This window comes from Rutidosis leptorrhynchoides, chromosome 10, assembly GCF_046630445.1.
Source record: "Rutidosis leptorrhynchoides isolate AG116_Rl617_1_P2 chromosome 10, CSIRO_AGI_Rlap_v1, whole genome shotgun sequence".
Taxonomy (NCBI): domain Eukaryota; kingdom Viridiplantae; phylum Streptophyta; class Magnoliopsida; order Asterales; family Asteraceae; genus Rutidosis; species Rutidosis leptorrhynchoides.
The window spans coordinates 59,155,220-59,227,308 of NC_092342.1; the positions used below are offsets into that span (position 1 = coordinate 59,155,220).

The 72,089-nt window shown below is 35.3% G+C and overlaps 1 non-coding gene across 1 annotated transcript; it reads left to right on the plus strand.

The window, feature by feature from the left end:
- The first annotated feature begins 43,740 nt into the window (after positions 1-43,740).
- LOC139873702 (small nucleolar RNA R71) lies at positions 43,741-43,847 on the plus strand. The gene has a single exon (XR_011767428.1). It is a non-coding gene; the product is annotated as a small nucleolar RNA R71 (small nucleolar RNA).
- Positions 43,848-72,089: the final 28,242 nt, after the last annotated feature.

A 72,089-nucleotide genomic window follows, 5' to 3' on the forward strand; every position in this document is an offset into this window, starting at 1 on the left:
GGTCAAGGGCGAGGTCAGTTACTTTCGGGGGATCTTCTACTTCTACTGCCGGGCAGAAGAGAAAGAATCCTCCAACAGCAGAGGCAAGGGCATTTCAGATGACGGTAGATGCTGCAATCGCTACCGATGACGTCATTACCGGTATGTTCTTGGTTAATTCCTTGCCAGCTCGTGTGTTGTTTGATTCAGGAGAGAATCGTTCTTTTATGTCCTTAGACTTCTGTGATAAGTTGAAGTTGCCTGTTAGGATGTTAGATGAGCCTTTGGGAGTAGAAGTAGCTGATGGTAAAATGGTTCCATGCACATCATCTGTGTCTGGAGTTACCATCGAAATCGACGGACATTCCTTCCCTTTAACCTGTTTGCTGATGCCTATACCTAGCTTTGATGTAGTCATAGGCATGAATTGGTTAAGAACTTATAGGGCTAATATTAAGTGTGATAAGAAGATGATTTCTTTCTGTTTGGCCGACGGATCCCGAGTGATAGCTAGGGGAGAGCGCAGTGGATTTAACTTTCCTATGGTTTCCCTAATGAAAGCTCAGAAAGCAATAACGAAAGGGTGTGATTCATTCTTAGCCTACGTGATTGGTGTTAAGAAAGAGAAGAAGCAGGTGACTGATATTCCCGTTGTGTCTGAATTTCCCGAAGTATTTCCAGATGATTTACCAGGGTTACCTCCAGTACGTGAAGTAGAGTATAAAATTGATTTGGTTCCAGGTGCTACGCCAGTTGCAAAAGCTCTTTACAGATTAGCTCCGTCAGAAATCCGAGAAATGATGTCTCAGATTCAGGAACTGTTAGATAAGGGGTTTATCCGACCAAGTTCTTCACCGTGAGGTGCTCCTGTTTTGTTTGTGAAAAAGAAAGATGGGTCGCTTCGTATGTGTATATATTATCGTGATTTAAACAGAGAACCATCAAGAATAAGTATCCGTTATCAAGAATAGATGACTTATTTGATCAGTTACAGGGTGCTTCCTACTTTTCAAAGATTGATTTACGTTCAGGGTATCATCAGGTACGTGTTGCAGAGAACGATATACCGAAAACAGCGTTTAGAACTAGATATGGTCATTATGAATTTTTAGTTTTGCCATTTGGGTTAACAAACGCGCCAGCAGTGTTTATGGATCTCATGAATAGGGTGTGTCGTCAGTATCTTGATAAGTTTGTGATTGTCTTCATAGATGATATCTTGATATATTCGAAAACCGAGGAAGATCATGCTACGCATATGAGGTTGGTGTTAGAGCTTCTGAAACAGGAACAGTTGTACGCTAAGTTCTCCAAGTGTGAATTTTGGCTGCGGGAAGTACAGTTTCTGGGTCATGTGATTTATGAACAGGGTATTAAAGTAGATCAGTCTAAGATAGAGGCCGTAATGAATTGGAACTCACCGAAAACGCCGACAGAAATTAAGAGTTTTCTGGGTTTAGCAGGTTATTACCGCCGATTTATCAAAGACTTCTCTAAAATAGCAGGTCCGTTGAATAAGTTAACTAGAAAAGATGTAGCCTTTCGATGGACTAATGAACAAGAAAAGGCTTTTCAGACTCTCAAACAGTTGTTATGTAAAGCGCCGGTTTTAGCTTTACCAGAGGGAACAGAAGATTTTGTGGTTTATTGTGATGCGTCACGTGCAGGTCTGGGTTGTGTTTTGATGCAGAGAAATAAAGTCATAGCGTATGCTGCACGACAGTTAAAGAATCATGAACGAAATTACCCTAATCATGATTTAGAGTTAACTGCAGTTGTGTTTGCCTTGAAGCTTTGGAGACACTATTTGTATGGTACGCATTGTGAAATCTATACAGATCATAAGAGTCTTCAATATATCTTTTCGCAGAAAGAATTAAATATGCGTCAACGTCGATGTTTAGAATTGATTAAAGACTACGATTGTGAGATTAAGTACTATCCGAGTAAAGCAAATGTGGTCGCAGATGCTCTGAGTCATAAGAAAACAGTCGAAAATGCCAAATTTATGAGAATTGAGATAGTTTCAGACTTGATTGATCGATTGAAAACCGTACAGTTAGTAGCTTTGAATGACGAAAACCTAAAGACTAAACAAATGACCAAAAGAAAATTTGACCTATGCAATGATTCTAGAGGATTAAAGACCTATAATGACCGAATTTGGGTGCCTATGCTTGGAGATTTGAGGGATTTAATCCTTACTGAAGCGCATAAATCGAGATTATCAGTGCATCCAGGTATTACTAAGATGTATAGAGACTTGAAAACATTGTATTGGTGGCCGACAATGAAGACAGATGTTGCAGGTTTCGTTGAGAAATGTCATATTTGTGTGCAAGTTAAGGCAGAACATCAGAAACCGTATGGATCTCTATGACAGTTAGAAATTCCTCAGTGGAAATGGGATCATATAACGATGGATTTTGTAACCAAGTTACCCCGAACCCAGAAAGGACACGACATGATTTGGGTGATAGTAGATCGTTTAACAAAGAGTGCTCACTTTTTAGCTACTCGTGAAACAGCTTCGTTAAGTGATTTAGCAGAATTGTACTTGAAAGAGATCGTTAGTTGACATGGTATACCGTTGTCAATAGTTTCTGATAGAGATACTAGGTTTGTATCGAACTTCTGGAACAGTTTACAACAGAATTTGGGTACACGTGTGAATCTAAGTACAGCATATCATCCACAGACAGACGGTCAGAGTGAACGGACGATTCAGACATTAGAAGACATGTTGAGAGCGTGTGTCTTAGAATATGGTGGTTCTTTGGATTCACATCTTCCGTTGATAGATTTTGCTTACAACAATTCATATCATTCGAGTATCGGAATGCCACTGTATGAAATGTTGTATGGTCGAAAATGCAGAACTCCGACATGTTGGTTAGAAGCAGGTGAGAAACAATTTGCAGGTCCTGAAATTGTTCAGATAACTGCAGAAAAGGTTGAAATTGCACGAGAGAAGTTAAAAGCAGCCAGAGACCGGCAAAAGATGTATGCTGATCCGCGTAGACTTCCGGTAACATTTAATGTAGGTGATCGTGTATACCTAAAAGTTTCACCATGGAAAGGGGTGATCAGATTCGGTAAACGTGGTAAATTAGCGCCGAGATTTATTGGGCCATTTCCAATCATAGAAATTCTGAATGATCAAACTGTTGTTTTAGATCTTCCATCAGAGTTAGCAGGAATTCACAACACATTCAACGTGTGCTATCTGAGAAAGTGCAAAGTAGACGATGAAAGTCAGATTCTTCCATTGAAAGATTTGAAAGTTGACTTGACTAAGAAACTAGTAGAAGAGCCGGTTATAATAGTGGACAAGAAAGTCACAAAGTTAAGAAAGAAACAGATTCCAGTGGTGTTAGTAGAATGGCGGCACAGTTTAGGTTCTAACTTGACGTGGGAAACCGAGGAGTTAATGAGGGCGCGCTATCCCCAGTTGTTTGACCTTGACCAGATTCTAAGGACGGAATCTTCTTAAGGGGGGTAGATTTGTAACATCCTCAATCGGGCCTAGCTGTAAGATTACTATATTGCCCTTAAGTTAGTATTGTGTTACTATATGCTTTTATTTTTATTTAATGTTTGTTATTATTTAATGATGTGGTTAGGACCAGTTTGTGACAAGGGTCACAGAACAGGTTTGTTTATTTAATTTGGACTTCGTTTGGGTTGCCAAATGATGTACGAAACATATCAGATAACTGATAAATACCCGTGTGTTGCACAGTATAGGATTTAACCCACTTTAAGTGGCTAGTGCTCCCATTTTCTTCTTTTGGTTTCCAGAAATTTCTCACACACAAACACACCCGTACTTCATCTTCTTCAACCACTAAAATCCTAATCTAGAATCCTTGTTCTTGAGCTCGAATCTTTCTTACAATCTTGTTCCTTGTGTTTTACTGATTCTATCAAGGTAAGATTTGTAGCATTTCATGCTCTAATCTTTGAGAAATTTGAGTTTTTGTGTTAGTTTTCATAAAGTGTGTATTTTGGGTCAAAGTGGTTAGATTTGATGATGTTTGAGTCCAAATCTTGTGGGTTTATGTTTCTTAATGTATAGTGTCTTCGATTTGGTCAGTTTTGAGGTCCTAGTCGAGCTCTAGAGCAAGAATTGGTCGATTTTGGGTGAAACCCGTCACTTTGCTGCTGTTGCTTAGGCCGATGGTGGTTGACGATCGACCGATGGTGAGGGACGATCGGCTGGTGGACAAGACCATCGACCGATGGTGTATGACTTCTGACCAGCGGATGTAATTTTGACAATCGACCGATTGGGGGAGACCATCGACCGATGGTGTGTTGACAATCGGCCGATGGATGGGACCATCGACCGATGGTCTTAGACAGTGAAAATTTTACTAAGTGTTGATTTTTAGCCGTTATGCTGCCCGTTTGTATTTTGGTGTTTATGATGTAAATTTTGAAAGTGCACAACTGTTAAACAGAAAATTTTTAGCGGACACTTTTTCTGACAAAAATTTCTGTATTGTATTATTTGGGGTTAACGGACAGAAACTAACTTGTGTATATATTTTTCTCAGGAGAAAAGGAGAAAGAGAAGGTTCAGTGATTAGATAGCTGAATACCTTCTCGTTTGCTGGTAATCGGTGAGTGGGACTAACTGGAGAATATAGTATATAGAAGCATGTTATATTATGATTACCATGCTTGTTAGATATACTTATTGTTGTGGTTAGTAGTTCCTTGTGATGACTGCATGTTAGTTGATGCTTGTCTGCTGGAGCCCAGTGCGTCCCTATTGTGTGGTAGCCTCGGTAGGAGAGATCAACCTGCGGGTTGGGTTCCTCTGTGGTAGCCTGGACAGCCGTGGTGTATATATATGTGAATGATGCGTCCGTCGCGTGTGGATTATGTATATACATACGGTGGTGGAGGAACTTCTGGTAAGCCCCAGTCCGATCAGTTGGTGGTTAATGGTTTGGCCGAGCCGCCAGAGTCTCTGTAGACGGCACTTGGGTGATGTTTGTGTGTTAAACTATGTGACATTATTAGTATAACACTGATGTATGCTATGGCCTGTAGTTAGTCGTACTCACTTAGCTTCGTGCTAATTCCCCTCCATCTCCTCCCTTCAGGTTATTAGGTTTTGTAAATGTCGCATTTTGGGGAGAAGACGGGCACTGCGATGTTATGTTTGACAGGGTTAACTCTGATGTGGTCTTTTAGAATATGAACCATGTACTTTTGAAAACAGAATGTATTTACGTCTCTTCCTGTTAATATGTAAATTGTTTTAATGACACGTGACATCGGTTTGTACAAATATCGATATCGTATTTAATTAAAATTATGCTTCCGCCACGTATTTATTAAAAAAAAAATTAGCGGTGTCACAAGTTGGTATCAGAGCTTACTTTGACAGCATGTGCATTGTGATCTAAATGCCATGTTCCTAAACTTAGTAGAGTCATGTCAAACATAACATGCTGGGGAAGGGTTAAGTGAGTATTAGGACAGGATAAGTGTTAGTTGTTAGTACTAACATAATTTATACTAAGCTTTGGTGTGAGTGTTGTGGTAGTGCAGCAATGACAGATAACGAAGCTAACGCTACTGGCCCTACTGTCCCTGGAACTGGTACTTTTAGAGCCCCTGACGAAGATGGACATGTGTCTTCAGAAGAAGAAACCTCTCAAGAAGTAATAGAACTTCAAAGTCGGTTACTAGAAGCTCAGGAGAAAATTAAGGAATTGGAACAAGAACGGGCGCAATGGAACCCTAATACCACTGCGTTAAATACAACCTTTCATCCTAACTTTTATAATCAAGCCGGTGGCAGTTCTCAGTCACAATTTCCACAAAATACCTATCAAAACTATCAAATGCCATTTCCGTTTAACCAGACTTTTCCTAATCAAATGATGTACCCATTTCAAGTCCCCGAGACAAGAAAGAAGTGTACGTATAAACAGTTTCTGGACTGTAAACCTCCTGAGTACAGCGGACACACAAACCCTACGATGACCCTCAATTGGCTAAGAGAAGTGGAGAGGGCGTTAGAAGCATGTTTTTGTGAGCCAGAATCCATGGTGTTATTTGCTAGTAGGCTTCTCAAAGGTGAAGCAATGGAATGGTGGGACTCTATCATTGCATATTTACCTAAAGAACAGATCAGTCAAATTACCTGGGAACAATTTGCTGCTAAAGTTCGTGAGCAGTATTGTTCTGAGTATGAGATGGAAAGATTGAAAACCGAGTTTCTGAGTATGAAGATGACAGAAAGTATGACGATTGATGAGGTTTTCAGAGATTTCACATCTAAGCTAAGGTTCGTTCAACAGTGGGTACCAACTGAGAAAGATAAGATTCAACATTTTATGCGGGTGATTAAGCCAGAGTACAGAATTGTTGCGAGATTTGCAACAACCTTGGCACAGGCTCATGAGATGGCTAAAGTTACTGAAGGTGATATAATGGCAGCGAAAAGAGAAAGTTCGAGAAGTGGATCTTTTGGGGGTAAATCAGAAGGTCAATCGGGTGGACAGTCAAATCAGCAGTCGAGTAAGCAATCCGGTTTTCGTGGTAAAAAGTAAGGCAGGTTTAACCAGAAAAGTAATTCTGGTATTAGTGGATTAGGTTCAAGTCAGTCTGGGTGGTGTAATGTTTGTAAGTTAACCCGTACCGGTCTGTGTTCTCCAATGACCAGAAGGTGTTTGAAATGTGGAGTGTTAGGTCATGAATCAACAGCTTGTTCTTTTAAGTCTAATGTTTGTTGGAGTTGCCATCAAGAGGGCTATAGATCTGCAAATTGTCCATCAGCGTTAAGAGCCAGTTCTAGGGCAGGGTCAGGGGCGAGGTCAGTTACTTCCGGGGGATCTTCTACTTCCACTGCCGGGCAGAAGAGAAAGAATCCTCCAACAGCAGAGGCAAGGGCATTTCAGATGACGGTAGACGCTGCAACTGCTACCGATGATGTCATTACCGGTATGTTCTTGGTTAATTCCTTGCCAGCTCGTGTGTTGTTTGATTCAGGAGCGAATCGTTCTTTTATGTCCTTAGACTTCTGTGATAAGTTGAAGTTGCCTGTTAGGATGTTAGATGAGCCTTTGGGAGTAGAAGTAGCTGATGGTAAAATGGTTCCATGCACATCATCTGTGTCTGGAGTTACCATCGAAATCGACGGCCATTCCTTCCCTTTAACCTGTTTGCTGATGCCTATACCTAGCTTTGATGTAGTCATAGGCATGAATTGGTTAAGAACTTATAGGGCTAATATTAAGTGTGATAAGAAGATGATTTCTTTCCATTTGTCCGACGGATCCCGAGTGATAGCTAGGGGAGAGCGCAGTGGATTTAACTTTCCTATGGTTTCCCTAATGAAAGCTCAGAAAGCAATAACGAAAGGGTGTGATTCATTCTTAGCCTACGTGATTGATGTTAAGAAAGAGAAGAAGCAGGTGACTGATATTCCCGTTGTGTCTGAATTTCCCGAAGTATTTCCAGATGATTTACCAGGGTTACCTCCAGTACGTGAAGTAGAGTATAAAATTGATTTGGTTCCAGGTGCTACGCCAGTTGCAAAAGCTCCTTACAGATTAGCTCCGTCAGAAATCCGAGAAATGATGTCTCAGATTCAGGAATTGTTAGATAAGGGGTTTATCCGACCAAGTTCTTCACCGTGGGGTGCTCCTGTTTTGTTTGTGAAAAAGAAAGATGGGTCGCTTCGTACGTGTATAGATTATCGTGATTTAAACAAGAGAACCATCAAGAATAAGTATCCGTTACCAAGAATAGATGACTTATTTGATCAGTTACAGGGTGCTTCCTACTTTTCAAAGATTGATTTACGTTCAGGGTATCATCAGGTACGTGTTGCAGAGAACGATATACCGAAAACAGCGTTTAGAACTAGATATGGTCATTATGAATTTTTAGTTTTGCCATTTGGGTTAAAAAACGCGCCAGCAGTGTTTATGGATCTCATGAATAGGGTGTGTCGTCAGTATCTTGATAAGTTTGTGATTGTCTTCATAGATGATATCTTGATATATTCGAAAACCGAGGAAGATCATGCTACGTATATGAGGTTGGTGTTAGAGCTTCTGAAACAGGAACAGTTGTACGTTAAGTTCTCCAAGTGTGAATTTTGGCTGCGGGAAGTACAGTTTCTGGGTCATGTGATTTGTGAACAGGGTATTAAAGTAGATCAGTCTAAGATAGAGGCCGTAATGAATTGGAACTCACCGAAAACGCCGACAGAAATTAAGAGTTTTCTGGGTTTAGCAGGTTATTACCGCCGATTTATCAAAGACTTCTCTAAAATAGCAGGTCCGTTGAATAAGTTAACTAGAAAAGATGTAGCCTTTCGATGGACTAATGAACAAGAAAAGGCTTTTCAGACTCTCAAACAGTTATTATGCCAAGCGCCAGTTTTAGCTTTTCAGGCTTTTCAGACTCTCAAACAGACTTCTCTAAATACTTAAAAATATAGAAATATATTTTTTCTTTTTTTTTCTTTTTTGTTTTTATATTTTTATGTTTAAAACTTATATAAATATATTTTTACAAAACTAACTTAAAAACTAAATTTTTTTATAGCGTTTCGCTTCGATCCCCGGCAGCGGCGCCAAAAATACTTGATGTTATGCGAGGTGTATATGAAATAGTTATATTTTTACTACGAAATACTATTAAATACGATACAATTTTACACAAGTTATTTATTTATTTATAGAGTGGATATACCTAAACCTTGCTACAACACTATAGGCAGTGTACCTAATCGTAGAGTAGTGTAGTTTTTAGTAAGTCCGGTTCGTTCCGCAGGGAGCTAGCCAAGTTTAACGCTATATTTTTAAACTATATTTGTATATATATATATATATATATATATATATATATATATATATATATATATATATATATATATATATATATATATATATATATGTATATATATATATATATATATATATATATATAAGTAGTATTATTATTATAAAAATGAGGTTTTTACCGTTTAATGACCGGTTTGTCGATTTTATGTCTTAAGTTACAATTAAAACCTAATGTAAAATATTAAAAATAAATATAACTTAATTTAAAGCGCAAAGTAAATGACGATAAATAAAATTGCGATAATTAAAAGTGCGATAAATAAAATGACAGTAAATAAAAGTGCGATAATTAAAAAGTACGATAATTAAAAGTGCGATAAGATATAAAATAAAGGAATTATGCTTATTTAAACTTCCGTAATCATGATGTTTGACGTGTTGATTTTAATTTATTACCATGGGTTAATTGTCCTTTGTCCTGGATTATTCGATATGTCCATACTGTTTTGTCCATAATAGTTCATCAGTCATAAATATAAAGTGCGAGGATCTTCGTTAAATTATCCTTATACCCGAAGTCAAATATTCCAACTAATTGGGGACTTAAACTGTAATAAGGTTTAATACATTGTTAATGATTACACCAGGTTATCGACTGTGTGCAATCAAGGTTTTAATACTTTATTAACAATTACACCAAGTGTCCTTGTATGTAATCCACCCCTGTTTTAATAAGTCCATTGACTATTAATTCATTCCCGTGTCCGGTTAAATGAACGATTATTAGTACTTATAAATATCCCGCCCATCGTGTCCGATCGAGTGTATATGGTTATTTATAGATACGTCAAATTGTAAATCTCTATATTAAATTAACGAACTATCATTCAATTGAACAAATATAAAGCCCATTAATAGCCCATAGTCTAATTTCTACAAGTGTCGGTCTTTTGTCCAAACGCCAATTATGGTACAAAGCCCAATAACCCCGTCTTTATTATTTAGCCCAACATCACGATTACTTCGGCTTAAATAAGCATAATAATAACTTAGCTACGAGACATTAATTTAAAAAGCTTGAACATAACTTACAGTGAGTATTAATCGCGTAGTGTTACACGGACAGAATTTCGACTTACAAACTTAAAACATTCGCTAACATAACCTTATTATTATTAAACTTAAATTAAAATTATAATTAAAATATAAATATAAATATATATTTGAGAGATAGAGAGTAGATGGATATGGTGTAAGTAATTCGTCCGAAAAATGATTCAATTTATAGATGTGGCCAGCTACAGTGAACCATTCGATCGCATGGAATTAACTCTTCCAGGCCATGCGATCGCATGGCCTTCTTTTCCTACTCCAAATGATTCCAAAACGTGGGCTGCGCATATTTATTTAATATATAATATAATATATATAATTTTATATTTTTAATTATATATTATATTATATTCTTGTGTATTGTTGACTTGTAATTTTAGCTCCGTTGCGTCGCGCGTTGATAGTTGGTTCATGTCCCGGTTTCGGATTTTCGAACGTCCTTGCGTACAATTTAATATCTTGTACTTTGCATTTTGCGGCTTGTACTCTTGTAACTTTTAGACGTTTCTCGTCAATAAATTGAGCCTCTTAGATTGTACTTTGTACTGTTTAGCGTTCTGGTCGTTTGCGTCTTCAAATCGTCGAATCTGTCTTTTGTCTTCACCTTTTATTATTTAAGCGAATATCACTTGTAAATAGAACAATTGCAACTAAAAGCTTGTCTTTCTTGAAGGATAATGCTATGAAATATATGTTCGTTTTTAGCATTATCAGTGCACGTTACCAATCTGATCCTACGGAGTCTCATTATAAAGCTATGAAAAGAATTTTTAGGTACTTAAAAGGTACCCCTAACCTGGGTCTTTGGTATTCTAAAGACTCTGGGTTTGATCTAATTGGTTACACAGATGCAGACTATGCAGGTTGCAAATTAGACAGAAAAGCACTTCTGGTGGATGTCAATTGCTAGGTGGAAAGTTAGTTAGCTAGTCCAGTAAAAAGCAAAATCTGTGGCCACTTCCACAGCAGAAGCTGAATATGTTGCTGCAGGAAGTTGATGTGCTCAGTTACTTTGGATGCAACATCAACTTCTGAATTTTGGGTTAACATTGACCAACACTCCAATAATGTGTGACAATAAAAGTGCAATTGCTATTACTGAGAATCCAGTGTTTCACTCAAGAACCAAGCATATTGTAATCAGACATCATTTTATAAGGGATTGTGTTGAAAAGGGCAAAGTGTTTTTAAAGCATATTGGCACTAAGGATCAATTGACAGATATTTTTACTAAAGCACTTCCTGAGAAAAGGCATTTCTATCTTCTTGGACAACTTGGAATGTTAAATCCATCAATTGAAATGTTGTCCAGTGATGATATTCCTTAAAATGTTATTGAAAAAAAAAAATTTAGAGTCTGGATGACGTCATATTCAGAGTCTGGATGACATCATATTGTTCAGAATCTGGGAAAGTTTATTCTGGTGTATTTTTGCTGTAAAATCGTTTCCTTATTTAGTCAAATAAAGTTTTTCTTTGTTCTATTTTCTAAAGTAAAAAGGTTAAATTTTGAAGGGGGTTAATGGTAACTTTTTTTTGAATTCTTTGTGTCAGGAGTATTTATTCTGTGTTTATCTCTCCTATTTTTACTCTTCAAAATCTTCTTCAAGCTAATCTCCTGCGATAAACCCTAATCCCTCTCATTCGATCATCATCTTCTTCAAAATTCACTCGGTTTTTAAACTTCATTTGTGTTCTTGAAAATTTTTGGAGCAAATGGCAAACACGAAGTTCATCCCTTTTGTTCTTGTACCCACTGATAACATGATTAGGGCTAAAGATTTCAGAGGAGGAAAAGATGTTCAAGTCTCGGCTAATAATAGGGTTGCTTGTGGTACTATTCCTGAGAATTTTGCTAATGAAGGGTATGAGGATCTGGTTCTGTTCATGCGAAATCACCCTTTGAAGGATGCTTTCTTCAAAACTACAATCATATTTCCAGAGATGTTAGGAGAATTTTGGTACACTTGCGTTGAGAACAGAGAAGCTAGGACTATTACTGGTACTTACAGGGATGGTAACAATTCTTTAACTCATACTGAAAATCATTTAAGAATTGCTTTAAATCTTCCTGTTCAAGATAACTTTGTCAGAACTGTGTCAAGGTCTGCTGTGAGATCCTATTTTCCTATGGTTGGTCAACCTTTAACTGATTCATCTGTTAAAATCAGTATGTTTTCTCCAAGGTGGATGTTTTTGTTGTCGAATATCACTAGAAGTCTGAGTTTCAAGTGTGGTAGTTTGACTGAAGTCAATGATTTTGAGGCACATCTGTTTCATGCTATAGTCATATGGAGGAGTATTGATTTTGCACGTTTATACTTCAATGAACTCTTGGTTCTCACTGAAAAAACTCCAAGAGATCATAATGTGCCTTTTATCAGAATCTTAAGTCTTATGTTTGAGCAAGCTATGACTCCTGTTTTGCATGATGGGCTTAGAGTATTTGGTGTGTATGAGTATAGATATATGCCAGAATGTAGTGTCAGAATGTTTCACAGCCACATTGTGAATGATCAAGAGGTTGCTCTTACTCCTGCTATGATGCATTGGGTCAATCTTGGCCGTGCAGACCACCCTGTAGATTCTGAGCAATCAGAGTCTGCAGGGGCATCTTCTTCAGAGTCTGTGCAATCAGGGTCTGAAGCAGATCACAACAATGGTCAACAACAATCTTTAGAATCTGAGCAATCAGATTCTACCCCACACAATCTCCACCCCATGTTGTTTCACAAACAGAGCAGGCTGAGGACATGCATGAGGAAATCCCACCTCATTCTAACCCATCTTCACCCACTGCTACTGAGCAAATTTCTCACTCAACCCACCTTATGAACTCACCAGTTCATACAGAGAATACCACCATAATTGAAACCTTAGATGATAGAGCACTTGTGGATTCACCTCTAAAATTCACTAGGCAAAGTGCTTCTAGTACTACTCCATCACCTCTGCTAGAGGTTGGTGAGAGGAGTGCTTATGCTAAAAACGGCCTCCGTTTGTTTGAACCATCTAGTGAGAGTAACGGGTCCCCGGTCCCATCAAAAGTATGAGGTTTGCACCCCATGAAGGCTTTATAGGAGCATCCCTCGCTTAAGTTACCGGCCCCTTGATTGTTGTTGTTGTGGTTGTTGTTATTGTTGTTGTTGTTGGAGGAGTGACCGGCCATGGCCGCATTCACGGCGGTGGCTATCATCCGTTGAAGGGCTTGTTCGGGAGTCTCATGGTGTAGCACACGGCGAGGAGGCATTGTTCCTTCAAAACACATGAATACCGTTGATTAGTATTTTCAATAATACTAATCATGATATGGAATAAGGATAGAGAGAAAATTTTCCTTGACTCGCCTTAAATTCTTTATGTCATAATGTCGGAACGTTCATATAAGTCACCGTAATATAATCCCGGAAATTATATTACCCTAATTCATATGTGCATTCGACATTATTTCACTAAGTCAAGGTGGCACGTCAATCAAATTAAACAGCGTGAGATTAAGATGAAATAAGAGTAAATATGAGTAGAAACATTCGAGTATAAATGCACAAGTAATCAAGTAATTCCTACTTCAAGTCTATATGCTGGTTGTAGTCTAGACTCACAAATGTACCCTAATGACTCGGGGTTGACACCAATGAACTCTAAATCCCTACAACCAACGCTCTGATACCATCTGTAGCGACCCGACAAAATCGTCATTAACGGCGCCGTCTACTTAGGTCCCTTTACGTGGTCATAAGTCTTTAAAAAACGTTTGACCAAAAGTATGTCGCATTCATTTCAAAAGTAAAGATGTTTCAAGGTTTACAAAGTAGTTCGACAACTAGTTACATTACAAAGTTTAAAGTGCAATTGAAACATATGCGACACAATTTAAAAGTAGCTAAAAGACGCTCCACGTATGCATGTATACTCGACATCCAAGCAAGTATCAAAAGTAATGAGCGGAAGCATGTATCATAAAACGTTCAAGGACCTGAGAAAAACATAGAAATCTGTCAACGAAAACGTTGGTGAAATCATAGGTTTAAGTAAGTAAGTACAAGTGAACCACAAGATTTGTAACATTGATATAATAGTAATACATTCTAAAAGTTAATATTCACGAGCACCCAATTATCAATGCTTAACATTCCTTCCATAGAACCCCATCACAATAATGTTAGAACATACACTGTTTCTCGAAAATATATTTCTTTCGTAGACGGTAGCGAACAGTCTAAATGAGGGTTTGTCAAACCCATATGGATCCACATAACATAAGTTCACGCTTACACCCGGCAAGTGTAACTAATGATAATCGAATTGAGGATTTTGTTCTAAACTCGTATGTAGAATGTTTGTTTTCCTGTACTTATGTTCACTTAGTAAAAAGAAACGTTTATGTTTTCTCATCCCAAATGTAAGTTCAAAAGAGTAAAAGTAGGACTATGATCTCACATTGAGTGCACGTATGTAAAAGTACTTCAACAAGTAAACATGTGCAAGAACGAATGCTAGTCTTGACCTAAACAAATAGGTTTGTATCAATATCGGTAAACACGGTCAGTCAAAGTGTTCAATTAGTCCTATAGCTTGTTACGACTCGATTACTATAGCATGTGAGTCAAATTGTCACGTTTCATGCAAGATACAAGTATAAAAGCATGTTAGAACGATTGCATAAACATTTGGTTAAGTTTGATTAAAAGTCAACTTTAGTCGGGTCAAAGTCAACGAAAAAGTAAACACGTTCGGGTCGGGTCCCGAACTATTTTTCTGAGGTTTTTAATCATATATGAGCATGTTAGAGCAAGTTACATGTGAATCGAAGGTCCATATCATGGCAAACATTTTTTGTAAAATGACCAAACCAAACAGATTCTGGTAGTGCATCTAGACGGCATCCAGATTTGTTGGACGGCATCCAGCATTGAAGGCCTGGACGGCGTCCAATAATCTGGACGGCGTCCAGATTGGTATACAGGTCTGCTATGCTGAAAGCACACAAGTGCACGAACCAAAACGCAACCAAACACAATTTATGATCCGCAAACACTTAAAACATGTATCTTATATCATCGGAAAGGTATTTTGACAAAGAAAACAACTAAGCACATTTCATCAATCAATCTACCACTTATAACAACCAAAATCACATTGAATGCTCAACATTTATTACATTCAAGTTCATAAATGCGGTTTGGTGATTCGGAAACTTACTACCTACATACAATACGCCATTTCGTAGGTAATCAAGCAAACAATCCAACTAAACACTTACCAACAACAATTCATGGCATTCAATGCATCAAATGTTCACATTTAGTTCTATCAAACCCTAACCAATCATCACCAAAATCAATAATCAAGTTTATGAAGTTTTCTAAAGCAACCTACACATCAAATTGACGCTAGTGATACTAGTAACACAATTAAAACATGCACTTATAACATTTAACAACATTCAAGAAACCAAATCACCAAATCAAACACACCAAAATTCAAGTTCATGCTAGTTGCTTAAAATAACGATATCGAGCATACAAATCATATATTCATGTTAGACTTGAGCCATAGACACTAATTGACACTTCTATAAGTTAAAAACATCAAGAAAACAAAATCTAGTGATTTTAGAAAGTTACCCAAATGTAATGAAATCGGTATGGAATCGAAGAGGAAGATGCAAGGATTCCAAATATGTAATTTGTTTTGCAAAACACTTGCTAGATCGGATTTGCATGATGATTCTTTGGTTTTGATTTTGAGAGAAAAAAAGTTGAAGTAGTAAAGAGAAAGGGATGAAATGAATGGATGAGAGGAGGTTTGACTCCTTGACCTAGTAACATCTTTGGTCATTTGGCAAGTCTAGTCCCTCAAGTTTCATTCTGGTGCGTGAATTACCTAAACAAGATAATTTAAAACGCGTATCAATGGGAGATGTTATAAATATATAACGGACTTTAAAATAGTTAAACGGAAAGTAAACGGAAAAAGGCGGGATGTTACAAAGTTGACTAAGGAGTTTGATGACAAGCTTTCTGTTGTGCAGTCTAAGATTAATAATCTTAACTTTGCATTTGGTCTTGTCTTTCCCAAGTAAACTCGGGTCCCCTTTTGGCGTTCCAACGGACCTTGACAATTGGAATTCGTCTTTGTTTCAACGTTTTGACGGAGGTGTCCACAATTTCAACCGGTTCCTCCACGAAATGAAGTTTGTCATCAGTGGTAAGCTCCTCGAGAGGGATGACAATATCGGGTTCAGCAAGGCACTTTTTCAAGTTGGATACATGGAAAGTAGGATGAACGGAGCTCAATTGAGGCGGAAGATCTAAACGATAAGCAACGGTTCCAACACGCTCCAAGATTTCGAAAGGACCAATATACCGCGGATTTAGCTTCCCGCGTTTCCCGAAATAGATTACACCCTTCCAAGGTGCGACTTTTAACATTACGCGATCACCGACTTGAAATTCAAGGTCGTTGCGTCGTTTGTCGGTATAGCCTCTTGACGACTTCGGGCCGTCCTAAGCCTATCTCGGATTTGAACGATCTTTTCGGTTGTTTCATGAATGAGTTCGGGTCCGGTGATTTGTATGTCGCCTACTTCGGCCCAACAAAGAGGTGAATGACATTTTCGGCCATATAAAGCTTCGAATGGTACGGCGTTAATACTCGCGTGATAACTATTGTTGTAGGAGAATTCGGCGAGAGGCAAGTGCTTATCCCAAGCTTTTCCAAAGTCGATAATGCAAGCTCGTAGCATGTTTTCCAAGGTTTGAATTGTGCGTTCGTTTTGTCCGTCGGTTTGCGGATAGTATGCGGTGCTCATGTCTAAACGTGTTCCCAACGCTTCTTGTAAAGTACGCCAAAATCTAGAAACAAAACGGCCATCTTGGTCGAAAATAATCAATAAGGGTACACCGTGACGGGCTACGATTTCTTTAATGTAAAGTTGTGCAAGTTTTTCCATGTTGTCGGCTTCCTTCATAGCTAGGAAGTGTGCGGATTTGGTGAGTCGGTCAACTATGACCCAAATAGTATCGTAACCGCCCGACGTCTTTAGTAGTTTGGTGATAAAATCCATCATTATCCTTTCCCACTTCCATTGCGGGATTTCGGGTTGTTGAAGTAGTCCGGACTGTCTTTGATGTTCGGCTTTGACTTTGGAGCAAGTTAGGCATTTTCCAACATAAGTAGCAACGTCCCTTTTAATGTTCGGCCACCAATATTGTTCTTTGAGGTCGTGGTACATCTTATTGGCACCGGGGTGAATTGAATATCTTGACTTATGGGCTTCGTCTAAAATAAGGCTTCGCAAGTCCCCATATGAAATGTCCCGTTCTTATTAATTAAAAACGTTCCATATTAATTGATTTCGTTGCGAGGTTTTGACCTCTATATGAGACGTTTTTCAAAGACTGCATTCATTTTAAAACAAACCATAACCTTTATTTCATCAATAAAGGTTTAAAAAGCTTTACGTAGATTATCAAATAATGATAATCTAAAATATCCTGTTTACACGCGACCATTACATAATAGTTTACAATACAAATATGTTACAACGAAATAAGTTTCTTGAATGCAGTTTTTACACAATATCATACAAGCATGGACTCCAAATCTCGTCCTTATTTAAGTATGCAACAGCGGAAGCTCTTAATAATCACCTGAGAATAAACATGCTTAAAACGTTAACAAAAATGTTGGTGAGTTATAGGTTTAACCTATATATTATCAAATCATAATAATAGACCACAAGATTTCATATTTCAATACACATCCCATACATAGAGATAAAAATCATTCATATGGTGAACACCTGGTAACCGACATTAACAAGATGCATATTTAAGAATATCTCCATCATTCCGGGACACCCTTCGGATATGATATAAATTTCGAAGTACTAAAGCATCCGGTACTTTGGATGGGGTTTGTTAGGCCCAATAGATCTATCTTTAGGATTCGCGTCAATTAGGGTGTCTGTTCCCTAATTCTTAGATTACCAGACTTCATAAAAAGGGGCATATTCGATTTCGATAATTCAACCATAGAATGTAGTTTCACGTACTTGTGTCTATTTTGTAAATCATTTATAAAACCTGGATGTATTCTCATCCCAAAAATATTAGATTTTTAAAAGTGGGACTATAACTCACTTTCACAGATTTTTTTACTTCGTCGGGAAGTAAGACTTGGCCACTGGTCGATTCACGAACCTATAACAAATATGTACATATATATCAAAGTATGTTCAAAATATATTTACAACACTTTTAATACATTTTGATGTTTTAAGTTTATTAAGTCAGCTGTCCTCGTTAGTAACCTACAACTAGTTGTCCACAGTTAGATGTACAGAAATAAATCGATATATATTATCTTGAATCAATCCACGACCCAGTGTATACATATCTCAGTATTGATCACAACTCAAACTATATATATTTTGGAATCAACCTCAACCCTGTATAGCTAACTCCAACATTCACATATAGAGTATCTATGGTTGTTCCGAAATATATATAGATGTGTCAACATGATAGGTCAAAACATTGTATACGTGTCTATGGTATCTCAAGATTACATAATATACAATACAAGTTGATTAAGTTATGGTTGGAATAGATTTGTTACCAATTTTCACGTAGCTAAAATGAGTAGTTTTTACCAATTTTGTTTTCCTCGCCATTTCTTCGTTTCTAATCCGTTTTGAGTGATTTAAGAGGCCACGGTTTCGTATTGAACTTGACTTTATGAAACTAAACAGAAAAGGTATAGGTTTATAGTCAGAAATACAAGTTACAAGTCGTTTTTGAAAGAGGTAGTCATTTCCGTCGAAAGAACGACATCTTGATGACTGTTTTGAAAAACATACTTTCACTTTGAGTTTAACCATGATTTTTGGATATGGTTTCATGTTCATAATAAAAATCATTTTCCCATAAGTATAGCTTTTAAATCAAAGTTTTTCATAGTTTTTAATTATCCAAACCAAAACAGCCCCCGGTTGTAACTACGACGGCGTAAATCCGGTTTTATGGTGTTTATCGTGTTTCTGGGTTTTAAATCATTAAGTTAGCATATCATATAGATATAGATCATGTGTATAGTTGATTTTAAAAGTGTAGTTAGAAGGATTAACTTTATTTGCGAACAAGTTTAGAATTAACTAAACTATGTTCTAGTGATTACTAGTTTACCACTTCGAATATGATAGTTTTTTATGTATGAATCGAATGATGTTATGAATATCATTACTACCTTAAGTTCCTTGGATAAACCTACTGAAAAATAGGAAAATGTATCTAGCTTCAACGGATCCTTGGATGGCTCGAAGTTCTTGAAGCAGAATCATGACACGAAAACAAGTTCAAGTAAGATCATCACTTGAAATAAGATTGTTATAGTTATAGAAATTGAACCAAAGTTTGAATATAATTATTACCTTGTATTATAATGATAACCTACTGTAAAAAACAAAGATTTCTTGAGGTTGGATGATCACCTTACAAGATTGGAAGTGAGCTAGCAAACTTGAAAGTATTCTTGATTTTATGTAACTAGAACTTGTAGAATTTATGAAGAACACTTAGAACTTGAAGTTAGAACTTGAGATAGATCAATTAGATGAAGAAAATTGAAGAATGAAAGTGTTTTTAGGTGTTTTTGGTCGTTGGTGTATGGATTAGATATAAAGGATATGTAATTTTGTTTTCATGTAAATAAGTCATGAATGATTACTCATATTTTTGTAATTTTATGAGATATTTCATGCTAGTTGCCAAATGATGGTTCCCACATGTGTTAGGTGACTCACATAGGCTGCTAAGAGCTGATCATTGGAGTGTATATACCAATAGTACATACATCTAAAAGCTGTGTATTGTACGAGTACGAATACGGGTGCATATGAGTAGAATTGTTGATGAAACTGAACGAGGATGTAATTGTAAGCATTTTTGTTAAGTAGAAGTATTTTTATAAGTGTCTTGAAGTCTTTCAAAAGTGTATGAATACATATTAAAACACTACATGTATATACATTTTAACTGAGTCGTTAAGTCATCGTTAGTCGTTACATGTAAGTGTTGTTTTGAGACCTTTAGGTTAACGATCTTGTTAAATGTTGTTAACCCAAAGTTTATAATATCAAATGAGATTTTAAATTATTATATTATCATGATATTATGATATATTAATATATCTTAATATGATATATACATTTAAATGTCGTTACAACGATAATCGTTACATATATGTCTCGTTTCAAAATCCTTAAGTTAGTAGTCTTGTTTTTACTTATGTAGTTCATTGTTAATACACTTAATGATATATTTAATTATCATATTATCATGTTATATATAATATAACAATGTATTAATATGCTTCATATATATTTAGTAAGACGTGGTTATAACGATAATCGTTATATGTATCGTTTCGAGTTTCATACGTCAATAGTCTCCTTTTTAAGTATATAACTTATTGTTACTATTTTTAATGAGATACTTTATGATCATTATATCATGTTAAACATATATATTTATTCATTTATGTATCATCATGTCATATACAACTTATAGCATTCGTGAATCATTGGTCAAACTGGGTAATCAGACGTTTACAAAATTTCCGTTTCAATTAACCAAGTCTTAACAAGTTTGATTGCTTAACATGTTGGAAACATTTAATCATGTAAATATAGTTTTCATTAAACATATAATCATAGAAAGGTTCGGAAAAGTTCGGGTCGCTACAGTACCTACCCGTTAAATAAATTTCGTCCCGAAATTTTAAGCGATTGGAGGTGTTGGCTCATCTTCTGGAAATAAGTGCGGGTACTTCTTCTTCATCTTATTTTCTCGTTCCCAGGTGAACTCGGGTCTTCTACGAGCATTCCATCGAATCTTAACAATCGGTATCTTGTTTTGTTTAAGTCTCTTAACCTCACGATCCATTATTTCAACGGGTTCTTCAATGAATTGAAGTTTTTCATTGATTTGGATTTCGTCCAACGGAATAGTGAGATCTTCTTTAGCAAAACATTTCTTCAAATTCGAGACGTGGAAAGTGTTATGTACAGCTGCGAGTTGTTGAGGTAACTCAAGTCGGTAAGCTACTGGTCCGACACGATCAATAATCTTGAATGGTCCAATATACCTTGGATTTAATTTCCCTCGTTTACCAAATCGAACAACACCTTTCCAAGGTGCAACCTTAAGCATGACCATCTCTCCAATTTCAAATTCTATATCTTTTCTTTTAATGTCGGTGTAGCTCTTTTGTCGACTTTGGGCGGTTTTCAACCGTTGTTGAATTTGGATGATCTTCTCAGTAGTTTCTTGTATTATCTCCGGACCCGTAATCTGTCTATCCCCCACTTCACTCCAACAAATCGGAGACCTGCACTTTCTACCATAAAGTGCTTCAAACGGAGCCATCTCAATGCTTGAATGGTAGCTGTTGTTGTAGGAAAATTCTGCTAACGGTAGATGTCGATCCCAACTGTTTCCGAAATCAATAACACATACTCGTAGCATGTCTTCAAGCGTTTGTATCGTCCTTTCACTCTGCCCATCAGTTTGTGGATGATAGGCAGTACTCATGTCTAGACGAGTTCCTAATGCTTGCTGTAATGTCTGCCAGAATCTTGAAATAAATCTGCCATCCCTATCAAAGATAATAGAGATTGGTATTCCATGTCTGGAGACAACTTCCTTCAAATACAGTTGTGCTAACTTCTCCATCTTGTCATCTTCTCTTATTGGCAGGAAGTGTGCTGATTTGGTGAGACGATCAACTATTACCCAAATAGTATCAAAACCACTTGCAGTCCTTGGCAATTTAATGATGAAATCCATGGTAATGTTTTCCCATTTCCATTCCGGGATTTCGGGTTGTTGAAGTAGACCTGATGGTTTCTGATGCTCCGCTTTGACCTTAGAACACGTCAAACATTCCCCTACGTATTTAGCAACATCGGCTTTCATACCTGGCCACCAAAAATGTTTCTTGAGATCCTTGTACATCTTCCCCGTTCCAGGATGTATTGAGTATCTGGTTTTATGAGCTTCTCTAAGTACCATTTCTCTCATATCTCCAAATTTTGGTACCCAAATCCTTTCAGCCCTATACCGGGTTCCATCTTTCCGAATATTAAGATGCTTCTCCGATCCTTTGGGTATTTCATTCTTTAAATTTCCCTCTTTTAAAACTCCTTGTTGCGCCTCCTTTATTTGAGTAGTAAGGTTATTGTGAATCATTATATTCATAGATTTTACTCGAATGGGTTCTCTGTCCTTTCTACTCAAGGCGTCGGCTACCACATTTGCCTTCCCCGGGTGGTAACGAATCTCAAAGTCGTAATCATTCAACAATTCAATCCACCTACGCTGCCTCATGTTCAGTTGTTTCTGATTAAATATGTGTTGAAGAATTTTGTGGTCGGTATATATAATACTTTTGACCCCATATAAGTAGTGCCTCCAAGTCTTTAATGCAAAAATAACCGCGCCTAATTCCAAATCATGCGTCGTATAATTTTGCTCGTGAATCTTCAATTGTCGAGACGCATAAGCAATTACCTTCGTTCGTTGCATTAATACACAACCGAGACCTTGCTTTGAGGCATCACAATATATCACAAAATCATCATTCCCTTCAGGCAATGACAATATAGGTGCCGTAGTTAGCTTTTTCTTCAATAACTGAAACGCCTTCTCTTGTTCATCCTTCCATTCAAATTTCTTCCCTTTATGCATTAATGCAGTCAAGGGTTTTGCTATTTTGGAGAAATCTTGGATGAATCTTCTATAGTAACCAGCCAATCCTAAAAATTGACGTATATGCTTCGGAGTTTTTGGGGTTTTCCACTTTTCAACGGTTTCGATCTTTGCCGGTCCACCTGGATACCTTCTTTGTTCACTATGTGACCGAGGAATTGAACTTCTTCCAACCAAAATGCACACTTTGAAAACTTAGCGTACAGTTTTTCTTTCCTCAATACTTCTAGCACTTTTCTCAAATGTTTTTCATGCTCTTGATCATTTTTTGAGTAAATAAGTATGTCATCGATGAAAACAATGACAAACTTGTCAAGATATGGCCCACACACTCGGATCATAAGGTCCATGAACACAGCTGGTGCGTTAGTCAATCCAAACGGCATAACCATAAACTCGTAATGACCATAACGCGTCCTAAAAGCAGTTTTTGGAATATCATCCTCCTTTACTCGCATTTGATGATATCCAGAACGTAAATCGATCTTCGAATAAACCGACGAGCCTTGTAGTTGATCAAATAAGTCGTCAATTCTCGGCAGTGGATAACGATTTTTGATGGTAAGTTTGTTCAACTCTCTGTAGTCAATACATAATCTAAATGTACCATCTTTCTTCTTGACAAACAAAACAAGAGCTCCCCATGGTGATGTGCTTGGTCGAATGAAACCACGTTCTAATAGTTCTTGCAGTTAGCTTTGCAGTTCTTTCATCTCGCTGGGTGCGAGTCTGTAAGTAGCACGAGCTATTGGTGCAGCTCCTGGTACAAGATCTATTTGAAATTCAACAGATCGATGTGGAGGTAGTCCCGGTAATTCTTTCGGAAATACATCGGGAAATTCTTTTGCGACAAAAACATCATTGATGCTCTTTTCTTCAGTTTGTACTTTCTCGACATGTGCTAGAACAACATAGCAACCTTTTCTTATTAGTTTTTGTGCCTTCAAATTACTAATAAGATGTAGCTTCGTGTTGCCCTTTTCTCCGTACACCATTAAGGGTTCTCCTTCTTCTCGTACAATGCGAATTGCATTTTTATAACATACGATCTCTGCTTTCACCTTCTTCAGCCAGTCCAAGCCAACTATTACATCAAAACTCCCTAACTCTACTGGTATCAAATCAATCTTAAATATTTCGCTACCCAGTTTAATTTCTCGATTCCGGCATATATAATCTGCTGAAATTAATTTACCGTTTGCTAATTCGAGTAAATATTTACTATCCAACGGCGTCAATGGACAACTTAATTTAGCACAAAAATCTCTACTCATTTAGCTTCTATCCGCACCCAAATCAAATAAAACGTAAGCAGATTTATTGTCAATAAGAAACGTACCCGTAACAAGCTCCGGGTCTTCCTGTGCCTCTGCCGCATTAATATTGAAAACTCTTCCGCGGCCTTGTCCATTCGTGTTCTCCTGGTTCGGGCAATTTCTAATAATGTGGCCCGGTTTTCCACATTTATAACAAACTACATTGGCATAACTTGCTCCGACACTACTTGCTCCACCATTACTCGTTCCGACACCATTTGTTCCTTTCGTTCTGTTAACCCCTGGTCCGTAGACCTCACACTTCACCGCGCTATGACCATTTCTTTTACACTTGTTGCAAAATTTGGTGCAGAACCCTGAGTGATACTTTTCACACCTTTGGCATAGCTGCTTCTGATTATTGTTGTTGTTGCGGTTGTTATTATTGTTGGGATGATTGTTGTAGTTGATGTTGTTGTTGTTGTTGTTGTTATTGTTGTTGTTGTTGGGCCGTTTGTTGTAGTTGCGATTGATATTGCGATTGTTGGGATAGTTGTTGTGATTATTGTTGTAATTGCTGTTGTTGTTGTATTGGTGATTCTTATCACCGTTTTCCTCCTACTTTCTTTTGACTTGCTTCACATTGGCCTCTTCAGCCGCCTGTTCTTTAATTCTTTCCTCAATCTGGTTCACTAGTTTGTGAGCCATTCTACATGCCTGTTGTATGGAGGTGGGCTCGTGTGAACTTATATCTTCTTGGATTCTTTCCGGTAATCCTTTCACAAACGCGTCGATCTTCTCTTCCTCATCTTCGAATGCTCCCGGACACAATAGGCACAATTCTGTGAATCGTCTTTCATACGTGGTAATATCAAATCCTTGGGTTCGTAACCCTCTAAGTTCTGTCTTGAGCTTATTGACCTCGGTTCTGGAACGGTACTTCTCGTTCATCAAGTGCTTGAATGCTAGTGAGTAAGCATCATCTTGTCCCACTTACTCTAGATAGGTATTCCACCATGTTAACGCAGTACCTGTGAAGGTATGCGTAGCGTACTTCACTTTGTCCTCTTCAGTACACTTACTTATGGCAAACACCGATTCGACCTTCTCGGTCCACCGTTTCAATCCGATTGGTCCTTCGGTTCCATCAAATTCCAAAGGTTTGCAGGCAGTGAATTCTTTGTAGGTGCATCCTACACGATTTCCTGTACTGCTAGATCCAAGGTTATTGTTGGTATGTAGCACAACCTGTACTGCGGCTATGTTTGAAGCAAGAAAGGCACGAAATTCCTCTTCGCTCATATTCAAGGTGTGTCGAGTAGTTGGTGTCATTTCCTTCAAAATAGTCAAATGAAACAAGTTAATCATACAAAATATTAAGAGTAGTCAATAGTATCTCGTAGCATAATATGAACTCATTTATAAAAGCTTTTTCTTCATATTAGCGTTTTATAAGTTTAAATTCGGTAGTACCTACCCGTTAAGTTCATACTTAGTAGCTAATATACAATTCAACTACTACAATTCTATATGAAAAACTGATTATAATAATATTTCACGTTCAAACTTTTACACAATATTTTACAAACTTACAATACCGCTTATTTTACATATAGCATGAAATATAGCACACAATAAATTTGATACAAGATGGTTGTGAAGATAATTCTAGCTAGTACACAAGTCGTTCAGCAAAGGCAATAAAGACACGTAATTCATACGTCCAGAAACAAGTCATGCATTCTGGTTTTACTAGGACTACTTCCCATCCTTGGTCTTGTGGAACATAACCGTTATGGCCGTTGATAAGACAGCGTGTTGTAACGTCGTCAAAGGGACGAGGGTTACGTAATGTCCAACAGTCCTGTAACAATCTAAAAACTTATTTCTTACCCCAATTACCGACTCCGTCACTTCTGGGAATGTTTTGTTTAATAGTTGTAGCCCGATGTTCTTGTTCTCACTTTGGTGAGAAGCGAATATTACTAACCCGTAAGCATAACATGCTTCTTTATGTTGCATGTTAGCCGCTTTTTCTAAATCACGAAGTTCTATATTCGGATATATTGAGTCAAAATAATTTCTTAACCCGTTGAGTAAAATAGCATTTGGGTTCCCCGCAATATATGCGTCAAAGTAAACACATCGTAACTTATGGATTTCCCAATGTGATATCCCCCATCTTTCGAACGACAGCCTTTTATAAACCAAGGCCTTCTTGGAACGTTCTTCGAATGTCTTACAAACTGATCTCGCCTTAAATAGTTGTGCCGAGGAATTCTGACCGACTCTAGACAAGATTTCATCAATCATGTCTCCGGGTAGGTCTCTTAAAATATTGGGTTGTCTATCCATTTTGTGTTTTTATACTGTAAAATAGACAAAAGTTAGATTCATAAAAAAAAAATACTTATTAATACAAGCAATTTTTACATATATCATAAAGCATAAGCACACTATATTACATATATTACACCACACGAATACAACTATCTTATTCCGACTCGCTCGTTTCTTCTTCTCCGGTTTTGGTTCGTTTTGCCAAGTTTCTAGGGATATATGATGTTCCCCTAATACGAGCCGTCGTTTTCCACATTGGTTTAGAAAAACCTGGTGGTTTAGAGGTTCCCGGGTTATTGTCACAACTTAAGAAATACGGGTGTTGACGATACATATAAAGTTCATCGGGTTTGGAATCAAATTTCTCTATTTTTATGCCCTTTCTCTTATTGTTCTCTTTTTCCTTATTAAATTGTGTTGGGGTAATTTCTATAACATCATCGGAATCCTTGTCGGGATCCGATTCATCGGAGAATTGGTAATCCTCCCAATACTTTGCTTCCTTGGCGGAAACACCATTGACCATAATTAACTTTGGTTGGTTGGTTGAGGATTTTCTTCTACTTAACCGTTTTATTATTTTCTCCACTTGTTCTATTTCTTCTTTCGGTTCTGATTCTTCTTCCGGTTCCGACTCTTCTTCCGGTTCCTCTTCGGGAACTTGTGAATCAGTCCACGAATCATTCCAATTTATATTTGACTCTTCATTATTATTAGGTGAGTCAATGGGACTTGTTCTAGAGGTAGACATCTATCACATAATATCAAACACGTTAAGAGATTAATATATCACATAATATTCACATGTTAAAAATATATAGTTTCCAACAAAATTTGTTAAGCAATCATTTTTCAAGTAAACACGGTCGAAGTCCAGACTCACTAATGAATCCTAACAAACTCGATAAGACACACTAATGCAAAATTCTGGTTCTCTAAGACCAACGCTCGGATACCAACTGAAATGTCCCATTCTTATTGATTAAAAACGTTCCATATTAATTAATTTCGTTGCGAGGTTTTGACCTCTATATGAGGCGTTTTTCAAAGACTGCATTCATTTTAAAACAAACCATAACCTTTATTTCATCAATAAAGGTTTAAAAAGCTTTACGTAGATTATCAAATAATGATAATCTAAAATATCATGTTTACACGCGACCATTACATAATGGTTTACAATACAAATATGTTACAACGAAATAAGTTTCTTGAATGCAGTTTTTACACAATATCATACAAGAATGGACTCCAAATCTCGTCCTTATTTAAGTATGCGACAGCGGAAGCTCTTAATAATCACCTGAGAATAAACATGCTTAAAACGTCAACAAAAATGTTGGTGAGTTATAGGTTTAACCTATATATTATCAAATCATAATAATAGACTACAAGATTTCATATTTCAATACACATCCCATACATAGAGATAAAAATCATTCATATGGTGAACACCTGGTAACCGACATTAACAAGATGCATATTTAAGAATATCCCCATCATTCCGGGACACCCTTCGGATATGATATAAATTTCGAAGTACTAAAGCATCCGGTACTTTGGATGGGGTTTGTTAGGCCCAATAGATCTATCTTTAGGATTCGCGTCAATTAGGGTGTCTGTTCCCTAATTCTTAGATTACCAGACTTAATAAAAAGGGGCATATTCGATTTCGATAATTCAACCATAGAATGTAATTTCACGTACTTGTGTCTATTTTGTAAATCATTTATAAAACCTGCATGTATTCTCATCCCAAAAATATTAGATTTTTAAAAGTGGGACTATAACTCACTTTCACAGATTTTTTTACTTCATCGGGAAGTAAGACTTGGCCACTGGTCGATTCACGAACCTATAACAAATATGTACATATATATCAAAGTATGTTCAAAATATATTTACAACACTTTTAATACATTTTGATGTTTTAAGTTTATTAAGTCAGCTGTCCTCGTTAGTAACCTACAACTAGTTGTCCACAGTTAGATGTACAGAAATAAATCGATATATATTATCTTGAATCAATCCACGACCCAGTGTATACATATCTCAGTATTGATCACAACTCAAACTATATATATTTTGGAATCAACCTCAACCCTGTATAGCTAACTCCAACATTCACATATAGAGTGTCTATGGTTGTTCCGAAATATATATAGATGTGTCAACATGATAGGTCGAAACATTGTATACGTGTCTATGGTATCTCAAGATTACATAATATACAATACAAGTTGATTAAGTTATGGTTGGAATAGATTTGTTACCAATTTTCACGTAGCTAAAATGAGTAGTTTTTACCAATTTTGTTTTGCTCGCCATTTCTTCGTTTCTAATCCGTTTTGAGTGATTTAAGGGGCCACGGTTTTGTATTGAACTTGATGTTATGACACTAAACAGAAAAGGTATAGGTTTATAGTCCGGAGTACAAGTTACAAGTCGTTTTTGAAAGAGGTAGTAATTTCCGTCGAAAGAACGACATCTTGATGACTGTTTTGAAAAACATACTTTCACTTTGAGTTTAACCATGATTTTTGGATATGGTTTCATGTTCATAAGAAAAATCATTTTCCCAGAAGTATAGCTTTTAAATCAAAGTTTTTCATAGTTTTTAATTATCCAAACCAAAACAGCCCCCGGTTGTAACTACGACGACGTAAATCCGATTTTATGGTGTTTATCGTGTTTCCGGGTTTTAAATCATTAAGTTAGCATATCATATAGATATAGATCATGTGTATAGTTGATTTTAAAAGTGTAGTTAGAAGGATTAACTTTATTTGCGAACAAGTTTAGAATTAACTAAACTATGTTCTAGTGATTACTAGTTTACCACTTCGAATATGATAGTTTTTTATGTATGAATCGAATGATGTTATGAACATCATTACTACCTTAAGTTCCTTGTATAAACCTATTGAAAAATAGGAAAATGGATCTAGCTTCAACGGATCCTTGGATGGCTCGAAGTTCTTGAAGCAGAATCATGACACGAAAACAAGTTCAAGTAAGATCATCACTTGAAATAAGATTGTTATAGTTATAGAAATTGAACCAAAGTTTGAATATGATTATTACCTTGTATTAGAATGATAACCTACTGTAAGAAACAAAGATTTCTTGAGGTTGGATGATCACCTTACAAGATTGGATGTGAGCTAGCAAACTTGAAAGTATTCTTGATTTTATGTAACTAGAACTTGTAGAATTTATGAAGAACACTTAGAACTTGAAGTTAGAACTTGAGAGAGATCAATTAGATGAAGAAAATTGAAGAATGAAAGTGTTTGTAGGTGTTTTTGGTCGTTGGTGTATGGATTAGATATAAAGAATATGTAATTTCGTTTTCATGTAAATAAGTCATGAATGATTACTCATATTTTTGTAATTTTATGAGATATTTCATGCTAGTTGACAAATGATGGTTCCCACATGTGTTAGGTGACTCACATGGGCTGCTAAGAGCTGATCATTGGAGTGTATATACCAATAGTACATACATCTAAAAGCTGTGTATTGTACGAGTACGAATACGGGTGCATACGAGTAGAATTGTTGATGAAACTGAACGAGGATGTAATTGTAAGCATTTTTGTTAAGTTGAAGTATTTTGATAAGTGTCTTGAAGTCTTTCAAAAGTGTATGAATACATATTAAAAAACTACATGTATATACATTTTAACTGAGTCGTTAAGTCATCGTTAGTCGTTACATGTAAGTGTTGTTTTGAGACCTTTAGGTTAACGATCTTGTTAAATGTTGTTAACCCAAAGTTTATAATATCAAATGAGATTTTAAATTATTATATTATCATGATATTATGATATATTAATATATCTTAATATGATATATACATTTAAATGTCGTTACAACGATAATCGTTACATATATGTCTCGTTTCGAAATCCTTAAGTTAGTAGTCTTGTTTTTACTTATGTAGTTCATTGTTAATACACTTAATGATATATTTAATTATCATATTATCATGTTATATATAATATAACAATGTATTAATATGCTTCATATATATTTAGTAAGACGTGGTTATAACGATAATCGTTATATGTATCGTTTCGAGTTTCATACGTCAATAGTCTCCTTTTTAAGTATATAACTTATTGTTACTATTTTTAATGAGATACTTGATGATCATTATATCATGTTAAACATATATATTTATTCATTTATGTATCATCATGTCATATACAACTTATAGCGTTCGTGAATCATTGGTCAAACTGGGTAATCAGACGTTTACAAAATTTCCGTTTCAATTAACCAAGTCTTAACAAGTTTGATTGTTTAACATGTTGGAAACATTTAATCATGTAAATATAGTTTTCATTAAACATATAATCATAGAAAGGTTCGGAAAAGTTCGGGTCACTACACTATAACTAGGTACCCAAATTGTTCCGGCGAAATATAGGAGTCCGGTTTCTTTAACTTCAAATCGAGATGTAAGGACGTTCAAGTGTTCGAGATAGATGTTTTCATCCTTGAGAGCCTCGTCTTGGGCTACACGAATTTGACTATTGAGGTTGGTGTGAATGGTGATGTTTAAAGCTCGGACACGAAGAGGCACCGCTCTTTCTTTTCGGCATAAGGCATCGGCTACTATGTTTGCCTTCCCGGGATGGTAACGAAGCTCACAATCATAATCATTTAAAGTTTCAATCCACCGTCATTGTCTCATGTTTAGTTGTTTTTTATCGAAGATGTGTTGAAGGCTTTTGTGATCGGTGAAGATGGTACTTTTGGTTCCATAAAGATAGTGTCTCCACATTTTAAGTGCAAAGACAACGGCTCCGAGTTTGAGATCATGTGTCGTATAGTTCCGTTCATGAATTTTTAATTGTCGGGAGGCATAAGCAATGACTTTCTTTCGTTGCATCAATACACACCCAAAACCATGTTTCGAGGCATCGTAATATACAAAAAAATCATCATTGCCTTCGGGAAGTGACAAGATAGGAGCGGTGATTAGCTTTGTCTTCAATATTTGAAATGCGGATTCTTGTTCGATTGCCCAAATGAATTTCTTTCCCTTGTGAGTTAACGCGGTTAGAGGACGAGCAACCAAAGAGAAATCCTTGATGAATCTACGATAGTATCCGGCGAGACCCAAAAATTGACGAATGTGAGTAGGAGTAGTAGGAGTCTCCCATTTACTAATGGCTTCGATTTTCGTAGGATCGACTTTAATACCTTGATCATTTACAACATGACCAAGAAATTGAACTTCCTTCAACCAAAATTCACACTTGGAGAATTTGGCATAGAGTCGTTCTTGTCTCAAGAGTTCAAGCACAAGTCGGAGATGTTGTTCGTGCTCTTCTTCGCTTTTAGAATAGACCAAGATGTCATCGATGAACACAATAACGAATTTATCGAGATACGGTTTGTACACGCGGTTTATAAGGTCCATGAACACCGTCGGTGCATTAGTGAGACCAAATGGCATAACAAGAAATTCATAACTACCATAACGAGTCCGGAAAGCGGTTTTGGAGATATCTTCCCCCTTAACCCCTAATTGATAATAAACCGAGCGAAGATCGATTTTCGAATATACACAAGACCCTTGTAGTTTATCAAAGAGGTCATCGATGCAAGGAAGAGGATATCGGTTCTTAACCGTCAATTTATTTAGTCCACGATAATCAATGCACATTCGTAGGGATCCGTCTTTCTTCTTAACGAACAAAATCGGAGCGCCCCATGGTGAATGGCTAGGTTGGATAAAACCACGGTCAAGTAGTTCTTGGATTTGACTTTGAAATTCTTGAATTTCGGACGGAGCAAGTCTATACGGTGCACGTGCTACGGGTGCGGCTCCCAGAATAAGATCTATTTAGAATTCTACCGGTCGATGAGGTGGGAGACCCGGCAATTCGTTGGGAAATACATCGGAAAAGTCACTAATAATTGGCACATCATCGATATGCTTCTCATCGGACTCGACTTTCTTAACGTGGGCAAGGATCGCAAAACAACTCTTACGGAGTAGTTTTCTAACTTTAAGGCACGAAATGAGGTTGAGTCTGGAGCAACTCTTATCGCCATAAACAATCAAGGGTTCACCATTCTCGATAGGAATTCGGATTGAGTTAAGATCACAAAGGATGTGATATTTCGTTTTGGCTAACCAATTCATACCGATTATTACATCGAAGCTTCCTAGTTCCATGGGTATCAAGTCAATTTCAAAATCGTTACCCAAAATGTTTAACGTACACCCCCGGTAATATGTGTCGGCACTCAATAGTTTCCCGTTGGCCACTTCAATGGTATAAGTGGTATCTAGTGGAAGTGGTGGAGTGCTAAAAGAATGAGTCAAAGTCTTGGATACAAAACTCTTATCGGCACCCGAATCGATTAAACAAGTAACATAAGTGTTGTTGAGAAGAAACGTACCCGTGACTAATTCATTATCATCTCGGGCTTCCTCGGTGTTAATGTTGAAAGCTCGGCCACGCGTATTGGGGTTATCTTTCTTCTTCGGGCATGCATTTCTATAATGGCCCGTTTGGCCACATTCGTAACAAGTGACCGTCTTTGGTGCATTGGGCCCCTTTCGAGTGACGGGGGCGCCACTTTTACATTCGTTGGCCTTATGACCAACTCCTTGGCACTGATGGCAAATTAGCTTGCCACATTCACCAAAGTGAAGCTTGTTGCATTTTTTGCAAAGAGGTAGGTTTCCGGCATAACCCTTCTTGCCGTCGGAGGTGAAAGGCTTCTTGGAAAAGTTGTTGTTGCTTGATTGGGGGGCTTCCCATTTTCTTTTGTTGTTACCCGACTTATCCTCAGCTTTAGGTGCCGGCACTACAATTTCGTCCACCGTTTCTATCAATTTGCGGGCCATGTTCAAAGCTTCTTAATGATTAGTGGGTTTGGATGACATTACTCCGTGTTTGATGCTCTTTGGAAGACCATCCATGTAAAGTTCAACCCTTAAAGATTCGGGGTTCACAAGGTTTGGGCACATCAAGGCTAGTTCAGAAAATCATTGATTATAAGCCTTGAGATCGTTTTTGACCGCTTTCAAAGTTCTTAGCTCTTGTTCGAGCCTTCAGGTTTCTTCACAAGGGAAATATTCGACGATCATCTTTTCCCTTAAGTCGGCCCAAGAGAGGGCGTGAGCTTCAACGGTACCCACCGATTGTACATAGGTGTTCCACCATGTGAGGGCGACACCGGCAAAAGTGTGAGTGGAGTATTTGACCTTATCTTGGTCCTGACAATCGCTTATGCTAAAAACGGCCTCCGTTTTTTCGAACCATCGAGTGGTAGTAACCGGTCCCTGGTCCCATCAAAAAGTATGAGGTTTGCACCCCATGAAGGCTTTATAGGAGCATCCCTCGCATGAGTTACCGGCCCCTTGATTGTTGTTGTTGTGGTTGTTGTTATTGTTGTTGTTGGAGGAGTGACCGGCCATGGCCGCGTTCACGGCGGTGGCTATCATCCGTTGAAGGTTTTGTTCGGGAGTCTCATGGTGTGGCACACGGCGAGGAGGCATTGTTCCTTCAAAACACATGAATACCGTTGATTAGTATTTTCAATAATACTAATCATGATATGGAATAAGGATAGAGAGAAAAAATTTCTTGACTCGCCTTAAATTCTTTATGTCATAATGTCGGAACGTTCATATGAGTCACGGTAATATAATCCCGAAAATTATATTACCCTAATTCATATGTGCATTCGACATTATTTCACTAAGTCAAGGTGGCGCGTCAATTAAATTAAACAGCGTGAGATTAAGATGAAATAAGAGTAGATATGAGTAGAAACATTCGAGTATAAATGCACAAGTAATCAAGTAATTCCTACTTCAAGTCTATATGCCGGTTGTAGTCTAGACTCACTAATGTACCCTAATGACTCGGGGTTGACACCAATGAACTCTAAATCCCTACAACCAACGCTCTGATACCATCTGTAGCGACCCGAAAAAATTGTCATTGACGGCGCCGTCTACTTAGGTCCCTTTGCGTGGTCATAAGTCTTTAAAACAACGTTTGACCAAAAGTATGTCGCATTCATTTCAAAAGTAAAGATGTTTCAAGGTTTACAAAGTAGTTCGACAACTAGTTACATTAGAAAGTTTAAAGTGCAATTGAAACATATGCGACACAATTTAAAAGTAGCCAAAATACGCTGATGTTATGCGAGGTGTATATAAAATAGCTATTAAATTTAGCAGAAAATACTATTAAATACGATACAATTTTACACAAGATATTTATTTATTTAGAGAATGGATATACTTAAACCTTGCTACAACACTTATAGGCAGTGTACCTAATCGTACAGTAGTGTAGTTTTTAGTAAGTCCGGTTCGTTCCACAGGGAATCTTTTTAAACAAAGCTTAACGCTATATTAGTTTACTTTTATAAAAATACAAATATATATATATATATATATATATATATATATATATATATATATATATATATATATATATATATATATATATATATATATATATATATATATATATATATATATATATAAGTAATATTATTATTATAAAGGGGGGGTTTTTTACCATTTAATGACCGGTTTGTCGATTTTAAAACTTTAGTCGCAGTTAAAACCAAATGTAAAATATTAAAAATAAATACAAGACTTAAATTAAAGCGTAAAGTAAATAACGATAATGAAATTGCGATTAATAAAAGTGCGATAAAATAAACTTGCGATAATTAAAAAGTACGATAATTAAAAGTGCAATTAAATACAATAACAATAAATAAAATGCGATAATTAGAAGTGCAATTAAATATAAAATAAAGGAAATTAAATATGAAATAAAAGAATTATGCTTATTTAAACTTCCGTAATCATGATGTTTGACGTGTTGATTTTAGTTTTATGCCCATGGGTTAATTGTCCTTTGTCCTGGATTATTTAATATGTCCGTCTGGTTTTTGTCCATAACAGTCCATCAGTCATAAATATAAAGTGCGAGTGTCCTCGTCAAATTATTCTTATACCCGAAGTTAAATATTCCAACTAATTGGGGACTTAAATTGTAACAAGATTTTAATACTTTGTTTAATAATTACACCAGGATGTCGACTGAGTGTAACCCAAGGTTTTAATATTTTGTTATCAATTATACCAAGTGTCCTTGTACATAATTTCACCCCTGTTTTAATTATTCTAGTGGCTATTAATCCATTCCCGTGTCCGGTTAAATGAACGATTATTCGTACATATAAATACCCCGCCCATCGTGTCCGATCGAGTGTATATGGTAATTTATAGGGACGCCCAATTGTAAATCTTTATATTAACATTAACAAACTATCATTTAGTTAAACAAATATAAAGCCCATTAATAGCCCATAGTCTAATTTCCACAAGTGTCGTTCTTTTGTCCAAACCCCAATTATGGTACAAAGCCCAATTACCCAATTTTAGTAATTAGCCCAACATCATGATTACTTCGTTTTAAATAAGCATAATAATAACTTAGCTACGAGACATTAAATTAAAAAGGTTGAACATAACTTACAATGATTAAAAATAGCGTAGCGTTACACGGACAGAATTTCGACTTACACCCTTACAACATTCGCTAACATACCCTTATTATTAGGATTAAAATTAAAATTAAAATTAAAATTAAAATATAAATATAAATATATACGATATAGATAGAGAGATGGATATATAAGTTATGAAAATTGATCAGAATTCGGTTGGCTTTATAGGGAGTTTCAAACTTTGGGTCTCCGCGACTCGCGACCCATTTTGCCTTCAAACTCCGCGAGTCGCAGAGTTTGTAAATACAGCTCAGTCATTTTGGAGTCTTTCTTGCCGACGGTTTTAAATATTAATATAATATATATATAATTTTTAAGAATTATTTATATATTATATTATATTTATGTGCATAGTTGACTTGTAATTTTTAGTCCGTTGCGTCGAGCGTTGAGAGTTGACTCTGGTCCCGGTTCCGGATTTTCGAACGTCCTTGCGTACAATTTAATATCTTGTACTTTGCGTTTTGAATCTTGTACTCTTGAAATTTCGAGACGTTTCTTATCAATAATTGGAACCTCTTTGATTGTATTTTGTACTTTTGAACTTTTTGGTCGTTTGCGTCTTCAATTCATCGAATCTGTCTTTTGTCTTCACCTTTTATTATTTAAACGAATATCACTTGTAAATAGAACAATTGCAACTAAAAGCTTGTCTTTTTTGAGGAATAATGCTATGAAATATATGTTCGTTTTTAGCATTATCAAATATTCCCACACTTGAGCGTTGCTTGTCCTCAAGCAATATCGTCTTGAAATACTAGAATCACTTCTTTATTCTTCACACTTTATACATCAGTGATTTCTATACGGCGGTATAAACAATGGTAGTAACGATATGGTTTACAGTCCCACATGACTATAAAAATTTAGATCCATTAAGGAAATTAGATCTTTATGAAAACATTTGATCTTTTGAAAATTCAATCTAGCTTTTACCCTAGATAAGTTTTCCGGAATAACCCTTCACCGGTGTTTGCAAAATATTTTTGTGGGTTGTGTGGGTTTCAGATTTGAAAATTTTAGCTCAACACTTGTGGTTTTGTGTTACCCACTTGCTAACCTTGTATTAGGAAAGCAACATGTCCAGTTCACTTGTTCCGTATATTACCTTTCGGTAAACTACCGTCCGGTTGTAAAGGAAAGCGTTGAACAAGCAACTGTTAAGGCAATGTCCCCTGACATGCTTTTAATTATGGTCTATAACGTGTCGGACGCAATTACTATCCTTTGTAGGAGCAATAGTAAAGCTCACCCTTATAATTTTTCGGTCTGGCACAAGGTCATGTCTTCGACCATGCTATGCAACCACCGTTCTTACGGTTAACACCCGATTTGGTTCAGGTGACCTAATAAATTCCAGGTGAATTCCTAGGATTTTACGTTCAATGGTAATGAACGCATTGAAAATGGGTTTTCAGAAAACAAATCGGTTTATAATTTGATCAAAATATTTTCTCGTTCAAGCTCGAGTTTAGATATCATTGAATTCCATGAGTTTGAATTCTCAATCTTTAAGGTCAATCTCAAGGATTGAGTAATATCAGGCTTAAAAGCTGATTTTTGATCTTTTAAGGAGATTATCCTTTCTGGGGATCTGATTCATTAGTCTTATCAAGCTAATTTGCACGGCTCCCTCCCCATTTTACGAGACAGATCCTCTCATGGTTAGGATAAGTCTGACCACATGGCGACCCTGTTTTATGCTGAGGTCCGTGGATTTCCTGCTGATTTTAGTGTTGACTTTTCTAGATTTTTCGTCAACCTACAGCTGGTCTGGACGACAACTTCCTGACCTAAATCAAGAAGCGCGTGTCTTTTTCGGAAGACTTTACTTCCTTTTAATGATGGAATTGATTCATCGTGTAGATCCATCTTTCTTACAGTAAATCGGGTAAAACTTTTTAGTTTAGTCCAAAGCAAAAGTATTTTCAGTTATTTGTTACAGAAATATGTGACATATGTTTAAAATAACTTGGTAAATTTTCCCACACTTGGCTTTTATTTTCCTTTTTATTCTCTTTTATTCCATTTTAAATGAATTCATGCATTTTAGGTTGTTTCTCAATTTATGTCCTTTCCGAGGTAACGATAATTTCGGTATTAACACCTAGTTTTCATCGTTCATAAATATGTATAAACATGATTTTGACTTCATTTAGTTAAAAAATTTTCAAATTTTCGCAAAATTTGGCAAATAAACCAAGTGTAAACCCGAGAGAATTTATAACCCTTCCCCACACTTGAGATCATGCAATGCCCTCATTTGCATGAAATCAGACTCTAAATATAAATTTATGAGGGTGATTAGTGTAGAAAAGTGATTGAAAATACCCAGTTTGTAATTACAAAGCTCGTCGAATGATAGATGGTGCGTCTCATCGTTTATTCTTTCTTGTTTTATCACACATGTTTTTCTTCAAAAATGGCTGCTTTTATGAACTGTTTGCTAATCTTTGAAAATGCGTCTTTTACCCTAACTTATCATGCATTTTTGTTAACGAGTTATACACTAACCCGAACCCCTAATTTAACGTTAAGTGGGGTTAGACTTCTCCACACTTAGCTGACGACATGTGAAGTCGGTAGAATAAGTTCCACGAATTAAAATAGTGAGCCAGTTATTTATATCTCGGGTGGTGTATGATATATCAATGGGTTTAAAGTTTAGACTCACCCGATCGTCACTACTTAATTCTTTTTTAAGTATAGCTTTTAGTAAATGGATATGTCTCTTTTCTGGTTCTTGGTCAAATGGATCGATATACACCGACATACATATTATAGGGTGGACAATTCCTAACATTTCCTTCCTTTTATTCTCGGGATTAAAGGTTTCACCTCTATTACCCAATTGGGTGAAATCTGAGGTGTCATTATTACGTTTAGTGATCAAAGCGTGTAGCATTAGACCATGGTTTAGTTCACAGGCAGTCTTCATTTCCTAAAAAAATAAAAATTCAGAATGGGGGGAGAAGACTAGTTCTTTAGGGTCTGCTAGGGAAAGACCATTCGGGTTCCATTTTCGAGAACTACACGACAACAGACAATCTAACTCTAACAGAAATACATATTATCCTTTAAAGACTTGATTCTCCCCACACTTAGTTAGCTATGGTGTCGAAATTGTGATTAACTTTGTTGTCGACTTCCATCGGACTACCTATGTAGTGTTTAACTCTGTGACCATTAACTTTAAATTCAATCTCATTTGAATTTATTAATTCTACTGTTCCGTATGGGAAAACTCTTTTGACTATGAATGGTCCAGACCATCTTGATTTCAATTTTCCAGGAAATAGCTTGAATCGTGAATTGAAAAGAAGAACTCTGTCTCCTTCTTTAAATTCTTTTGAACTTCTGATTCTTTTATCATGCCATTTCTTCGTTCTTTCCTTATAGATTAACGAATTTTCGTATGCTTCATGTCTTAATTCTTCTAATTCGTTTAGTTGACTTAATCGTAGACGTCCGGCTTCATGTAAATCAAGATTACATGTCTTCAAAGCCCAAAATGCTTTGTGTTCAATTTCTACTGGAAGATGACATGCTTTTCCATAAACAAGTCTAAAAGGTGTGGTTCCAATTGGAGTTTTGTAGGCTGTTCTAAAAGCCCAGAGTGCATCCTCCAATTTAATGGACCATTCCTTCGGATTTGATCCTACAGTTTTCTCTAGAATACGTTTTAAAGCTCGGTTTGTATTTTCAACTTGTCCACTTGTTTGTGGATGATATGCGGTGGAGATTTTATGAGTTACTCCATATCTTTTAAGAACTTTCTCAAGTTGATTATTACAGAAATGAGTACCCCGATCACTTATTAAAGCTTTCGGTGTTCCAAACCTTGCAAAAAGACGTTTTAAAAAGTTGACTACAACTCGTGCATCGTTAGTTGGGAGAGCTTGTGCTTCCGCCTATTTAGATACATAATCAATGGCTACGAGTATATATAGATTATTATGAGATTTTGGAAATGGACCCATAAAGTCAATACCCCAAATGTCAAATACTTCACATACTTGGATGACATTTTGTGGCATTTCATCACGTTGACTTATTTTTCCGGCCCTTTGACAAGCATCACAGGATTTGCAAAGAAGGTGTGCGTCTTTGTAAATTGTAGGCTAATAGAATCCAGCATCATAAACTTTTCTTGCTGTTAGTTGAGGCCCATAATGCACTCCTGTTGGTCCTGTGTGACAATGGTTTAATATTTTACAAGCTTCATCTCCAAATACACATCGGCGTATTATTCCATCGGGACAACTTTTAAACAGATGTGGATCTTCCCAAAAATAGTGTTTTATATCACTGAAGAATTTCTTTCGTTTTTGGCACGATAATCCTTTTTCAAGGAATCCACATACTAAATAGTTTGCATAGTCTGCAAACCATGGAATTTCTTTATAATCTATCTTCAATAGATATTCATCAGGAAAGTTGTCTTGTATGGCCGATTCATTTAGAACTTCTAATTCGGGATTTTCAAGACGAGAAAGATGATCAGCGGCGAGATTTTCTGCTCCTCTTTTATCTCGGATTTCAATATCAAACTCTTGTAAGAGTAAGATCCAACGGATTAATCTTGGTTTAGCATCTTGTTTTGAAAATAGGTATCTAAGAGCAGAATGGTCGGTATAGACCACCGTTTTTGCTAGAACGAGATATGATCGAAATTTATCAAAAGCAAAGACAATAGCAAGGAGTTCTTTTTCAGTAGTTATATAGTTCGTTTGTGCTCCTTGTAACGTCTTACTAGCATAATATATAGGTTGAAATCGTTTTTCAATCCTTTGTCCTAAAACGGCTCCCATTGCAAAATCACTTGCATCGCACATTAGTTCAAATGGTAGATTCCAATTTGGTGTTATCATGATCGGCGCATTAGTGAGTTTCTCTTTAAGAATATTAAAAGATTTGATACACTCATCTGAAAAGATGAATGGAGCATCCTTTTCTAGGAGTTTATTCATAGGAGTGGCAATTTTAGAAAAATCTTTTATGAAACGTCGGTAAAAACCGGCATGCCCTAGAAAACTCCTAACTCCTCTAACATTGGTGGGATGTGGAAGTTTAGCAATTACATCTACTTTAGCTCTATCCACTTCAATTCCTTCTTTTGAAATTTTATGTCCAAGAACGATGCCTTCTTTAACCATGAAATGGCATTTCTCCCAATTAAGTACTAGATTTGATTGTTCGCATCTAATAAGCATTCGTTCAAGATTAGCTAGACATGTTTCAAATGTATCACCGAAGACTGAAAAGTCATCCATGAAAACTTCCATGCATTATTCTATCATGTCGTGAAAAATCGCCATCATACACCTTTGAAAGGTTGCAGGGGCGTTGCAAAGTCCAAATGGCATGTGTTTGTAAGCAAAAGTACCATAAGGGCACGTGAATGTGGTTTTCTCTTGGTCTTCGGGTGCTATTGGAATTTGAAAATATCCGGAAAATCCATCTAAAAAACAATAGTAACTATTTCCGGCTAATCTTTCCAACATTTGATCAATGAAAGGTAAGGGAAAATGATCTTTTCTGGTGGCGTCATTTAATTTTCTATAATCAATACATACACGCCATCCTGTTACAGTCCTAGTAGGAATAAGCTCATTTTTCTCATTTGTAATGACAGTCATGCCACCCTTCTTAGGCACGCATTGAACTGGGCTTACCCATGGACTATCAGAAATTGGATAAATTAAACCTACATCTAGCAGTTTAATAATCTCTTTCTTAACTACATCTTGCATATTAGGATTTAGTCTTCATTGGGGTTGCACATACGTTTTATGACCTTCTTCCATAAGGATTTTATGTGTGCAATACGAAGGACTTATTCCTTTAATATCATGAATCTTCCATGCAATGGCTGGTTTGTGAGCTTTCAACACAGAAATGAGTTGTGATTTCTCATTTTCAGTAAGAGAAGACGATATTATTACAGGTAATTCAGATTCACCATGTAAATAAGCGTATTTCAAATGGTTTGGAAGTGGCTTTAACTCTAATTTCGGAGGTTCTTCTATCGATGATTTGTATCGATATCTGTCTTCTTCTTTTAGCATTTGAATTTCTTCTGTTGTTGGTTCATATCTATTAGCTATAAGTGTAGCTAACATTTCAGCTTCATCAATTGGTTCATTACCTTCTCCTAAAGAACATTCTCCTGTTCCTTGTAATTCTGGAAATTCTTCTAATAATTCTGCATGTGCATCGATAGTTTGAATATAATAACATGTATCATCTGCAGATTGTGGTTGTTGCATTGCTCTATCAACTGAAAAGGTAACACTCTCATCCTCTATACTTAGGGTCAATTTCTTACCGAACACGTCTATCATTGCTTTAGCCGTGTTTAAGAATGGTCTTCCTAATATGAGAGGAACTTGAGAATCTTCTTCCATGTCCAAAACAACAAAATCTACTGGAAATACTAAAGTACCAACTTTAACTAGCATGTTCTCCATTATCCCTCTAGGATATTTTATTGATCTATCGGCTAGTTATAGGCTTATTCTGGTTGGTTTTAATTCTCCAAGGTCTAGTTTAGCGTATAGTGAATATAGCATTAGATTTATACTAGCACCTAAGTCTGCCAATGCTTCTATTGAACTAAGACTACCCAGAAAACATGGAATTGTGAAACTTCCTGAATCAGATAGTTTTTCTGGTATCTTATTCAACAGCACTGCTGAACAATTAGCATTCATAGTAACAGCCGAGAGTTCTTCCATTTTTTTTCTATTTGAGATTAGATCTTTCAAGAATTTAGCATATCTAGGCATTCCTGAAATCACATCAATGAAAGGAAGATTTACATTTATCTGTTTAAACATATCCAAGAATTTGGATTGCTCGGCTTCAAGTTTCTCTTTCTTCATTTTACTCGGGTAAGGAAGTGGTGGTTGGTATGGTTTAACATAAGGTTTATCCTTAGCTGTGTTATCTTCATTAACCTTTTCAACTACCGGTTCTTTTTCCTTATCTTGATCAGGTTGTGGTTCTTGTGGAGTAGGAATAGCTTCATCAGAAGTTACAGGTATTTCAGGTGGTTTAAGTGTTGTACCACTTCTTGTGGTAATAGCTTTAGCTGTTTCATTCCGGGGGTTAGCATTTGTATCACTACGTAGACTTCCCGGTTTTCTTTCACCTATTAACCTTGCTAGGTTACTTACTTCTTGTTCCAGATTTTGAATAGAAGCTTGTTGATTTCTAAATGCTTGAGCATTTTGTTCATTAGTTTGTTTCTGAGATGTGAAAAACTGCGTTTGAGTTTCAACTAGCTTCATCATCATATCTTCTAAATTCGGCTTTTTATCATCGGTTTGTTGTGGTGGTTTGTTTTGAAAATTAGGTCTTTGCTGATTGTAAGTATTATTGGATACTTGTTGATTGCTAGGACCTTGTTGGTTGTTGTATGGAATATTTCGGTTATAATTCTGGTTTTGATTGTAAATTGGTCTTGGCGGTTGATAATTATTCTGATAATTATTTCCAGGCCTTTGGTTTATGTATGAAATATTCTCTCTTTGTTCCATTGTTAATTCAATACTAAGACAATCTTTTGTCAAATGTGGTCCTCCACACTGCTCACAACTAATTCGTATTGAGTGAATATCTTTAGTCATCTTTTCCATTCGTCTCTCGACAGCATCTATCTTTGCGGAAATGGAATCTAAGTCATGGCTAGAATTGGCTCTAGCTGCTTTAGATGATCTAACGATATCTTTTTCTTGGTGCCACTCATGTGAGTGGGAAGCAGTGTTATCAATAATTTTGTAAGCATCAGTTTCGGTTTTCTTCATAATAGAACCACCAGCTGCTATATCTATGTCTTTCCTTGTAGTGATGTCGCATCCTTGGTAGAATATTTGTACTATTTGACAGGTGTCTAAACCATGTTGCGGACATCCTCTTAATAACTTTCTAAATCTAGTCCACGCCTCATATAGAGTTTCATTTGGCTTCTGTGTAAACGTAACAATTTCTCCTTGAAGTCTTACGGCTTTAGATGCAGGAAAGAATTGTTTAAGAAATTTTTCAACTAAAACATCCCATGTATCAATCGCCCCTTCAGGTAACGATTCCAACCAATCTTTGGCTTCTCCCTTTAAAGTCCAGGGAAATAACATGAGATATATCTGTTCATCCTCCACTTCTCGGATTTTAAATAGTGTGCAGATCCTATTAAAGGTACGTAGATGTTCATTTGGATCTTCCTTCAGCGCACCACTAAATTGGCATTGATTAGTCACCATGTTTAGAATTTGTCCTTTGATTTCATAATCTGGTGCATTAATGTCTGGATGAGTAATTGCGTGACCTTGGCCAGTGCGTTTAGCTCTCATTCGGTCTTCCATACTTAAAGGTTCCAGATTCTCCATAATTGAATTTGTTGAATCGGAATCACTAGAGGATTCTGATTTAATGGTTCGTTCCTCAACAATCTCTGTTTGAATGATTGGTGGTTCCGGAGGAAAGTTTAGTGGTTCAGGATCTACGAACCGTTCCTGAATATTCTCCGGATTCTCAATTGTGAGGTCGGGTTCAAAAAATGGATTATCGGAAATTTGAACTGGAGTACTTGGTCGACTGGATGACGATTCTAAAGAAAAATCAACGGCAGTAATATTTGCTAAATGTCTTGACCTAGTTACAGGTGGTGATCGTACAAAAGGTGATGAACGTCTTGCTCGGTGCATTCACTGAATATCCTATTAGTTTTTAAAAAGAAAGAAAAATTATAATAAGTTATCCAATCAATAGACTTTTCTGATTTTGCCCACGTTTCGAATAGCCAAAAGATGCAGCAGAGGGGCAGGATTCATTTGGTCTCAATATAATTGAGGACTGTTTGGCTCCAATAACCCAGTCCACGTACAAATCCAACTATTACTACGAACCAGAAAATTTTGATGTCTATTAATTTAACCACTTAAAATAAATTTTCGTAATTTTAAAAAAATTAGATAAGAAGTAGAATAAAAATCTATGTCCTAAAACTAGAATAGCGAGAAATAAGAAAGAAAAAGAGTTCGTCGAAAAAAGATCGAAAAAGAAAAATGGTTGAAAAATAAAAGGTGACGGAAAAATAAAAGAAACTTATAAAACTTAAAAATACTTGACTAACCTAACCTTATTACTACAACTAACTTAAAATTATAATCGCAAATTGAGATTACTAATTGGAATGATAATTGATACATAGGAAAAAGTCGTCTAAAAATATTAAAGCTTATAGGAAAAACTAAATCCCAAATGGAAATAACTTAAAAAGAAACTAAAACTTAAAAAGGCGTCGCAAAATTCTAAAGTACCTAAATCTTAGTCTAAAGAAAAAGCACTTAAGGAATTCTACGGCAAAGTCTAAAAATCTAGAAGTAAAAATAACTATGGTAAAAACTAAGTTTAAAACTAAATATGGGCTAAAAATACAAATATTACGCTAAAACAATTAAAAAAGGACAAAATATAAAAATATACTTAAAGTTGTAAAAAGTACAATTTTTATAAAAATATTATTTTTATATTATTTAGTTATTAAAACTATTAATTTTACAATTTAATTAAACTAATTTAACTAAAATATAAATTAAATAAAAAGTAAAACTTTTAAAATAAAACTAATTATAATAATAATAATTATTTAGGGTTAATAATAATAATAATTAATAATTACCCGTAATTAATGCTGAATTAGGGTTCTGTCAGCGTGTCAGGTTAGCTCCGCGAGTTGCGGTATTCCAAGAAGAAAACTCCGCGAGTCGCGGGGATCCAGAATTCAACTCAGGTACAGTTTTTTATTTGACGCGTTTTTTTTTTCTTATTTTCTTTTTTATATTTTTCTGTTTTAAAATCTAATTAAAATATTTATATAATTTAAATAAAACTTATCTTTAATAACTAAGATAAAAATAAAATACTTTATAACAATCTAAAAAAAATAGATTTATATATATTTATATTTTTTTTTCGGTCTTTTTTTCGGTTTTTTATATTTATAAAATATATTTATAAAATAAATTAAATAAAACTTATATTTTTACAAACTAAAGAAACTTTATAAAACTTTAAATATTTATCAAACTTCTAAAAATATTTATATTTTTGTTTTTCTTTTTATATTTTCGAATATTTAAAACGTATTTTTATAAAAACGAATTTTAATAAAAGTAAACTAAAAATCTTCTTTTTTTTTTATATTAGCGTTGCGCTTCCGGCTTTTAAGCGAATCCCCGGCAGCGGCGCCAAAAATATACTTGATGTTATGCGAGGTGTATATAAAATAGCTATTAAATTTAGCAGGAAATACTATTAAATACGATACAATTTTACACAAGATATTTATTTATTTAGAGAATGGATATACTTAAACCTTGCTACAACACTTATAGGCAGTGTACCTAATCGTACAGTAGTGTAGTTTTTAGTAAGTCCGGTTCGTTCCACATGGAATCTTTTTAAACAAAGCTTAACGCTATATTAGTTTACTTTTATAAAAATATAAATATATATATATAAGTAATATTATTATTATTAAGGGGGGGTTTTTACCGTTTAATGACCGGTTTGTCGATTTTAAAACTTTAGTCGCAGTTAAAACCAAATGTAAAATATTAAAAATAAATACAAGACTTAAATTAAAGCGTAAAGTAAATAACGATAATGAAATTACGATTAATAAAAGTGCGATAAAATAAACTTGCGATAATTAAAAAGTACGATAATTAAAAGTGCAATTAAATACAATAACAATAAATAAAATGCGATAATTAGAAGTGCAATTAAATATAAAATAAAGGAAATTAAATATGAAATAAAAGAATTATGCTTATTTAAACTTCCGTAATCATGATGTTTGACGTGTTGATTTTAGTTTTATGCCCATGGGTTAATTGTCCTTTGTCCTGGATTATTTAATATGTCCGTCTGGTTTTTGTCCATAACAGTCCATCAGTCATAAATATAAAGTGCGAGTGTCCTCGTCAAATTATCCTTATACCCGAAGTTAAATATTCCAACTAATTGGGGACTTAAACTGTAACAAGATTTTAATACTTTGTTTAATAATTACACCAGGATGTCGACTGAGTGTAACCCAAGGTTTTAATATTTTGTTATCAATTATACCAAGTGTCCTTGTACATAATTTTACCCCTGTTTTAATTATTCTAGTGGCTATTAATCCATTCCCGTGTCCGGTTAAATGAACGATTATTCGTACATATAAATACCCCGCCCATCGTGTCCGATCGAGTGTATATGGTAATTTATAGGGACGCCCAATTGTAAATCTTTATATTAACATTAACAAACTATCATTTAGTTAAACAAATATAAAGCCCATTAATAGCCCATAGTCTAATTTCCACAAGTGTCGTTCTTTTGTCCAAACCCCAATTATGGTACAAAGCCCAATTACCCAATTTTAGTAATTAGCCCAACATCATGATTACTTCGTTTTAAATAAGCATAATAATAACTTAGCTACGAGACATTAAATTAAAAAGGTTGAACATAACTTACAATGATTAAAAATAGCGTAGCGTTACACGGACAGAATTTCGACTTACACCCTTACAACATTCGCTAACATACCCTTATTATTAGGATTAAAATTAAAATTAAAATTAAAATTAAAATTAAAATTAAAATTAAAATTAAAATATAAATATAAATATATACGATATAGATAGAGAGATGGATATATAAGTTATGAAAAATGATCAGAATTCGGTTGGCTTTATAGGGAGTTTCAAACTTTGGGTCTCCGCGACTCGCGGCCCATTTTGCCTTCAAACTCCGCGAGTCGCGGAGTTTGTAAATACAGCTCAGTCATTTTGGAGTCTTTCTTGCCGACGGTTTTAAATATTAATATAATATATATATAATTTTTAAGAATTATTTATATATTATATTATATTTATGTGCATAGTTGACTTGTAATTTTTAGTCCGTTGCGTCGAGCGTTGAGAGTTGACTCTGGTCCCGGTTCCGGATTTTCGAACGTCCTTGCGTACAATTTAATATCTTGTACTTTGCGTTTTGAATCTTGTACTCTTGAAATTTCGAGACGTTTCTTATCAATAATTGGAACCTCTTTGATTGTATTTTGTACTTTTGAGCTTTTTGGTCGTTTGCGTCTTCAATTCGTCGAATCTGTCTTTTGTCTTCACCTTTTATTATTTAAACGAATATCACTTGTAAATAGAACAATTGCAACTAAAAGCTTGTCTTTCTTGAGGAATAATGCTATGAAATACATGTTCGTTTTTAGCATTATCAGACGCTCCACGTATGCATGTATAGTCGACATCCAAGCAAGTATCAAAAGTAATGAGAGGAAGCATGTATCACAAAACGTTCAAGGACCTGAGAAAAATATAGAAATCTGTCAACGAAAACGTTGGTGAAATCATAGGTTTAAGTAAGTAAGTACAAGTGAACCACAAGATTTGTAACATTGATATAATAGTAATACATTCTAAAAGTTAATATTCACGAGCACCCAATTATCAATGCTTAACATTCCTTCCATAGAACTCCATCACAATAGTGTTAGAACATACACTGTTTCTCGAAAATATATTTCATTCGTAGACGGTAGCAAACCGTCTAAATGAGGGTTTATCAAACCCATATAGATCCGCATAACATAAGTTCACGCTTACACCCGGCAAGTGTAACTAATGATAATCGAATTGAGGATTTTGTTCTAGACTCGTATGTAGAATGTTTGTTTTCCTGTACTTGTGTTCACTTAGTAAAAAGAAACGTTTATGTTTTCTCATCCCAAATGTAAGTTCAAAAGAGTAAAAGTGGGACTATGATCTCACCTTGAGTGCACGTATGTAAAAGTACTTCAACAAGTAAACGTGTGCAAGAACGAATGCTAGTTGTAGCGACCTGACCAAATCGTCATTGACGGCGCCGTCTACTTAGGTCCCATTACCTGATTATAAGTCTTTAAGATAACGTTTGACCAAAATATGTCGCCTTCATTTCAAAATACAGATTGTTTCAAAGTTTACAAGAATTGTTCAACCAAAAGTTAAGTTACAACGTTATAAGTTCGCTTGAAATCTAGGCGACACGGTTTAAAGTAAAGACAAAGGACGCTCCATGAAATGCATGTATACTCGACATCGGATGCATGTATCAAATAGTAAGCGGAAGCATGTTTCACATATCGTGCAAGACCTGAGAAAAACATAGAAATCTGTCAACGAAAAACGTTGGTGAAATCATAGGTTTAAGTAAGTAAGTACAAGTGAACCACAAGATTTGCATCAATGAAATAATAGTAATACATTCCAAAAGTTTGTTTCACGAGCACCCAATTATCAAAGCTTAACATTCCTTCCATTGTATACCCCATCACTTAGTGCTAGAACAAACACTGATTCTCGAAAATATATTTCATCCGTAGACGGTAGCGAACCGTCAAAGATGAGGGTTGTCAACCCATATGGCCATATAACATAAGTTCTCGCTTACACCCGGCAAGTGTAACTAATGATAATCGAATTGAGGATTTTTGTTCTAAACTCGTATGTAGAATGTTTGTTTTCCCGTTCTTGTGTTCACTTAGTTCAAAAGAATCGTTTATGTTTTCTCATCCCAATATAAGTTCAAAAAGAGTAAAAGTGGGACTATGATCTCACCTTGAGTGCACGAGTAGTAAAGTACTTCGACAAGTAAACGTGTGCAAAGAACAATGCTAGTCTTGACCTAAACAAATAGGTCGTATCAATAACGGTAAACACGATAGGTCAAAGATGTTCAATTAGTCCTATGGCTCGTTACGACTCGATTATTTAGCATGTGAAATCAAATTGTCAATTTTCATGCAAGATACAAGTATATAAACAAGTTAGGAAGGTTGCAAAATCATTTGGTTAAGTTTGACAAAAAGTCAAACTTTGGTCGGTCAAAGTCAACGAAAAAGTCAACACGTTCGGGTCGTGTCCCGAACTATTTTTCTGAGGTTTTTAATCATGTATGAACATGCTAGGACAGGTTACATGTGAATCGGAGGTGCGTAGCATAGCAAACATTATTCGAAAATTGACCAAGTTGGACAGACCCAAACGGCGCGCCGCGCGGGTATATGGCGCGCCGCGCGGGTACCTGTGCAGAGAATTCTGGCAGTTTTTAAGTTTTATGCACGAACCTAACTTCAAACAATCACCATTTATGATCCGCAAACAATCAAGACAAGTATCTTATACCGTTGGGAAGGTAATTTGACGAGGAAAACAACTAAACACATTTCATCAATCAATCTACCTATTACAACAACCAAAACCGCATCTAATGCTTAACATTAACCGCATACAAGTTCATAAATGCAATTCAATGATTCGGGCAACCAATTTACATGAATGATATGCCGTTTCGAAGGTAATCAAGCATACAATCCAACTAAACACTTACCAATAATAATCCATGGCATTCAATGCATCAAAAGTCCATTTCAAGTTCATCAAACCCTAACCCAAATTCACCAAAATCACTAATCAAGTTCATGAAGTTTTCTAAGGCAACCTACACATCAAATTGAAGCTAGTGATGCTAGTAACACAATTAAAACATCAACTTTTAACATCTAACAACATATGATCATCCAAAATTCAAGAACAACACACCAAAATTCAAGTTCATGCTAGTTACACTAAAACAACGAGATCGAGCATATAAATCATATATTCGTGTTAGACTTGAGCCATAGACACTAATTAACACTTTTATAAGTTAAAAACATCAAGAACACAAAATCTAGTGATTTTAGAAAGTTACCCAAATGAGATGAAGTTGGTACCAAAATGAAGAGGATGAAGAGAGGATCACAAATATGTAGTTTATTTTGTTGTAAGCCTCCTAGATCGAATTTAGATGATGGTTGAATGAATTTGGTTTTGAGTGTGTGTTCTTGCTAGAGAGAAAGAGAGAGAGATGGAGGTGGAAATGAATGGGTGAAAGGGGTTTGACCCTTTGACCTAGTCAAGGGTTTGATCCCTTGTCAAGTTTAGTCCCTCAACTTTCGTTCGGGTGCGGGAATTACCTAAACGAGATAATTTAAAACGCGTATCAACGGGAGATGTTATAAACATATAACAGACTTTATATTAGTATAACGGAAAAGTAAATGGAAAAAGGCGGGATGTTACATTATCCACACCTCAAAAGAAATTTCGTCCCGAAATTTAGTTGGAAGTAGTAGTCGATATCTCTTACTCGAGACTTTACGTTGTCCATGCAATGAATAAGTGAAAGTACATCCTTGAGTGTTCTCATGAGTTGGATAGTCAGGGTTTTACGTTGTATTTGGGTTTGGTTTTACGATCCCCGGTTTCAACTGGTTTTCCCTATGAAGAGAAGTTGTCACCGATAGTTGATGTATCTAGCAGGATTGCACGTTCCTGTTCCGCAGGACACGTTTCTAAGTTTGTTACACGAAATGTAGGGTAAACGGAAACTTAATTGAGTCGGAAGTTCTAAACGATAGGAAGCGGTTCCAATACGCCCCAAGGTTTCAAAAGGTTCGATATTGCGGATATAGCCTTTCTCGATTTCCCAAAATGGATTACACCTTTCCAAGGTGCGGTTTCTCAATATTACGCGGTTACACACTGGGATTTGTGAGGTTTTCATCTAAGTTTGGTATGACTCTTTTGGGCGACTACGGGTCGTCTCGAGCCCTTCTCGGACTTGGATTATCTCAATTGTTGTTTCTTGGATGAGTTAAGATTCGGTGTTTTGTTTGCCACATGCTTTGGTCCAACGAATAGGGGTATGACATTAGCGGTCATATAGGGTTTCGGAAAGTGCGTGTGAACACACGAGTGGTAACTACTGTTGTAAGAGGGATCTACTAAAAACGACCATGCAAGTTTGAAACATGTTTTTCGAAGACGTAAATCGTTCGTTTGTTCGGTTCATCTGTTTATGGGTGGTACGCGATACTCATGTCTAAGCGGGTCTCCAAGGTTTCTTGTAAAACTAGAAGTGAAACGAGTATTTCGATACGGAATAATTGACAAAGATACACCGTGTTGGAATAGAATCTCTTAAGATACGTTTGAACAAGTTAGTTAGGGTTCGAAAAATGTTCGTTAGGACTATTCACCCTCGTGGCGAATACTTATGTAATATGAGGAGTTTCTCTATCCATGGAGAAATGTTACAAGGAGTTTCCTTAAACGGAAATGCGAGCGATAAAGATAGGAGTGAAATGAGGACCTAGAATAGGATGAGCTTACATCTCGAGGTTGCCATAATGTGCCTCTAGTTGTCAAAAGTTGAAGTCTGAAACAGAAACGAGGTAGTACACGTAGTTGTATAGTTCGGGGTTGAACAATAGTTGACCGATTATCAGGAACACAAGGGCGTTAAGTCAAGGAAGAGTGAAGTATCGTTGGATTGTGTGTTATCTTAAATTCCAGTAATATCAGACGGTAACGGTGAAATAACAGAGGTATGTAGTGTGGTACGTGATGACGAGAAAATTGATCGGATTTACAATTTAGTATTAGAATTCTTCGTGCAAAATAACGAATTTTAGTTACGTAAATTTTGAGTCGAGAGAGTATGCCTTTCGGAGTTCATGTAGAAATATTTCCATGTTTGAGTTCCATCTGTTGCTATACGATTTTAACTAGAATTGTTGGTGTGAAGAATCACGCTCAAGGTTCGAACACGGAGAGGTTTAAAGTTTTCCCTTAGTGAGTTAACGAGTTTAAAAGTCGGGTAACACGAGAAAAGTCAGAAATGAATCTTTGGTAATAACAGACGAGATCTAAGATTTTTTTTTTTTTTTTTTTTTTTTTTTTTTTTTACGAATACCAGTCCGAGTTGGTAGAGTTTCCTGATTACATGTGGCTTGATTTCGAGATTGGTTGAAATGCCTTGACCATTAACATCATGGTCTAGAAAATTGGACTTCGTTCAACAGAAATTCTCGCTCGGAGAATTTGGTATAGAGTTGCTCTTTTCTCAAAAGTTCGAGCGTAAGATGGTGATGTTGTTCGTTTTCCTTCTTTACTTAAATAAATTAAGATGTCATCCATAAATACGATAACAGATTTGTCTAGATAAGTTGCATACGTGGTTTAGGAGGTTCATGAATACGGACGGAGTCCTAGATAAATCAAACGGTACTAAGAGAGATTTACAACTAACGTTGCGAGTTCGGAAGATGGCTTAGGAGACATCGTCTCCCTTAACCCCCAATTGATGATAACCGGAACGAAGGTCGATTTGGAACATACGAGATTCGTGCAAATAATCATGAGGTCATGGATGCGAGGGAGAGGGTATCGGTTTCCAACCGAAAATTTCTTAGTTCACAATAATCTATACATAAATGTAGGGCAACAATTTCTCCTTAATGAATAGGTTTTGAGTTCCTTAGTCCTATTGGTGTCGAGTTCAATTTCTTAAAGTATATCCTCCGATAATATTTATAGGCATACAATATTTTTCCGTTGGTCGCTTAAATCGCCTAAATAGTATCTAGGGAGAAAAAAAAAATGGAAGGTAATGAATACAAGTCAAAGTCTTGGTTGTAAAACGTCTAGCGGTAATCGAATCGAACAAGTATGAAATATACGGTTTGTTGTGAAGAAACGTACCCGTTACTAGTCCATCGTCGTTCCGGGCATCCTTGGTGTCGATGTCGAAGGTTCAACGGCGCGCGTTGGGGTTGATTTTATTATTTGGGCATTCATTCCTAAAATGACCCGTTTGGCCACATTTGTAGCAAATACTCGGCTTTGGTGCGTCGGGCCCCTTTTGAGTGATGGGGGCAGTACTTCCACAATACTTGGCAATATGACCACTACCTTGGCACCGATGGCAAATTAGCTTGCCACATTCACCAAAATGATGCTTGTGGCATTTGTTGCAAAAAGGTAGTTTTCCGGCATAGCCTTTCTTGTCGTTGGAGGTAAAAGGCTTCTTGGCGGGGTTGTTGTTATTGTCGTGGTTGCTTGATTGAGAGGCTTCCCATGTTCTTTTGTTGTTACTCGGGTGGTTCTCGACCATTGGTGCCGGTGCTTCCATTTCATTCACCGTTTCTAAGGCTTGGCGGGCCATTGTTAAAGCCTCTTGTAGGTTAGTGGGTTGAGATGTCATTACCTTGTGTTGAATGCTCTTAGGGAGGCCATCCATGTAAAGTTCGACTCTTAGGGATTCGGGAGTCATGAGATTTGGACACATCGAGACTAGTTCGGTAAACCGTTGATTATAAGCTTCGAGGTCATTTCCGGCCGTTTTTAAATTCCTTAGACCCTGTTCGAGCCTTCGAGTCTCGTCGCGCGGGAAGTATTCGGTGATCATCCTTTCTCTTAATTCGGTCCAAGAGAGTGTAAGGGCTTCATCGATACCCACTGATTGTACATACGTGTTCCACCATGAGAGAGCGATACCGGTAAGAGTGAGGGTGGAAAACTTGACCTTATCTTGGTTTCGACAACCGCTCGTATCAAAAACGGTCTCCATTTGTTCAAACCATCGGGTGAGAATAATCGGTCCCCCGTTTCCATCGAAAGTGGGAGGATTGTACTTCATGAAGTTCTTGTAGGAGCAACCTTCGTTTGAATTACCGGTTCCATGATTGGTGTTGTTGGAAAAGTGATCGGCCACGGCCGTACCCACGGCGGTGGTTATCATTCGTTGAAGAGCTTGTCCTAGAGTTTCGAGAGGAGTATTGTGTTGACCTTGGTGAGCCATTGTTCCTTCATGACACAAGAATATCGTTGGTTAGTATTTTCAACAATACTAACCGGAGTATGGAATAAGGATAGAGAGGAAATTTTTCCTTGACTCGCCTTAAATTCTTTACGTCATAATGTCGGAACGTCCATGTGAATCACCGTAATATAATCCCGGAAATTATATTACCCTGATTTACATGTGCATTTAACATTACTTTATAAAGTCAAGGTGGCGCGTCAACAAAATTTATCAACGTAAGATCGAGATCGAATACGAGTCAGATATGATAGAAGAGTTCGAGTATAAATGCACAAATAGTCAAGTAATTCCTACTTCAGTCTATATGCCGGTTGTAGTCTAGATTCACCTATGTACCCTATGACTCGGGGTGGACACAAATGAACTCTAAATCCCTACAACCAAGGCTCTGATACCATCTGTAGCGACCCGACCAAATCGTCATTGACGGCGCCGTCTACTTAGGTCCCATTACCTGATTATAAGTCTTTAAGATAACGTTTGACCAAAATATGTCGCCTTCATTTCAAAATACAGATTGTTTCAAAGTTTACAAGAATTGTTCAACCAAAAGTTAAGTTACAACGTTATAAGTTCGCTTGAAATCTAGGCGACACGGTTTAAAGTAAAGACAAAGGACGCTCCATGAAATGCATGTATACTCGACATCGGATGCATGTATCAAATAGTAAGCGGAAGCATGTTTCACATATCGTGCAAGACCTGAGAAAAACATAGAAATCTGTCAACGAAAAACGTTGGTGAAATCATAGGTTTAAGTAAGTAAGTACAAGTGAACCACAAGATTTGCATCAATGAAATAATAGTAATACATTCCAAAAGTTTGTTTCACGAGCACCCAATTATCAAAGCTTAACATTCCTTCCATTGTATACCCCATCACTTAGTGCTAGAACAAACACTGATTCTCGAAAATATATTTCATCCGTAGACGGTAGCGAACCGTCAAAGATGAGGGTTGTCAACCCATATGGCCATATAACATAAGTTCTCGCTTACACCCGGCAAGTGTAACTAATGATAATCGAATTGAGGATTTTTGTTCTAAACTCGTATGTAGAATGTTTGTTTTCCCGTTCTTGTGTTCACTTAGTTCAAAAGAATCGTTTATGTTTTCTCATCCCAATATAAGTTCAAAAAGAGTAAAAGTGGGACTATGATCTCACCTTGAGTGCACGAGTAGTAAAGTACCTCGACAAGTAAACGTGTGCAAAGAACAATGCTAGTCTTGACCTAAACAAATAGGTCGTATCAATAACGGTAAACACGATAGGTCAAAGATGTTCAATTAGTCCTATGGCTCGTTACGACTCGATTATTTAGCATGTGAAATCAAATTGTCAATTTTCATGCAAGATACAAGTATATAAACAAGTTAGGAAGGTTGCAAAATCATTTGGTTAAGTTTGACAAAAAGTCAAACTTTGGTCGGTCAAAGTCAACGAAAAAGTCAACACGTTCGGGTCGTGTCCCGAACTATTTTTCTGAGGTTTTTAATCATGTATGAACATGCTAGGACAGGTTACATGTGAATCGGAGGTGCGTAGCATAGCAAACATTATTCGAAAATTGACCAAGTTGGACAGACCCAAACGGCGCGCCGCGCGGGTATATGGCGCGCCGCGCGGGTACCTGTGCAGAGAATTCTGGCAGTTTTTAAGTTTTATGCACGAACCTAACTTCAAACAATCACCATTTATGATCCGCAAACAATCAAGACAAGTATCTTATACCGTTGGGAAGGTAATTTGACGAGGAAAACAACTAAACACATTTCATCAATCAATCTACCTATTACAACAACCAAAACCGCATCTAATGCTTAACATTAACCGCATACAAGTTCATAAATGCAATTCAATGATTCGGGCAACCAATTTACATGAATGATATGCCGTTTCGAAGGTAATCAAGCATACAATCCAACTAAACACTTACCAATAATAATCCATGGCATTCAATGCATCAAAAGTCCATTTCAAGTTCATCAAACCCTAACCCAAATTCACCAAAATCACTAATCAAGTTCATGAAGTTTTCTAAGGCAACCTACACATCAAATTGAAGCTAGTGATGCTAGTAACACAATTAAAACATCAACTTTTAACATCTAACAACATATGATCATCCAAAATTCAAGAACAACACACCAAAATTCAAGTTCATGCTAGTTACACTAAAACAACGAGATCGAGCATATAAATCATATATTCGTGTTAGACTTGAGCCATAGACACTAATTAACACTTTTATAAGTTAAAAACATCAAGAACACAAAATCTAGTGATTTTAGAAAGTTACCCAAATGAGATGAAGTTGGTACCAAAATGAAGAGGATGAAGAGAGGATCACAAATATGTAGTTTATTTTGTTGTAAGCCTCCTAGATCGAATTTAGATGATGGTTGAATGAATTTGGTTTTGAGTGTGTGTTCTTGCTAGAGAGAAAGAGAGAGAGATGGAGGTGGAAATGAATGGGTGAAAGGGGTTTGACCCTTTGACCTAGTCAAGGGTTTGATCCCTTGTCAAGTTTAGTCCCTCAACTTTCGTTCGGGTGCGGGAATTACCTAAACGAGATAATTTAAAACGCGTATCAACGGGAGATGTTATAAACATATAACGGACTTTATATTAGTATAACGGAAAAGTAAATGGAAAAAGGCGGGATGTTACACTAGTCTTGACCTAAACAAATAGGTTTGTATAAATATCGGTAAACACGGTCGGTCAAAGTGTTCAATTAGTCCTATGGCTCGTTACGACTCGTTTACTATAGCATGTGAGTCAAATTGTCACGTTTCATGCAAGATACAAGTATAAAAGCATGTTAGAACGATTGCATACACATTTGGTTAAGTTTGATTAAAAGTCAACTTTGGTCGGGTCAAAGTCAATGAAAAAGTCAACACGTTCGGGGTCGGGTCCCGAACTATTTTCTGAGGTTTTTAATCATATATGATCATGTTAGAGCAAGTTACATGTGAATCGGAGGTCCATAGCATGGCAAACATTTTTCGTAAAATGACCAAACCAAACAGATTCTGGTAGTGCATCTGGACGACGTCCAGATTTGCTGGACGGCATCCAGCATTAAAGGCCTGGACGGCGTCCAATAATCTGGACGGCGTCCAGATTGGTATACAGGTCTGCTATGCTGAAAGCACACAAGTGCACGAACCAAAACGCAACCAAACACAATTTATGATCCGCAAACACTTAAAACATGTATCTTATATCATCGGAAAGGTATTTTGACAAGGAAAACAACTAAGCACATTTCATCAATCAATCTACCACTTACAACAACCAAAATCATATTGAATGCTCAACATTTATTACATTCGAGTTCATAAATGCGGTTTGGTGATTCGGGAACTTACTCCCTACATACAATACGCCATTTCGTAGGTAATCAAGCATACAATCCAACTAAACACTTACCAACAACAATTCATGACATTCAGTGCATCAAATGTTCACATTTAGTTCTATCAAACCCTAACCAATCATCACCAAAATCAATAATCAAGTTTATGAAGTTTTCTAAAGCAACCTACACATCAAATTGACGCTAGTGATACTAGTAACACAATTAAAACATGCACTTATAACATTTAACAACATTCAAGCAACCAAATCACCAAATCAAATACACCAAAATTCAAGTTCATGCTAGTTGCTTAAAATAACGAGATCGAGCATACAAATCATATATTCACATTAGACTTGAGCCATAGACACTAATTAACACTTCTATAAGTTAAAAACATCAAGAACACAAAATCTAGTGATTTTAGAAAGTTACCCAAATGTAATGAAATCGGTATGGAATCGAAGAGGAAGATGCAAGGATTCCAAATATGTAATTTGTTTTGCAAAACACTTGCTAGATCGGATTGGGATGATGATTCTTTGGTTTTGATTTTGAGATAAAAAAAAGTTGAAGTAGTAAAGAGAAAGAGATGAAATGAATGGATGAGAGGAGGTTTGACTCCTTGACCTAGTAACATCTTTGGTCATTTGGAAAGTCTAGTCCCTCAAGTTTCATTCGGATACGTGAATTACCTAAACGAGATAATTTAAAACGCGTATCAACGGGAGATGTTATAAATATATAACGGACTTTAAAATAGTTAAACGGAAAGTAAACGGAAAAAGGCGGGATGTTACAAAGTTGACTAAGGAGTTTGATGAAAAGATTTCTGTTGTGCAGTCTAAGATTAATAATCTTAACTTTAATAATAGTTTTGTTTCTAAAGATGAGTTGATGGAGGTGAAGAGGTTGGTTGGGGATATGCAGGGGTTGACTGGTTCAAGTGGTTCAGGGTCTGTAACAGAGATTAATTAAAGGTTGACAGAACTAGAGAAAAGAATGGCTAGTGTTGATGAAATCAAAGAATGTTTTACTGGGTTTGCATCTGATATTTCTTCTCTCGAGGCTGAACAGGCTGAAATTTGGAAGTTCCTATCTACTCTTCCTTTGGATGATGTCAAAAAGGGGGAGAAAAGAAAGAGATCAGATGATTTAGGTATTGCAGATGCAGGTATTGCAGGTATTGAGGGGGAGCAATCCAAGAAGGCTCACATTGAGGGGGAGGGTATTACTGTCAAGGGTGCTGGTAATAATCAGGGAAGTTCTAGTGGTGTTATGGTTGCTGCTACACAAAGAGCAGATGGTGATCTTCGAGCTCAGATGAACAAGAGGTTCAGATTCAGAAGATATGATGGTGATGTTGTGAAAGTTGAGGTTGAAAAGTCTGAATTTGAAGGAGTGATTCTCTTGCTAACAATGACTCATATGCCAGACAGAAGATTGAGGGTGAAAATAAATCAAATAGTTCGATTGGGTTTTTGTGAATGGAGAAGCATAGCTGTTTGTATTAGGGAGTATGCAGGGGATCAAGTTATTGTGAATGAAGTGTTAAATAGAGTGTGCATGTTGGTTCATTTGGTGTTTGAAGAAGGGTTCATCAGTACTAAAGATTATGAGTTATTTTGTGAAACTTTTAATCTGGGAATGAAAGAGAGAAGAGTTAAGGGACATATTGAAAGATATGATGTTCCTGAGCATATGGAGTTTGTTGATAATAAGTATGTTGAATACTTGGATGGCTTGATGATTAAAAATACTAGATGTTGATTAGATGTGATCAGTTTGAATAGGCAAGCATTGATTTGTTGATTAATCTATTGTCCATGTGTGAAACAGAGCAAACATCTCCTTTCAGGGTGCAATTGTTGAAACACTTTTATAGCAAGTTGAACATGTTGAAGAAAATTCCTCATATGAAGAGCAAGTGTAAGCTTATTGAAAAGGAATATGCTAAGGTGGTTAATTAGGTGAACAGGTTGTTTTGACATCATCAGATAGGGGGAGATTGTTGGAAAAAGTAGAATTAATAATCTGATGAGTCAAAAGTATTTTGCAGATTTTAGAGTCTGGAGATTTAGAGTCTGAAGTTGCAGACTCTGAAAAATACTAAAGTCAACGTTGAAGATTTCTTGAAGCCTAAGCTAAAGAATATTCTGGAGATATGTTTGAAGATTAAGAAGATATGTTTTGAAGATTTGATTTTATCTCCAGAAGTTGACTTTCTAATTAATAGCAAATTAGTCTGGTTTTTAGTTTATCTTTTCCATATTTATAGCTAAGTGGTTTTGGAAACCAAATCTCCAGATTTGGTTTTTATCTGTATAAATAGGGACGTATGTTTCATTTGTAACTTGTACTTTTGCACGATCAATGATCTATTTCTTATTCTATTCATCGTGTTCTCTCATTTTCTGCACTATAATTCTTATTTATTGTATAAAGTGAGAGTCTGGTGTTCATAGTCATATTACTGTGAACATATACATATACATATACATATACATATACATATACATATACATATACATATACATATACATATACATATACATATACATATACATATACATATATTGATTGAGGGGCAGGTTCAAAAAAGAACTATAAAAAGGACGAGAACTGCGAGAACTTTTTAATTTTATAGTTTTTTATTCATTTAAATGCAACAAAATTACATGCAAATATTAATTAATGCACATAGATAACATTAACAAACATATGTTCATTACCATAAATTACATGTTAAATTGTTAATTATATGAAATATTCACATGTTCACGAATAAATATGCACATGTGAACGAGAAAATATATATTTGATTATATAGGTAAAATATAAGTTTTTTCAAACTATTTTGTGTTCATCTTACTCTTCGTCAACATTTATTGGTGATTCAGTTTACTCACATGTGAAAATCTTTGTAAATTAAAAGTCTCGCAGTTCTCGCTTTTATTGTGGTTCTCGTTTGAACTTTTAATTATTGATATATACATATAAAAAAATGTGTAAAAAAAAAAAAAAAAGAGAACTTGTATTGATAATTCAAACCTAGCCATCAAATAGATAACTTAGCCCATTACAAACTTGAATCTCATTGATCCATTATACATTTGGATCAGAGGTTTAAAAGACTTACAATGAATATTACTTAAACAAACAAACAAAACAACGTTGCATAACATTTTACAAACAGATTAAGGATGTAAAAATATTGAAGAAATTCGATTTTTAGCAGAATCCACGGGTTCGAGTCCCAAATATAGCATGTAACTAACTAACTATATCAATTAAGCATACCTACAACATTACTCTGATTAAATTTAAATATGTTGATACTAATACGATCAAATATGAAATATACTATCAGCGATTATCAGAATATGAAAAGGTAATGGACCCATGCTTTTAAATGATATCCAAATAAAGACTTTCAAATGGATCTCGAAGTGTTCGAGGAAAACATCTATCGACTGGAATCACTGGCTTCTTAATCCAAAATTGTTTGATGATCATGGCTGAACATTCCGAATGTTGTAGCTGATTTATATTTCCTTCCCATAAGTTTTGGTTGTAATCTGTTTTCGTTAGTCATGTATTGATCTTCATAGCTTTTGGCATGCCCTCACATGCCTCTTCTAATTCTTAATGTTTTTTTTATAATAATAAAATGTTTGCCTTTAAAAAATAAAAATAAAAAGAAAAGTAACTATAATAATCACGAGAACTTGACAAAACATACATATATAATAAAAAATTCACGTCAAGATTAGCCATCCAATTTTGACCCGTACAAACTAGTAGATCACATATTTTGATTATTTATATTTAAAAATACGATACGCATATGTATAGATACGTTGCAATAGGTTTTATGTGAAAAAAGTGAAGCACAATAAATAAAAATGTGTTTTTCTTTTATGTACTCCATTTATTTCTTGCACAACTATTGTATACTTTATATTTAGATTTGGTTATATGTTAGATTTGTTCTACGTTTAGGCTTGATATGAATTTGAGTTTATATTTATGTTTGAAGGGGTATGTTAAGAAATAGAAAGAAAGGAAACGAGGAAAACACCACGTAATCGGCCACCCTCTACACCCAAAAACCATCATGTTGAGCCATGGAGCAAGCGTGAACAAGCACCTTTACTCGTCGTCTGAGAACATCGTTGAAATGGAGGACTTCCAGGGAACACAATGGAAACGATGGATCAAGTTGAGAAGAGGGAGGAGAAAAACGAGAAGCGGAAGGGAAAAACGAACGAGACCATACGGGCCACCAACGAGAACCAGTGGACGTAAAAAAAGAAAAGTTTTTGGGTGGGTGAAAACTTTTGAAATTACCACCGAGTCTTTGGCTGAGTAGCGTGGGATACTCGAAAAAGAATCTCATGTCCGGGTTCGAGTCTCACTAGATGTTTTACCTCTCCACCCAAAAAATCTCGTGTTCCGGATTCGGGTTGGCGGGTTTTCTCTAGCAGGCGTTGTATATATTAGTCACATCGCGTTCGGAACCCTGTCAATGACTACTAACATACTGGTCTAAAAAAATTAGTTCGGGAATAGAAATCGTACGGTGATAGAATAAGTGGTAAAGGAATAGATTTTTTTTAAAAAAAAATAGTAATTTTATTAACCTCTCTTGCAAAAATGAAAATTTTACAAAATTCGTTACGAAAATGGTAAAGCCGAAGTTCCAAACTTCGGTTTTGCCAAATCCGAAGTTTGAAACTTCGGTTTTTGTGCTTTTTGACCATGTACCCCAAATCTGAAGTTTCAAACTTCGGATTTGTTTTTTTTTTTTTCAAATAGTTAGACAACGAGGAGGATGTCCGTGATTTTTGATGCCATGTATATATTGTTCAGAATGTTAGAAATGAAATTTGTGATTTCACATGAAAAATAGTTTTAGAAGATGAAAGCGAATGCATGGGTTGAATAAAAAGACTGAAAAGTCTTCTAGGAAACGTAAACTTTTGTTAAGTTGGGAAAAGGAATGATGATTAACGTTTTGCTGTCATCCAATTTAATTTCAAATTTAAATTTATAAAAATAATTAGTATTGGAGTAACATATTATATAGGCATAGGGTAAAAAAAAAATCCGAAGTTTGAAACTTCGGAAATGGCAAAACCGAAGTTTCAAACTTCGGTTTTACCATTTTTGTAAAAATAAAAAAATAAAAAAAAATAAAAAAATAAAAAACGATTTTTCCATTTTTACAAGAATCTTCATTAAAATTACTATTTTAAAAAAAAAATCTAAAAGAATAAGTAGTACTTTGAAAATCATGAACTCTTAACCATATATGATTAGTTCTCTAGACGTCTACTGTCTACATAATAATGTATATGTACCCATATACCCGAATTGAACCGAAAATGCCGCTTTCTCTAATTGAATATATTGATAATATCTTAGAAACGTCTTGTACAATCACATACATAGTCGATTAAGACATCTTTATTGTCTTCTTTGTTTATGAATTCCTGTGTTAACTTGTTCTTTAATCATTAAAGGGTCATCAGTCGAGGTGACCTTTTAACTATGAAATTGTGAATCCGAAGGTAGACTTTCGATAAATTTGTGAGATTATTGACTTTCTAAGACCACCCCCTATGGTTAGTTACCCGCTCATTACCCTCTCATTACCCGTAACTAACCATAGGCACCACTTAGTTACCCGCGTTAGTTACCCGCTTTCACCATAGATTTAACGGATGAGTTATAGGAATTGCGGGTTCCAGTGCTTTTTATTGTTGGACTTGATGCTTTATTGCTTGTACGTTGTATATTAAGAGGAGTATTGTTTTAGCCATGATAGGGAGTGTTTAGTTATGAGTTAGTTATAGGATATTGGTGTTGATGTGGCGCTGATATGGAAGGTTAAGAGGATGAATAGTTTAGTTACGATAGGGAGTGGCCTAATGAAATCTTGTCCTGAACTACAATTTTTCTATTTCTTTATTATGCTACCTTCAACAAAACGTAGCTTTTATTTTCTTCTTACAAGTCTACGTACAACTACTATTCGTAAGTCGTAACCTGTACATTTGAAAGGTAGGCTACTGATAAGTGGTACGATCTGTTGGGCTACAAACTGAGACATCATATAATAATTAACCCAACACATGCTGAATGAGTCACTGGGCTTTATTTTCACCTAAGAAAAACAAGGTAGTACTTTAAAAAAGAGTGTGTCACTACAAATAGAAAGGCTACTAACGTGAATAGTACAGAATAATATTTTTTTATTCAAATACTATTAAACAAATTTTATAATTGTATTTTATTATAGAATTTTAGACCTACATAATGATAATGACGTACAAATAAAAACCAGTTATGTATGTATATATTATCGTTCCTTCAGAATTGCGTAATGTTAACAAATTAAACATTGGGAAATATTAAATATTTTTTTTTATTACTTGGCTTAAAACCACTAATACAATAATACATTATAAACTTTTGTTTTTGTTTCGATGTATGGTATTGTTTTGTAGGCTATAGATTTGTTGTTTACGTGTTATTATCAACATATATATAATTTTTACCTGATAATAAGACATTTTTTAACAAGTTAGTTTTTGAATTAATCTTCTCTTCACTTCTTCCGTCTTCCTAAAAAAATATTTCACAAACTCTAACCAAATTCAAATCCAAATTCCAATCAATAACTTAATCTCAAACACTAATCCAAATCAATAACCCAAATTCAAAAACAAAACAAAAAAAAAAAATGAAAAAAAAAAAAAGTATCATGTAATAAAACAAAACAAATAATGTTTATAAACTTAAAAAAAATTAAAGTTAAAATTTAACACATTATTTTATCATGTTTATATTTATTTAAATGAGGTTATTTTTTAATATTATTTAATTATTTTTATATATCTTTTTTTAATTTAGTTTTAGAAAAAAATCACTAACATCATTCTCTAACATTAAAATCCCACCAAGATGTCTGGTATATGATTGTCACATAAGCTTAACATATAAAATGAGTTTATAGCTACACTAGTAGTGCTTATTGGATATATAGCCTATAATATCAGAACAAAAAATGAAAGTATAGATATGTAGCTTTAACTCTTAAAAAATATAAAAAATAATTGCAAGTTTTACCCGTCAGCTGGTAACTAATCATATTTTATTTACATTAATATACATTTTGAAAATCTATAACATATAGTGAAAATTCTTTTAAGTATATAACCTAGATCGAAAAAAAGATGAAAGTCTATAGATGATTTGTAGCTTTAATTATTTTTACTTTAACATGTAATGAAACTTAACATTGAGTTGTAGCTCAACTGGTAGTGGTTTGTCTCTCTTAAACAGATGTCAGGAGTTCGACTCTGCCGGGCTGCAACATTGCAGTCAACGTTATCACTGACCTGAAGTATCCACCTAGGTCGCCTTTCGCTTAGTGCGGGGGCAGCGGGGAGGGGAGGGTTTTACCAACCATGCTTTCGAATTGGTCCGGGTTTCCTCCTAATAGTTGGGGGCGGGTTATGCAACTACGGGAGATGAACGCGTGAGTGTTTTAGTCTCCCTGGATGATCCCAAAGTGATGTCCAAAAAAACATGTGATTAAAATTAATTTTTCAAAAATAGTAAATAGTTTATTAATATACCAAATAAAAAACTATATCAGGGGTCAATTTTAACCAAACGAAAATTTGACATCTTACCGAATCAATCTAAAATTTCAATATATACATCTACTAGAATCCATAAATGGATCTAAACATCAAAACAATCACCTTTAAATAATTAAATCTATTAAATTCGTAAATAGAAACACATCTATGTTTAATCATAGGAGAGTGATTCGTACAGTACCTATTTTTAGTCGTACACCACTAAATGTGTTTTACAGAGTTGTACAGTACAACACTGTAAAGCATGTTTAGTGGTGTATGGATAAAAATATGTGGTGTACGAATCATCACCCTTAATCATATACTCCGTATTATTTAAGTTGAATGATACGCACGACAAACCTAGAAATTAAGTATTTTGAAATCCAGATTACGGATATGGTGAATGTTAAATATGAAAAGAGAAAATGCTAACGAGTATCTTTAGGATATCAGTTTAGCCGGTCCTGAGTTTCTTGATGCCCTGTGCGATTTGGTCTGATAATGCCCTTAGAATTGAGAAAAGCTAACTTGTGCCCTAAGGGCACATGTTAAAAATCATTGATGATGCTAAAATTTCCATGAATATTATAAAATTGTAGTTAATACATATGTAAATTTGGAAATTTGTGAGTTTAATAAATTACTTTCGTGATATCTTTGAAAAGTTTAAGTGTAATAAATAAGGCTTAACTTGTGCCCTTAGGGCATACGTTAGCTAATCCCGAACAATATAATATTCTCCCCATCTCATATTAATAGTTTATCTTTCTTATTCTCGTTGTTTCAAATTAATAGTCTATTTTCATAAATATATAAGAATAATTGGTTAAAGTTCTTTTATACCCTTAAGTTATTCAAGTAAGACAAAAATGTAGGTAAAATGTAAGGAGTAAATGTAACGACCCGAATTTTTTTCGATCGTTTTATACATATGAGATTAATATTTACATAAATTAAACATTACCAACATGATAAGCAATCCAAATTGTTGAGTCTTGTATTTTTGAAAAGAGTTTTACACAACGTTTGACCGTCCAATTTGACCGATGATATCACGAACTATATAACATACGATAATTATACGATTGTGTACATATACGTATTTATACATATTTAACATGATCTAAGGATGGTTTAACATATCATTGTGTGCAAATAACAATGAGTTATAAGTATACTTTGAGACTACTAACTTAAGTTTTCAAAACGATAACTATATGTAACGTTCTTTGACATATATACCTATAACTTATAATGCTTATACAAGTATCGTATAAATATGTATTTAATCACTTTTAAAGGGCTTATATACATAAAACAATATAAGTATATTTACAAAAGATAGCTATATTTGAATTCTCGTTCCGTTTCCTCAAGATTTCTACACGTATATCTAGGGTATATGTAACCGTATTGAACGCAACTTCTAGATGTATATACTATTGGTATATATACATCAATTATCATCCTTAGCAGCCTTAAATGATTAAGGAACATGTGGAACCAACCATTTGTCAAGTAGCATGAATTATTTAGCAAGAAAACAAAATTAGGAATCTTTTCTTTCTTTATAAACTAAAAACGTTTTTATGCATGAACACCATTTCTTCATTCCATTTTCTCATACTTACACTCCCATTTCTCTCTCAAAACACTCCTAACTTCATACTTGATCATCTCCAAGCATTTTCCCCATCATTTAGCTTCAATTACAAGCTTTAATGTAATGACCCGTCTTAATCCTCCTGGACGAAGTCATCAACATTTGGTCCCATTGCGATGATCGACTCCAAATAATGTCCTTAAATTGAGCAAATGCACAGCGGAAGACTTAATTCGTACCTAAGAATAAACATGCTTTAAAGTCTCAACCAAAAGGTTGGTGAGTTCATAGGTTTATTGTAATAATCATTTCAACATGTTAATAGACCACAAGATTTCATAATCATAAACATAATACACTCGCAAGTGTATGTAAAGCATTCTAAGTGGTTGTGCACTTGGTAACCATACTTAACATTTAATCAACGTCGCATGTTCCCTTTATTATGAAATCTCACTACACCGTACCAAGTGTAGTCACGAAACGAAGTACTGTGCAACCGTTGAATACTGGTCGTCCAGTCCGGTTGGGGTTGTCAGGCCCGATAGATCTATCAACAGGATTCGCGTTTACAATACCACATGTAAATAGTAGTTACCAAGCTACAGGGAAGTATGCCAGTGGTACAACTCAACGTAGAATATATTTTTAAGTACTTGTGTCTATTTCGTAAACATTTATAAAAGCAGCGCATGTATTCTCAGCCCAAAAATATATATTGCAAAAGCAATTAAAAAGGGAGCAAATGAAACTCACCATACTGTATTTTGTAGTAAAAATACATATGACGACATTAAACAAGTGTAGGGTTGGTCTCGGATTCACGAACCTATATCAAGTATATATATTAACACATATAATTGTACTCAAGTAATTTCATCTATTTATTATATATAATATATATATATATATATATATATATATATATATATATATATATATATATTTAGTGTTGTAGTTATATAAAATTCATATTAGATCTCAATTAGAATTATATATATATATATATATATATATATATATATATATATATTTTATTTTTTATATTTTAAATTATATGTTATCGATATTTATCATGTATATTTATTTAAATAATTAATGTTTATAGTTATATCACTATATATATACATATACATTTAGTATTATATCAGTAATTTGTTATATGTATCATTTATAAAAAAATATGTTTAATATATAATTTAAAAAATATATATATATATTTTTTATATGGAAAATATTTATTTGTGATAAAAATAATGATAATAATAATGATATTTAATAAAAATGATAGTTTTAATAAACATGATAATTTTTGTAATAAAGATAATACTAATAATAGTAAAAATGATAATAATACTAATAATAATAATAATGATAACAATATTAATAATGTTAATAATCTAAAAGGAGACTACCTTCGAAGAGATTAAATAAGCTTTTAAAAAAAATGTCATAGCCCGGGCTCGAACCCGCAACCTCTTGCTTAATAAACAACTCCCCTAACCATGGATCCATTTGATACTTTTCTGTTTAAATTAATAACCGAATCTATTTAACCCATTAACATGTCTTCTTTTTCTTCCTCTTCTTTATCATCAAAAGAAATATAGCGATGGATATGAACAAAACCCGAACAAAGGTGATATCATTGTTTCAAAGCCCATTTTATCAAAAATCGGCCCAAGTGTTTCATGTTCATTTAAGGGATTAGTGGAATTGTCTATGGCCCAGTTAGGAACACGGCCCAACATGTTAATATGTAGAAACCCATTTAGCAATTTAACAAACCCTTTATCTTTTTGTGGCGTGTTTGATTTCCCCAGATGCTCGACCGACAAAACAATTTCATACAGTGGCTTTTTTTTTATCATTCAGCTTTATCGTCATTATCATGTATCGTTTTTATATATATATATATATATATATATATATATATATATATATATATATATATATATATATATATATATATATATATATATATATATATATATATATATATATATATATATATGATTTAATCACATGCTTCACATAGCAATCATCATAATATTCGCATATTCACATATGATCATAATCATAAAATCATAATCACTATCGATACGTTCATCATCATCAATTTCACTATTCCTTTGTCATTGTAACAGAAAGATAGAAACAGGAATTGAAACAGTAAAACGACAGTGAGTAGCAGCAACATTTTGGTGATTGTAGTGGTTCGATCTAAAACAGGAATAGAAACAGATGGTGCACAGCAACGGTGTAAACAAGAACAAGAACTCGAATAGCAAGTGGTGTTCGAATATATAACAGTTGGGTTGGTTATCGATGGTTTATGGGTGATTAAATCAGAAACAGGAAATGTAAGCAGTAGTTTGGTGATGATTACAAGGTGGTTTTAAAACAGAATAGAGAGTAGCAGCAGCTACAGTAGCAGAAATGAAGGGAATTGCAGCAGTTAGTAGTCGATGGTGGGGCTGTTTTGTGGTAGTTTTGGGTTTTTAAACGTGAATAGAAACAGAATTTAGGTTCGAATATAGCAGCTGCAATAATTGGTTTGGTGGTGGTTCTTGGAGGTTGACAACGGTGGTGATGGTTCGAGGAAGAAGAAGGAAACAAGAAACTAAAGGTGATGGTTAATATGGTTGGAGTGGTGGCAGTTTGTGGTAGCCGAATGGTGGTTTGCCGGAAGTCGAGAGTGGTGATGGAATGGTGGAGGATGGTGGCTCGGTGATTGGCTTAAACAAGAAGAAGAAGTGTGTGTTTTAATGTGGATGGTAACGAAACAGAAACGAGAACAAAGATGGTGAGGTGATCGGGTTTTATAGATATCAAGGTGGTTATTTGCTGTGTTGTATGTGTCTATGGATGGATATATATATATATATATATATATATATATATATATATATATATATATATATATATATATATATATATATATATATATATATATATATATATATATATATATATATCACAAGTTGTGAAGAAAATCATAAAGTTAATACAGTATCTTCAATCACAAAAGTCTTAAAGTTTCGGTTAAATGTCCACTCAAATGAAAATATAAATATATGATAGTAACTACATATTTGGAACGAGCAGAGAATTAAGGAATCAAACACACTGATTTCAATTAAACACAGTATAAAATAGTATACCAGCCTACTCATTTGTTTTTAATCTACCGACAGTTTAGTTCAGATATAATATCGGGGTCCGTTGTTAACCAGCTGGGGATAAAAATCCCAATTAAGATGTACGAAGTATTAATATTCAAGGTAGGAATATAATTGTGTTAGACTTATTTGATAACAACCAAAATGACAAACGTATGTTACTATTGCTTAATAACCATATTCGATATATTATATATATAAATATGTTTTAATAATAATTTTCATTATTTTACATATTTATTTATAATAATAAAGTCGTATATTATTTCCAATTATATTTCCAATTATTATTATTATATATATTCATATATATATGTATCTATTTACAAACCGTAGTTCGTGCATCGTCGAACACAGTTAAAGAGTAATTGATTATATGCATATAGATTTCAAAACTTTCGAGACTCAAAATTACAGATTTTACTTATTGTGTCGGAACCATATAAAGATTAAAGTTTAAATTTGGTCGGAAATTTCCGGGTCATTACAGTACCTACCCGTTAAAGAAATTTCGTCCCCGAAATTTGATCGAGGTCGTCATAGCTAACAATAGAAATATTTTCATGACGAATTTGAGTTGATAAATAGGGTTTGGTTAATATAGACAATACGATTTGATTATGTGAAGCGTACAAGTGAAGCTGTCACAAAAGATTGAGATAGAGATTTAACTTTTGACGTAGTCACAATGAATTTCCAAAATTTCTGGGATTTAAAGGAAATCTTTGAAATCTAAGAGATTTGATTCTTCAGTGAATAAAGAGGTTAAGATCTCTATAATTAAATACGGCGATCTGCCTCGATTTTTATAAATTAACTTCTTCCATTCCGTTACTTTTACCATTCCTATACCCAATTCCCAAATTCAAAGTTTATGAAAATGCTAAATCTAGTTCTGATCCTTGTCTTTATCCTTACTATCACGACCATCATTCTCCTTTTCCAACTTCCACCAGAGGAATCTGCTTTCTTCTACTTCGCCCTTGGGGTTATAGTGTTTTTAATCCTCCCGTGTCTTTATGTTGCGATAAACATTGACATACACGGTTTGTAATTTATCTGTTGTTGTTGGGCTTTATATTCTCCCTTATACTTCGAAGTCCTTGCTTCTATTTTTTTATAATCATTGTCATCCCCAGTTAATATTCCCCCTATTTGCTGCGATTTATACTCCAATTTCTCTTTCGAAGCTTTGTCCCTTCGTTTCTTCTTCTTGCAATTGGGCATCTCTTGTAATGGTCCAGAATTCGTAGGTATAAGTTTCAGAATGAACATTGTTAATGTTCTAAGAAAGAAGCGGTAATAGCACAATTTGACTTGTCAAATTACCAGAATATCCGGGAAAAGACCGAATCATCAAGGAAAAAAAAATATTTTCTTGAAATGTTTAGAGGTTAAATAGAATACAAGAGTCGTGTAACATGGCACATGATGACGGTACTGTTAATCATCACGTTCCATTAGAAACAGCTCATGAATTACTGTAATATAATCACGTTGGCCAAGCGCATTATATTATACTAACTCATGCTTCAGTTCCCAACACTTCTCCACAATTCATTCATATTTTATACTTAGACTTTACAGAAGTTTCCAATATAATGGAATACAGAAATACAAAGAGGTAGATAATTTTCGGACAAGAATATTTATGAAAATATCCTCAGAAATATCGAA